The 72,089-nt window shown below is 35.9% G+C and overlaps 5 protein-coding genes across 7 annotated transcripts in view; 2 read left to right on the top strand and 3 right to left on the bottom strand.

The window, feature by feature from the left end:
• Nucleotides 1-8,772, bottom strand: part of LOC123526634 (uncharacterized) — a 14,068-nt gene extending 5,296 nt beyond the window's left edge. Inside the window, exons 1-8 of the mRNA XM_053522519.1 lie at nucleotides 7,631-8,772; nucleotides 6,468-6,597; nucleotides 5,951-6,148; nucleotides 4,499-4,600; nucleotides 3,894-4,063; nucleotides 3,404-3,560; nucleotides 2,831-2,917; nucleotides 1,773-1,951 (exon numbers count right to left, since the gene is read on the bottom strand). Coding sequence (XP_053378494.1) covers nucleotides 1,773-1,951; nucleotides 2,831-2,917; nucleotides 3,404-3,560; nucleotides 3,894-4,063; nucleotides 4,499-4,600; nucleotides 5,951-6,148; nucleotides 6,468-6,597; nucleotides 7,631-8,772 — 2,165 coding nt within the window. The remainder of the gene's footprint in view (nucleotides 1-1,772; nucleotides 1,952-2,830; nucleotides 2,918-3,403; nucleotides 3,561-3,893; nucleotides 4,064-4,498; nucleotides 4,601-5,950; nucleotides 6,149-6,467; nucleotides 6,598-7,630) is intronic.
• Nucleotides 8,773-13,823: 5,051 nt separating this feature from the next.
• On the bottom strand, nucleotides 13,824-34,315 carry LOC123526460 (succinate dehydrogenase [ubiquinone] iron-sulfur subunit, mitochondrial-like). Its single transcript, XM_045305616.2, has 9 exons — nucleotides 34,168-34,315; nucleotides 24,601-24,669; nucleotides 20,212-20,270; nucleotides 19,339-19,482; nucleotides 18,836-18,911; nucleotides 18,178-18,300; nucleotides 17,220-17,329; nucleotides 15,410-15,524; nucleotides 13,824-14,765 (listed from the first exon to the last, which is right to left on the bottom strand). The coding sequence occupies exons 1-9, from the start codon at nucleotides 34,228-34,230 to the stop codon at nucleotides 14,673-14,675; spliced, it is 852 nt and encodes a 283-aa protein (XP_045161551.1). The 5' UTR covers nucleotides 34,231-34,315; the 3' UTR covers nucleotides 13,824-14,672.
• Nucleotides 34,316-42,607: 8,292 nt separating this feature from the next.
• Nucleotides 42,608-50,665, top strand: LOC123526458 (uncharacterized). Its single transcript, XM_053522988.1, has 5 exons — nucleotides 42,608-42,764; nucleotides 46,290-47,314; nucleotides 48,196-48,375; nucleotides 49,052-49,195; nucleotides 49,959-50,665. The coding sequence occupies exons 2-5, from the start codon at nucleotides 46,316-46,318 to the stop codon at nucleotides 50,133-50,135; spliced, it is 1,500 nt and encodes a 499-aa protein (XP_053378963.1). The 5' UTR covers nucleotides 42,608-42,764; nucleotides 46,290-46,315; the 3' UTR covers nucleotides 50,136-50,665.
• A 3,797-nt stretch (nucleotides 50,666-54,462) lies between these two features.
• LOC123526457 (uncharacterized) lies at nucleotides 54,463-59,923 on the top strand. 2 transcript variants are annotated; one of them, XM_045305613.2, is made up of 9 exons: nucleotides 54,463-54,669; nucleotides 55,100-55,267; nucleotides 55,881-55,986; nucleotides 56,388-56,510; nucleotides 57,447-57,524; nucleotides 57,759-57,819; nucleotides 58,284-58,399; nucleotides 58,793-58,904; nucleotides 59,307-59,923. In XM_045305613.2, the coding sequence occupies exons 2-9, from the start codon at nucleotides 55,128-55,130 to the stop codon at nucleotides 59,519-59,521; spliced, it is 951 nt and encodes a 316-aa protein (XP_045161548.2). In that variant the 5' UTR covers nucleotides 54,463-54,669; nucleotides 55,100-55,127; the 3' UTR covers nucleotides 59,522-59,923. The 2 variants fall into 2 exon arrangements, with proteins under 2 accessions (XP_045161548.2, XP_045161549.2); XM_045305614.2 differs by having other exon boundaries at nucleotides 55,095-55,267.
• Nucleotides 59,924-60,068: 145 nt separating this feature from the next.
• LOC123526456 (ultra-long-chain fatty acid omega-hydroxylase-like) lies at nucleotides 60,069-69,994 on the bottom strand. Of its 2 annotated transcripts, none has more exons than XM_053522987.1 (11): nucleotides 69,540-69,993; nucleotides 69,078-69,225; nucleotides 67,987-68,168; nucleotides 67,189-67,313; nucleotides 66,231-66,293; nucleotides 65,687-65,810; nucleotides 65,128-65,260; nucleotides 63,243-63,372; nucleotides 62,373-62,651; nucleotides 61,029-61,094; nucleotides 60,069-60,558 (listed from the first exon to the last, which is right to left on the bottom strand). In XM_053522987.1, exons 1-11 carry the CDS (start codon nucleotides 69,747-69,749, stop codon nucleotides 60,456-60,458), a joined length of 1,563 nt encoding a protein of 520 aa, XP_053378962.1. In that variant the 5' UTR covers nucleotides 69,750-69,993; the 3' UTR covers nucleotides 60,069-60,455. The 2 variants fall into 2 exon arrangements, 1 of the variants encoding a protein (XP_053378962.1); XR_008366996.1 differs by having other exon boundaries at nucleotides 60,442-60,558; nucleotides 60,958-61,094; nucleotides 69,540-69,994.
• Between the last annotated feature and the right edge of the window lie 2,095 nt (nucleotides 69,995-72,089).

The raw sequence follows: 72,089 nt of genomic DNA, 5'->3' as shown, positions 1-72,089 counted from the left end.
ATGTCTTGACTACAGTCATAATAACCTGATTACAGTTGTAACATTCTGATTTCAAAGTCATAATGTAACTATAACATGTCTAATTTTCTCACTTTGAAAACTTCCTAACTTTAGACTTTTATTTTATCAGCTGGTACATTACAAGATGTGTGTGATTTTTTTGATTGAGAGACTCTCATATGCGTGCATTCAACTTAAATTTCTTTAGCTATATTTGTGTAGAATTAAGAATTTGTATGTCTGTCTATCTATAAAACCAGATCACCATTTGGCTAACATGTACATATGTCCCTTTGTCTTACAAGGTCAGATAGCATGGGAAACCGCTGAGATGAAACATTTTGTTAATCTCTTCTTGTTTGTTTGTCAACATTACAAGCTCCATTTCTTCATTTCATCGCCTTGGCGTCTGCCTGCAATATAGGGACAGCATATTTGATATCTATGTCGTGTATGTTTGCCTAACAAAGGGAAGGCTCTTAACAAAGGGAATGCTCTTATATACAAAGGGTAGAGATCCATAACAGGATTTCGTCAAATATCTGCCCACGTGCTTGTAAAGTGTACATTTTAGGGTGAAAATTAGCTTATTTAGACGGTATATATTTCTTAATTGTGAATGCACCTGTTTCGTTACATACTTTGCAATATTTGGAATAATAATAATTATTATTCTCATCGTTATCATTATTAATGTTATTGCTATTATTATTACTATTTTATCGCATTCTTTTCGTTAAATTACAATATCAAAGGTGCCAAATACAAATGCTATCATAGCTCGATTTGTCTTTCAATGCAACTACGATGGAAGTCAAGCGTTGTATATTCTGTGATAAATAACGTTCTACGCATAGACCAGTAAGAGATTCGAACATTATATGACTTTAATTATGACGTCCATTAGCCGAATGAAGTACCGTTCAGTATTGTTCTGTTCATTTCTACACGGATTAACATAGTTCAGCACACTTTTATCACTACGTTTTAATGAACATGTTACAGTGAAAATGAAAAAGGCATTCTCGTGGTTTACCGTCTGATTTACAATGGTCCATCCTTTAGATGCCTGGATATTTAACCACTCCGGGTTAAGTTCAGGACTGCACATCTGAACTCTTAACCGACGTATTACGAGAGGACATTGAGATTAACAATTACGATTAGATTTAAACATGAAACATCAAAAATACAGATACCTACCCAAACATGACAAACGATATAAAACTTTAAATACCGGTAACTTTTACACTCGTCTACACTATTTGCGAAGTGTTGTAATACAAATGAGCCTCACCATGAGGAAACCAACACAGTGTGTTTGCCACCAGCATGGATCCAGACCAGCCTGCGCATCCGCGCAGTCTGGTCAGGATCCATGCTGTTCGCTAACAGTTCCTCTAATTACAATAGGATTTGAAAGCTAACAGCATGGATCCTGACCAGACTGCGCGGATGCGCAGGCTGGTCTGGATCCATGCTGGTCGCAAACACACTGTGTTGGTTTTCTCATGGTGCGGCTCAAATGTGTTTTTATCAGACCTATAAAAGCAGCCAGCCTAGAACCTGGAAACAGTGCATAAAAGCTATTATGTGAACAAATGAAGGTATTTGCTGACGCAATTTGTAAACAGCGATCAAGTACATATTTTTCCAATCGATGAAAAATTCTAAAATATCTCCAATGTTCTAGCATTTTCTTCTGACTACACTTAAATAGTATTTTTTAAAACAGTTGCTTCAGTAATAACAACTTATATCAATATTTTCACTGAAGAGCACATGTTTTGCTGTCTCCCACAGTCTCCGGATCTTCACCAGTCTCTGCCACACTGTCGTCTGCTTTCTCTTGTTTACTATTGGCTGCGGTGCTTGAGGTCTTCACATTTTTCACAACCCCTTTACTTTTCAACCTCTTTATAAGCTGTTTGTGTTCGTCTGCTTTCTCCATCTACAAATATTAAGGGAATTTGCAGTTTCTGTACTTTTTTATATTTGAGCCGTGCCATGAGAAAACCAACATAGTGGGTATGCGACCAGCATGGATCCAGACCAGCCTGCGCATCCGTGCAGTCTGGTCAGGCTCCATGCTGTTCGCTTTCAAATCCTATTGGAATTGGAGAAACTATTAGCGAACAGCATGGATCCTGACCAGACTGCGCGGATGCGCAGGCTGGTCTGGATCCATGCTGGTCGCATACCCACTATGTTGGTTTTCCCATGGCATGGCTCATTTGTCCTTCTGTTGATATGATGTAGTTATCAAAACGGCGTTTATGATGTTTGTATTTCATAACATCTGGCCATTTTCACTATTTCAATACATGTCAAGTACTAATGCAAATTACATTATAGTATTTATGTCCATTTGTGTTACATGAACTGCTTAACATGTACGTGCCTCTCATGCTTATATTGTATAATGTTTGTCTAAAGATATGGTCCCATATACAAAGCATTTCTTAAAGGATTTACGTTAGCAAGAGATTGCTACACGCTTGTATGGTGGCTGATTTGTGCCGTTTCATCGCATACTTCACAAGGAAGAGCCCGGTGGTCTCTATTCACAGATGAAAATAAAAGTAAACAAGTACAAGCCTTGTAAATAGAAAAGGATCGAAACTAATGACCGTTAGAGCAGGATGGGTGGCCTCTGTCTAGTCATATGATTTATTCAACACAGACTGGGCCGCCATTTGCCTGCTTGAGACCACAGTGGGTTGGGGGTTGGGGGGGGGGGGGGGGTGAGTCTGATACCGGCCCATGTACTTCAGGCTGCTGAAAAAAGTAGATATTCATGAAGATTCCTGTTGAGTGAAAGTATTTATACCTGATATTGTATATATCCAATAACAGTCTGCATATTATTTCTTCTAGCCGCCTCCAGAAGGCTCGTCTCCTCTTCACCGTTCTTATACTAAAACACAGAAAATATAGTATATGTATGTGTGATGTTTACAGAGTTTTATTTTCGCTTGTGTAATGACAGGGAAATTTTATGTGTGTTCGGCCCGTCCATAATGGTTCACAACTCTTGTATGCAAGTTTCAAACTAAAATATTTCCTTGTGATTTAAGTCACACCGACTCTGTTCACGCCATTTTGCGACTTTCCAGTTTTAATAGCGAAAGAATAGTAAAGGAATATCCCAGGGTTCTAGGCATTATTTCAGGCACGGGCCACCTAACTAGGTCGGCTGCGTCACATGTTTCCACAGAGCAGTGGTGACGGGCAAGCGAACTTAAGCCGGTGACTTTAACCACTCGAACATGGAGCCCCAATACACCAACCCCCCCCCCCCCCCCCACACACACACACATATACACTCAACCTAAACAGGAACATAGGACAGATTTTAACGTTTTGAAGGAACGCGCTAATTAGAGAAGTTTATTTTGTATACCTTAACATCCCATTCCATCCCTGTAGTAAGAAGGTATTTTGCAATTTTGTCTCTTTTGGCATCCATGGCAAACTGAAGAATATCTCTTTGTGGTGGATTTGTCTGATACATCTTGGCTGAAATATCCTTCGTTAGAATGTCCTTGTAGATTTTCCCCCTTCAAAATGGCAAATAAACAACAAAATCTAGCCTTTTCTTAAGTTATATCCTACTCTCTTCTTTCTAAGCAAAAATCGAAAGTTTTCATTTTGATTCCGACAGAATTATTTTCCCATTAAAATATAAACTTAACTGATCTGAGATACACCCAGACAACTGAACTGATATATTTTATTTGGACATATTTCTGCCTTAACTTTACTTCTTTTTTTGGACAAATAATGGCAAAGAAGCATTTATAAAAATAAGTAGAAATACATATAGCGCAAAAAAAACAACAACATCTGGACCATCCCAAATCTGACTCTTTAACTTGAAAGGTACAACAAACCTGATTTCTTCAACTCTACTTAGATCTCCTGCTCTAATTGCTTCTTTGATATCTAGATATTTGAAGAGCAGGTATGTATCCATGCCATAGTCGGCTCGTCTCTCCTTTGTCAACAACGACTTCTTTTCCTTAGGAGACATTTGTTTCACATCATCCGGAGAGAGGCCAGACTTTAGTAAAAATAAAACTCCGCTTTATGTTGTAAAAAAACTAATATACGAAAGTTAAGAGGTGACATCTGAAAATATGCCGTGTGTACGAGAAGGCACAGTGATGATGTTTTCTCACATATCACCTCTAAAGAGAAAAATATCCTAATATAAACTATGCCTCAAGTGAAGTTTACAATGACAAAATGGTAGGAATATCTGTTTATAAATGTGGTTACAATTGTTTGCATATATTTTACTTATTTCAGGAATTACCGCCATGTACTCTATTTCTGCTTAGTCATGATTGTGAAATACCCAAGGTTCTCGGTAAAGGGTTAAGCATCCGAAAACTGGAATTAGAGACTGCCCCATGCCTATTAATTAACTGTCGCAATCTTTGATTAGATATTGAGGTTAAACTTTAAGCTATATTCCTTTTGAAAAGCTTTATACCTGATCTTTTAGGTCCATTTTACATCCTAGCGCCTTCAGAGCTGATACCATATCGTCACCTTCTTCCAGTGCGCATGCCATAAATAGCGGTGATCTTCCAGCCTGATACATGTATTTATATGATTTGTAACATTTTTGAACAGTTACAGTTTTGTAACAGATATGGAAGAACATTTTCTTAATTTCTAAACAGTACATGTAATTATGTTTCTGAAGCCACTTGATGATACATTGTAAATGTTTTTAAAAGTGTCAATTTTTATACCTTTGTCCAATCCATTTTTTTTTTCATTTTTACACAGCTCTTTTTTTTTTTTTTTGGAAACATCGCCGATGCAAAAACGATTGTTTTCTCCGTTGTTCATATTTTGCGCATTATATCAGAGAAAATGACCCTAGATTTTGTCCAAAAATAGATTTCTACTATTGACTTCAATGGTAAACATGGATGGTTAATAAATTAGACTTTTAGTATTGACTTCTGTGGTGAACATGGTGGTTATTTTAAAAGTTTAAAGGGTAAAGTGAAAGCATAAACTTACAATTTCTAAAGTTATATCATCATTCAGAGGAAAGATTAAAACAACTTTTGCCACTAAAGCAAAATCGAGGTCTTTAACCATTTAAAAGATATAACAAATGAATTGAATTCATCCCGCTTTATTCAATGTGTCAACAAAAAAAAAACTTAAAAAAACACCCCGGATAATATCGATGAAAAAATTAAAAGTTGGATATGACTCAATGGAATTTCAATCTTCGCGATCTTAAGAACTCCCTCCAAGTTTCTCAGTTATTGAAATAAATCCTATTTGAATATCATCCACTCTACAGTATTTTATACTAAGGTAGATGACAAAGGTTTGAGAATTTTAGTCAAAGGAATATGAGAACCATAAGTACTGCTGGAATCCATCCATATGTTCATTTTCCCCAAAAATGTTAACGGTTATCTTTAAATTCTTTATGAAAATTCAAATAAAAAATTTAATAGGCTATCAACAGTCGAATCCGGCATCTTTTCTATTAGAGAGCACGCAGTGGTCCATTGGTAACACTGACTACAAAATCAGGGATCGTGGGATCAGCCTATGCCCAAACTTAAGAATACTAACATTGGGATAAGAGTTTCGTGTATGTGTGCTTAACATCTGGTACGTTAAAGGACCAAGGAAGCATCTAGAATAAGAGCGTTTTCTACGTCTTGCCATCTTGCACTATTCTCCCGCTAACATTACTAAAAGTCTTCTTGGGGAGTCACCCATAGGAGCTACCGGTGACGACACAAACAAAATCTTTTCTATTTAGTATATACTAACAGTAATAATAAAGAAAAGTGCTAAGAACAATTGCGCTAGCTTTTTATTATATTCAAATAATGCCTAAAAGGCATCAAAATCACTTTTCCATTTAATAATTCTTATTGCTCATACAAATTAAACAAGTGTGTACCTCGTCCGTTGATGTGGCCAAACCAGGTTTTATCTTTATCAAATAACGCAAAACGTGCCGACGTTCGAACAATACGGCACGGTGGGCTAATGAACGACCATGTCTGTCCTTGACCTTGATGACCTTCCCGGTCAGTAAGCTTTGAACTTGAGCTAAATGCCCAATGTTTATCACGTGACATACTTGGCGGAAAGTTTTCTGGAACAAAAACAAAAGGAGAGTTTTGTCTGATAGTATGATTTTAACTCTCTAAAGTAAAATATCACCTTGTAAGGCAATGTTGCCATCTTTCAAGTTTTTTTTACATGTAAATTTGTAGAAAAAAACTTTTTTTGCTACAACAATTCAATTCCAAATACAACCCAGAGCACATAAAAAATACTTTTCACTACAGCCAAACATCGATATTTTGTAAAAATTAAATTAAGACTGCAGATATTGAACATATTTATTTTTTTATATTTTTAAGACGCTTGTCTTCTCTGTACAAATTGTTGTAAGAAATGTCCACACATACCTGTACATCATCTGCCTCCTTCAGAAACTGTTCAGTTTTTGTTTCTCCTATAGACTTTGTGAGACCGGCTCTCACTGCTTCTCCACCTTCAACTGTGACATCGATATACTCGTAACTCCGTTCTACCAGACTGAAATATTTGTTAATATTTCACATAAAATATGACTCGAGCTAAAGACTAGGGATAAATTTGACAATGCATGTCTTAATCGGCCAATTCTGAAAACCATTCATCTTTCTATGCTGGTTCATTCAGAACTTTCTTTTCTATTGCATGCGCGCGCGCGTGCGTGTATGCGTGCGTGCGTATGAGCCTGATCGAAACTACGAGAGCTCAGTTGTGCTACAAGTGAAACTATGGGTATTTTGTAGCAAAGTTATCGTAATTTATGGCCTACATCTAATGATTTCTTAGAATTCTTTCATGTGAAGAAGACAGCAAGTTGACTTAAGAAGGTAGGTGGTTCTATATGCCCGAGATAATGCATGGATGAGCACCTTTGGTCTTCCTTTACATAAATAGCTGGAAAGTCACCATACGATTCATAATTGTGTCGATGTGACGTGAAACCCAATAGACACAAAAACTAGATGCCCAAGGGCAACATGTCGAGCCCGCCAGCTGGCAAAAGGACAAGCTTTAAACTGATCTTAGACCCCTCAAGTGACTTTGACCTTTGAGATAGGAACCTGGGGTTTGCGCACGACACTCCGTCTGACTGAGGTTAACATTCATGCCAAATATAAACAAGATTGCTCCATGTCTGTCAAAGTTATGGTCCGGACAAACAAATCAGGACGGACGCATGCACATATACCGAACAGCCATTTGGACGACTATGTATTCGCTTCCGCAACGGGCTAGACAATAAGTCATCAGTATTTCAGTTACATAACGATGGCCAGTTAACCTAACCTAACATGTTCCTGGGCTCTGTACCAGTACTTAACTGTTCCAGGAAGTAACTTCGGCTTTTATGAGTTTCATGTCCTACAAACGAAAATGTTTTAAACACTGGTACCAAGTGAGTTAAATCCACCCAGTGATTTAATTTAAATAATCATGGAAGTGGGAATATGCTTAAACTTAAAATAAATAAATAATACCTAAAATTCAAATAACAGAATAAATAAATGACAGACTTATCTGATTATATACTTACTTTTGAAGTAAATCAACACAACCGTTTGAAGCCATGTCAACCACAATATTATCGACATAGGCAATTTCTTTCTCAATCTTTTTCGGAGATTCTGACGCATTTTTCATCAATATCCTGTCCCGCAGAAAATGGCCCTCGTCGTCTGCAGCGAAAAGGTCAAGGCCGTTTGTCGCCATTGTTCTAAGAACGCTGATTGGCAGTTTCTTATCATATGCTGCATCAAGGACTTCATTGGTGTCCCTTTTATTCTTTATAAAGTCTACCTTATCTAACAATACCTCCATCATGTTATAGAACTGGTCTTGTGGCTGCATGTTTTGCATTATATAAAGATACAATGGTGTCTTCTTTACGAAGAAAATATGGGACGCCTTTTTACGAAGAAGTTTCCTCACAACTGTTGTTAGCCCGAGTAAAGCGACTTCACCGATGAGAGGCAAAGTCACAAATTCTCCAGAATCTTCATCAATGTAGGATGTAGAGACTGTATTTATATTTACGTCCTCCGTGTTGAAATAAGATCTCATCTGCTTCCTGTCTCCTGCTAGAGCATAATGGACAAGTTCAATCGTTTTCACCTGTTTAGAGAGGATCTTTTTAATACCACTGTTCCCGATCGTTTCAGCAAGTTTTGAAACAGACACGCCATTCCGCTTTTCATTTACTTTGCACCAATTTGAAATTAATCTGTGTGTGTCTTCTTCAGAATTTTGTTCCACAGCGTTCCATAACCCAGGAGACAAAAATTTTAATATCTTTTCGTTTTCAGGAAAATGTTTCGCAAGTTTTTTAGGAGTTTTCTTTTCCAAGTTTTTCGCCAGTGGGTCTACACCAATCATAATAAGTGCTCTAATAAGCCTTCTGGCATTATCTTTCTTTGCGGCAATGTGAAGAGCGTTGTTACCATCAAAGTCAGTCGCATTTACGTCTGCTCCAGCGTTATTCAGCTGAAAAACAACCGGTACTAGCGCCGGTGCATCTTCATCGCCAAGATATTCTTGTGATATTATATGAATATATGACTCGTTTTTGTCACTCTTGATATTAACGTCTTCTTTACCAGAACCTATTACAGCAAGAATCTTGGCTGGTGTCTCTAGCGTTTTCTCCTTTATCGCCTTGTATATTTCCGTCTCAAACATTTTTTCTAGTAATGCATATGTACCGCATTCGTTCAGTCTAAACGTTGTCAACTCTGAATTAGATTTTTTTGATGATTTATTTGTAATTGTTTCGAGCGATATAGACAAATATCAAATTAAGGTCCACATAAAAATATTTAGTAATTAACGCAATATTCCGAATGCGCAGTGCCTTTAAGAGGGTGCAGAAAGGAGTGTAAAGAAAAATGGTACATGAATATTTATTTATATCATTAAATTTGTTCAGTTTCACCTTTATAAAATTGTTTGTCGAATCAATACACGTTTGCCTTAGCACAGTTAATTGACCTCAACATTTAGAATTTTGCTCTGTTAATTATATTTAATGCATAAATTATTCATCACTATATTTGCTTTATGTAATTTTTCATAAATAACATGTACTGGAATAATTACATCCACAAATAAAAGAAAAGAAAACTGGAAACTAATGTTTTCAATGTTTTCGCAACGGTTATGTTCGTCAAAATTTGTTATACATATGTTATGTAGTATGATTATGTACCAAGTTCGCAGATAACTGTTTGATCCCACCGTTTTAACCGGAATTTTATTTTATTTTGTTGGGTTTAACGTCGCACCGACACAATTGTAGGTCATATGGCGACTTTCCAGCAGTGATGGTGGAGGAAGACCCCAGGTGCCCCTCCGTGCATTATTTTATCACGAGCGGGTACCTGGGTAGAACCACCGACTTTCCGTAAGCAAACTGGATGGCTTCCTCACAAAGAATTCAAGTCTTTACTAAAAGGTTAATGCAGATATTTACTGTTATTTAAAGACATGCCTAAGAAAACGACTGTCTTAAAATGCAACCTTTATGCTACTGGTGAATTATACACATTTTATAGGGTAGTGGTCAGAAACAATAAATGAGAGGATATTTAGATTCAAATTTATTGCAGTCGAAGAAAAATACAGGTTGCGGGTCTAATGTGTATTTTTCGTAGATAGTTTATCGACTTATTCTGCAGATGACAGTCAGTATATTTTTGACACAGAAAGGTTATTTAGCCTCGTCATAAACACACTTCGATAAGAAATAAACGTTCAGTTCATAACACAGACTGGGTGTTTCTACGTAATTGACAAAAATACAACAGGTGCTTAAGGGGAGCAACTGCGTGTAATGATTCTGTTTTTCTGTGATGTAGATCCTTCGTATGGAATTTTGCTATCTATCTATCATCTCTGGTAAATCAGAGGTTAGACCCACAATTAAGAATACAAATACAAAACTTCATATTGGATTTTTTATAAGCCATAATAAGGGCCATAACTTTGAACATGGGTAGATTTTTTTTTTTTGCATGGGTGAAAGTTGGAAAAACTGAAAATACTGAAAGAAATATCTGGGGGCCAGGGGGCCGATAGGGCCCCTGGTGGGTCCAGGGCAAAGCCCTGGCTAGGGGTCCAGGGGGCCAGCGGCCCCCGGAAGCTCCTGAAATACAGCAATTTCCAAGTACTGTACAAAGCTTTTCCTGATAAGTAGAGTCCTCTGTATTTCAGTTTTGGAGACTTCTGCAAACAACAATTCAAGACCTTATTTTTAAAAAATTAATTTGTAATTTTATTATTTCCACACTATTTCACAATATACAATGCAATTACATTCAAATTCTTATCATTGTTATTGTTTGTTGCCTCATTGATATACAGTGATAAGATCTGTCCTTTAAGATTTTTCTTTAGGTCATCCTTCTAACTTTTGGCAATGCTGTGTGTGTTTACGTATGTGCCACTGGTTATGGCATGTTGTTTATCCACCCTGTCTTGCATAGATTCAGTGTTCTTAGTACCATTAGAAGAACCCGGCAGAACCTGAAAGTAAACAAATGGACCAAGTAAAAAAAAAACTATTAAATGACATAAAAAACTATACAGAAGAGCCATAAAAGACATAAAGAACAGTCCCAAATTTAGACATATATATATATATATATATATATATTAAAAAAAATTGGGCATGGGTTCCCCTGGGAAATTGGCTTCTTTGGTTTAAATTGACACTTTGCTGCTGGGCTCATAAGTTCAGGGCAAGCTTAACTAATATTTACTCAGAATTAACAGACCAGTCCCAGCAAGCAACAGTGTATATGGCCAGTAAAGCAAGGAGAAGACAGAAGAAAGGAAGAGGGTGGGGTCACATCCATGCCAAAATTGCCTGAATTAAGGATACAATAATGTATGAAGTTCAGGTAACACTGTTTAAGACTGTGTTTCAGTATTTTGGAGTATGTTTAATACCATTTGAATTTGAGGCATACTTGCATGGATGCTTGTGAGTTTTAGTACCTCTTCCATATAGATTAAGCATTTATAAACAGATAATGAAAAATCATCTCACCTCAGTTTTCACAACTCGAGTGTTTTTTTCTGGTGTTTGCCGTCCTCGCAGTGAAGTCTGATACCTTTCTTTCCATTGGATTTGTAATTAATCGTTTGTGCAACATGCAACACATCAAATATCTATCTAGCCTTCTAGGTCTCACTATCAGACCATTTCAACCTCTCAGAATCGAACTCGGACAACTGCCATCGCCGTTAAATTTTGTTCTTGGCTTGTTTCTCAATCTCCTTGGTGTTTTAATCCGTTGGTAGAAACTTCATGATGGTCAGATCGGTCATTTTCTTCAATATTGTGAACAATCGAAATTTCTGCCTCCGATTAGCAGTAATCAACAGGTTTTTGGTTGTCGTAAAAGGAGGTCATAAAGTATCACGCGCGCTGAAATGATTCGTTACAAACGGTTACACACGGAAATTTCAAATAGAATTGTCTTCACTCTTATCCGCGGAAATAACCGATCTACAGTCTATTTTTGGATGAATAATCGCCAGCGTTCGGTTATTTTCGGCTATAGAATAATGTTACATACGGTATTCCTAACGGAAAAGGACGATGCAAGTGTTGCAATCAGCGCTATTTTTAGCATCCTGGAAAATATGAACGCCATTATTTTGCCATTGATAGACAACCGCACTGGTACAATGACTACGGGACAAGTTGACTTAATTAACCCCCCCCCCCCCCCGAAAATCTCATCGGATTTACACGAATTGGAAAAATGACCTTTGGGAAGGTCCAAAATACGGAATTCCGTCATAATACGGAAAACTTTCACCCATGGAAAAATGGGCTTCTTACACACACACTCCTACTAACACCTTCAAATAGTAAATGGGGAATTACACCTTCAAGAGAGTTCATAAGACGTGATACCACATGTTTTAAAGCGGAAAATTCTGCCTGGAGGTTTGTTTTTATGCAGTTTGCTCATCGTAACAACTTCAAAATATTAACAGAGGAGTTACATCCGCGAAATTTCATATTTAATTTAAAACGAATGCATACTTCATGTTTAATGGCATCTTGGTATCAGCAGCAAGGTATTGTGATAATACACCAGACCAACTTTCGTCACACAGTGTATATAATGTAAGTGAAGGATACAAGAGTGTGTTGGATGGACGGGCAGTATGACGCCTACCTAAACCAGGAGACTTCAGATCGCACATCACTGTGGGTTGGTGGGGCGTGGAATTAAGAGTCCCATCTAGCAATTTCTTGGGGAGGGGTGAGGAAAAAACGTCCTGTAAAGCAATTTCGGGGGTGGGGGGGGGGGGGGGGGGGGTGAAACTAGATGCTTTTGTAAAAAAGCCCTCGTCTCCCCCAATGCATAGTCGTATAAGCAAGAAGTTGATAGGGGACAGGAGCAAAAGTCAGACACTGATGGTTGGCTGCAATAGGGGTCATCTAGTCTGCATGACCAATCAAGTTTCAACATTCTGGGCCTATTGGTTCTCAAGTTATGAACTGGAAACGGTTTTCCATGTTCAGGCCCCTGTGACCTTGACCTTTGATCGAGTGACCCCCCAAAACAAGTAGCGGCCATCTACTCTGCATGTCCAATCATCCTATTAAGTTTCAACATTCTGGGTGAAGTGGTTCTCAAGACTGAATAGTGTTTTCTATGTTCGACCCCCTGTTACCTTGACCTTTTATGGAGTGAACCCAAAAACAATAGGGGTCATCTACTCTGCAAGTCCTATCACCCTATAAAATTTGAAGATTCTAGGTAAAATGGTTCTCAAGTTATTGATCGAAAATGGTTTTCCATGTTCAGGCCCCTGTGACCTTGACCTTTGTTAGAGTGACCCCAAAATCAATAGGGGTCATCTACTCTGCATGACCAATCATCCTATGAAGTTTCAACATTCTAGGTCAAGTGGTTCTCAAGTTATTGATCGGAAATGGTTTTCCATGTTCAGGACCCTGTGTCCTTGACCTTTAATGGAGTGACCCCAATATCAATAGGAGTCTTCTACTCTGCATGACCAATCATCCTATGAAGTTTCAACATTCTGGGTCAAGTGGTTCTCAAGTTATTGATCGGAAATGGTTTTTCATGTTCTGGCCCCTGTGACCTTGACCTTTGATGGAGTGACCCCAAAAACATAAGCCCTGCAACCCTATGAAGTTTGAAGGTTCTAGGTAAAATGGTTCTCCAGTTATTGATCGGAAATGAAGTGTGATGGAGAGATGGATGAACAGGGCAAAAACAATATATCTACCCCCAGTGGGATTTTTTCGGAATTCTTAACTTTCACCCATGTAATTATGTCTCCCCCAGTTGGGGAAGACATAATTTATTAGAGTTCTGTACAGCAGCTTGGGATGAGGATTTCTGCCATGCTAGATTTAGAATATTTCGGTGCACCAGTAAGATAATTCACCTTGACAATGATAAAAAGTCTCCTTGACAATCAGGTCTTCAGTCATTCTATATCATTATTAATCAGAATATCAATAGAGAAATTCTTGCTAATGAATTAGCTCCAGGCTTGCCATGTTAGCAATATACAGTTCAAGTGCTAAATCTTCACAAGACTGAAGAACACTCCTGGTTTCAGGGAGGCTACAGTAATAAACACTAACTGTTGTCAACACATGGCAAATTTTGATAGCTCAAGCACTGCTTAGAACTTTTTTATGATGAAACAAATGAAAAGGGAAAGAACTGAACAAATCTATTTTAAAATTTATTAGATGTAACAAAATCATTAACACGTAGTAGTTATTTCACACGAAATTCAAATTTCTATCAGATACTTAAGATCTCAAAACTGCCGAAAACTTTTTTTAAGCTCATATCATTTTTTTGTGCTTTTATTTTTTTAAAATGTCTGTGTTCAATATAACTATTAACATATTTGATGTAGTGTGTTAACTTGTCGAAATTTGTTACCGAGTCAAAACAAAGATAGTTCACTCTTAATACTCATTTTTCTACAATGTATATTGAGATACTGAAAGCAGGTCTCTATAACAACGTGACATTACAATACAGAATTTCCCAAATAAAATTGACGTATACACCGAGGCTAAATATCTCCCTTGTAGAGAGGTTAAACATGGATACATACAAGAAGCAAATTAAAAACATACAGCATTATGTAACTAGATAATCCAAGTTTAAATATTTGGAAAAAAACATTTGTACTGCAGTGAAACTAATTTAAAAAGTACATAATTTCTTTTGACATATAAAACAATATTCTCTTTTGAGTTTACACGAACAACCAAAGGGCATAAAACAGTGAATATTTCAATGTTATCTTTTTCCACTGTTAAAGTTAAATAGAACTGTATCAAATACAACTGATATGAACTGGTTCTTAATCTTTACCTCTTCGAAAAGTGCTACCTGGGGAAGTGATCAGGAGTACTTGACTATGCTTCTAGATAAACACTACAAAGAAATTCTATACACATAATTTTCTTCACCATCTTTAATAAATAGGAAAATTTTGTTCAGTGTTTACATCACACCAATGTTTCAAAGTTCGAAAAGTTTGCAACATTTATTCGGACATATTTATGCAACAGCCGCCTTTTCCTTGGCCTTGTTAGCATCGTACTTGGCCAACATCTTCTTCATCTCTCCTATAGCAAGACCTGGGTTCAATCCCTGAAAATCAAATAGTTTTACATTTTAGAACATTCAGTTCATGACCTAGAAAATGCATATCAGACTCTCAACATATTAACACCAATTCGCAGATAGCTTGCATGGGGGTAACACGATCACAACTAAATCTTGCTACATAAATGCTCTATCATATACAGCTTAAACGGGATATCTTGAACTCGCTTGTCTCAAAATTACAGCTATCTCAGAGACAGTTTCAAGTCGAGTCCCACTATCGGTGCACAAAACATCAGTTTTAGTTGAATTTTGGCAATCTCAAATGAAAATGCTTGATCCCTTGAATTTCAGCTTCTCCAAGGAAATGCATTTTTCATGACCTGTTCCGATAACTCAAGCATAACTACAAGAGTTTCGGACCTTTGTTATAACTGATATAAATACTTTTTTCACTTAGACCTCATCAACCAAGATAATTATACATATATACATAGAAAAATGTGCACAGACTTTGGCTACCTTATTTTTGACAAATAATCTGAAAAGTCTTGGTAGAGAACACCCAAGGATTATTCATGTGAAATTATTTCAAAAGAGGCTAACAGTTCCTGGCTAAAAGATCTTTGAAGTTTTAACTTCATAGTTTGTCTTACTAAAGGGAGCGAACTCTGATTTTCTACACTCACCTTTGGACAAGTCTTTGTGCAGTTCATGATGGTGTGGCACCTGTACACGGAGTATTTGTCCTCCATCATGGCCAGTCTCTCATCCGTGTAGTCATCTCTCGAGTCTACCATCCACCTGCAAATGTATACATGTAGGTGTTTATTAAAAGATCACTCCAATATCCCGACTCTAGAAAATTTACAACTGATCTAGTGACCTAGTTTTAACTAAAGATTTAACTGAGGCTAACATTCTGGCTCTCTGACACATTTCACCAGTAGTTTTAGTTCATGCACATAATGTACATGGAACTTAAAATGTTTCAGTCTATCAACAGCATTTCGCAACATATCTTTTAAAACCAATCAAAATATACAGTGAAAAGCAGGACAACATCCATTTAAATACAATGCCAATCTATGAGGAATATTTCTAAAGATCAATGACTGCAGTCAGTTTGTATTGTTTTTATTCACTGCTAGCAAATATTTTTCCAACGTTGTTTGAACTTTCCTTTCTGTGGGTAGAATACAGGAAAACATTGACTGAAACCACATCTGGTGATGATTACAGTGTGCATACTCATCAAATAACTAGAAAACAAAAGCTGTCTTCATAGGCTGACACATGCCCCCGATGGCACTTTGAATGAATATTTATGGCCGATGTTAGAGTTTAGGACCTTTGACCTACGGAGCTGGGTCTTGCGCGTGACATGTCGTCTTACTGTGTCACACATTCATGCATAGTTATTTTAAAATCCATGCATGAATGACAAAGATATGGACCGGATATGCCCATCAATGCACTATCATGAAAAATGACCTTTAACGTCTAAGTGTGACCTTGACCTTTGAGCTACGGACCTGGGTCTTGCGTGCGACACGTCGTCTTACTGTGGTACACATTCATGCCAAGTTATTTGAAAATCCATCCATCGATGACAAAGATATGGACTGGACACGCCCATCAATGCACTATCCTTAAACGCCTAAGTATGACCTTGACCTTTGAGCTACGGACCTGGGTCTTGCACACGACACGTCATCTTACTGTGGTACACATTCAAGCCAAGTTATTTGAAAATCCATCCATCGATGACAAAGATATGGGCCCGACATGCCCATCAATGCACTATCCTTTAACGTCTAAGTGTGACCTTGACCTTTGAGCTACGGACCTGGGTCTTGCGCGCGACACGTCGTCTTACTGTGGTACACATTTATGCCAAGTTATTTGAAAATCCATCCATCGATGACAAAGATATGGACCGGACACTCCCATCAGTGCACTATCCTTTAATGTCTAAGTGTGACCTTGACCTTTGAGCTACAGACCTGGGTCTTGCGCGCGACATGTCATCTTACTGTGCTACACACTCATGCCAAATTATTTGAAAATCCATCCATCGATGACAAAGATATGGACCAGACACGCCCATTAATACACTATCCTTTAATGTCTAAGTGTGACCTTGACCTTTGAGCTACGGACCTGGGTCTTGCGCGCGACACATCGTCTTACTGTGGTACACATTCACGCCAAGTTATTTGAAAATCCATCCATCGATGACGAAGAAAATTGCGGACAGACTGACAGTTCAAAAACTATATGCCTCCCTTCGGGGGGCATAAAAATGTATAAGCAAGTCGTCTTGGGACTATATCAAAGTTAAAATACACAACAATGGGCAGCTTCTTGGCTCCAACTGAAATCCATATAATCATTTTATTTCATTGGCACAAACTTTTATGATTTTGACCTGAATTTGTCGATTTAAACTTCTGAATATAAGACAGCCTCAATTTTGATAAATAAATCCATACCAACCTGTATGCCTGCATAAGTACAGCTGGACCAAGATACTTGTCCGAGTTCCACCAGTAACTGGGGCATGATGTAGAGCAGCATGCGCACAGAATGCATTCATATAAACCATCCTGAAATACAGTACATCAGCATGCTGAGGTTCGTAAAATGTATATAACTGTTTTATATTTAAATACTGTGAAATCATTTAAATATTTCGTGGGCATGAAATTTCGTTGTTTTTTCAACAGCAGCTGTTACCTGGGGATGTGGATTTGTACAAACTGACCATTGAAAATAAAAAGAATGGGAATTTTACATGTTCCTTGGAATTTACTTATGTGGATTGATTCAAACACAAAAATCAGTACTAATGTGTTCACTGTTATATATCAGTTACTTCAATTTTACTTAATAAAGTACTTTTCCGCTTTCAGCTGATTTTGTATGGATTCTGTAAAATCATCTGCTAGGAACTAATTTCTACTGACCTCGTGGTTTGGTCAACACGTCAAATTATATCGCGACAAATAAGAAAAATTCCAATTCTCTTTATATTCCAAAGTTGAAATCCATCAAATCATATCCCCATGAAAATTAAGTTTTCACCATAAAAACCAACTTTGATGCATATGAAAACAAAGTGATTTCACAGCAGGTCTCCCTACTATGTGACTGGATCAACAGAAAGGCTTCAAGAAATCGAGATGCTGTAGTAATTACTAAAATGAGTGTATTCAAGTTTAATACAATGCAACAATGTTTTGCAAGGAGAGAACTACGTTAATCTCTAGGTAGAGAATGGGAATAATGTCTGACTAACATGGAGATCGTAGGTTCAAATCCTTGACAGGATCTATAAGTCCTCAAACACTATAGTCAGAAAAGCTACTTGTACAGAACACAGCCATGGCTAGGTAGAAAACATCTAAAATTTGTTTGATTCAGAAACTTTCACACAGTAAAAAGTGAACCTTACCAACTTAGCTCTGTCCTGAACACTCTGTAAGTATGCCTCTTTTCCTATATCTTCCTCCTTTATATCCTTCTTCTTCAGGTATGGCTCAATTGACTCGTACTGGGCATAGAAGTTTCCCATGTCCTGTAAAATATTGACATCTTTTTCATACTTGAACTATACAAAGCATGAAAATTTGTGGCTAGAAATGTATGGTAACAGCAATTAGGTAACCTGTTTTCATTACAATAATCTTGTATGATGAATACGTTATAACCAGTACAATGTCAAGTACTAGATCTACTGTAAAATCAGAAATTTTCGTGAGGATTTAATTTTCGCTATATTCGCAAGGCCCAACGTCTCACGGAAATTAATCCTAGTGTAAATATTCACCATTAGTATCATTCAAATTCAAGTGTGATACCATTTTTACAATTTCGCTAATATTAAACCTCGCAAACATACTCAAAATTCACGAAATTTTGACCCAACCAAAATATGTGCTTTAAGTTTTACAGTACTACAACACCTATGAAACCGTCAATGTTTCAGGTAGGGAGTATTGACAATATCTGGTGTCTTTTTTATCATCATGACATCCTAGCTCTCTTTAATTTTGCATTTTTTTAAAGCAGATAAAAAAAAGATATGAGTTACAAATTCAAAGAAGACTTACTGGAACAAGATCTTTTATAACATACATATGTGGAAGTGGGTAAATCTTCAGCGTCTGGTTGTTATCATTGATTTTACTGAAAAATACATGAACAAGCATAGTATTACAAACTTTATCATATTTTGTCAGTGTATCCCCAAAAACTTAATTACTAGCATTAACAATGTACTTAACCCTTATCATGCTGGATACGATTATGCCTTTGCAACCAGTGTAGATCATGATCAGCCTTCGTATCCGTGCAGTTTTTTAACAGTTAATGGTACAGTCCAAATTGTAATATGGATAAGTTCATTATAGAAAATTAGCAGGGTAAGAGTTAAACTAATGATTCAGTATTTGTTGACTATTTATTGGCACATCATAGAATTTTTACAGCACCAAATTTTAAAGAATATATACTTCAATATGTGTTAACTACATTGTATTGATAGAAATTTAGTATCAGACTAACAGTATATTAGATTTTTACTGTTGACTCAGCTGAGAGGAAAACACCTTACCATAAACAAGCCAAAGTGTTCAGACCACCAATGTTCATAGCACATGATCCACAGATACCTTCACGGCATGATCTTCTGAAGGTCAAGGTCGGATCATCAGCGTCCTTGATTTTGATCAGTGCATCAAGAACCATAGGGCCACAACTAAATATACAGAAAAATAATAATAACATTCTGTGTAAATATCTAGTTTTCTCCTGCATTCTTTTAAGTAATATTTAGAGACAAACTGACACAAAGATAACTCTTTATTTTTTATCAGATATACCTAATGCACTGATACGTTTTTTTCTAAAACAGTGATTTTTTTCTTTCTTTATAAAGTACCCCTAAAAGGACCTTTTCCCAAATGAAAAATGCAATCTTTTTTCCCAATTATCATCCAAAAATTCCCCAAATGACCAAATTAAGTTTGCATTTTGATGATTGCAGAAGGAAAACTTAGTTATATACATTGACATTCACCATGATTTAACCATTTAAACAGTTTGTTTGATGCTATTTACATGAAATTAAAGGAAGAAGCATTCTAAATGATGTTATTAATTAACTATAAAAATTCCCAATCTGAGTAAAATCCCTGCTATTTTTCCCAATTTATCCAGTACCGGACCTTTTCCCAAAAGGGCAAAAAAAATCACTGTAAAAACATGGCATTAAGGTCCAAAGGCTGAGGGTACAACAAGAGTCTGTGAATATAATTTTACTGGATATAAATATTTATAGCATGGTTGGACGTTCTTAACTGCAAAATTGCCAGAAGCCTGCTGATATTGGGCAAAATCACTAAAAAATACTTTTAAACGCAACAGAAAGAATACTGGCTTTTGAATACATACAGTGAGTTCTGTCAAAGTTTGAGGCAATACTTACGTGTTGAGGTCGACTTCATAAATCTGCTGCCTTGGTTTGTCCCCTGGCTTGTCTGGGTCCTGTAATATTATAAACCATATGTTGTGAACTTGTCTATTAATAATTATTTGGATAAAATTGTTCATTTTCCTATATGTAAGTCTTATAAAATTCATTTTTTTCATAGTGCTACAAAAAGTACACAAATTCAAACATCCGACACTTAAATTAAGTGTTACCACTTAAACTTGCCTGAAAAGATACCTGTAGTAAGCTGCCAACTGCCTTAACTTAAGCAGCCAATAAGCTGTCTTCTAGAACTAAAATTTTGTTCTTTTTTCCACCTGATTTAAGTAGCCACCCGCCATAAGCAGCTGTACTGTATTGCTTTCCTCAGCTGGCTGCTTAATACAGGTTTGATTGTACATGAGCAGTCACAATATTTAGCTGACTCTCGGACAAAGATGATACTGTACAGCTCATAATACAGATAAGAGACTTTACAACAGTAATTGCTCTTTGAATGCAGACAAAGCTGCATGCCAGTTGACAATAGCTATATATAACCATTGTGGTTTATTTAGGTACTTGTATTTTTTAATCTGTTAATTGTATATTTGATATTAAAAAGTAATTTTCTATGACACCAAGCATTAGTCTGAACATTAATGACATAACTAGATGCCCACGGGCAACATGTCGAGCCCGTCAGCTGTCAAAAGGACTGGGAGTTGCACACGACACTCTGTCTCATTGAGGCAAACATTTATGCCAAATAAAACAAGAGCACCTTGTGGGTGCTGACGCTCATCTGATTTTTTTTTGTATAATAGAAATATTGTCCTACCCATGATTTTCTAAGTCTAAAAAGGGCCATCATTCTTGCAAAAAGCAGGACAGAGTTATGTTTCTTGATGTACAATGTCCTCTTATGATGGTGAAAAAACGTTTCCAAGTTTTAAAGCAATAGCTTTGATAGTTTATGAGAAAAGTTGACTTAAACATAATACTCAACCAAGAAAATGATTTTCTAAGTCCAAAAGGGGCAATAATTATTGCAAAAAGCAGGATGGAGTTATGTTGCTTGCTGTACAGGGTCAGCTTATGATGGTGAACAAGTGTTGCAAGTTTCAAAGCAATAGCTTTGATAGTTTAAGAGAAAAAGTTGACCTAAACATAAAACTTAACCAAGATATCTGATATTTTCTAAGTACAAAAGGGGCCATAAATCTTGCAAAAAGCAAGATGGAGTTATGTTTCTTGCTGTACAGGGTCAGCTTATGATGGTGAACAAGTGTTGCAAGTTTTAAAGCAATAGCTTTGATAGTTTAGGATAAAAGCTGACCTAAACATAAAACTTAACCAAGAAAACTGATTTTCTAAGTCCAAAAGGGGCAATAATTCTTGCAAAAAGCAAGATGGAGTTATGTTTCTTGATGTACAGGGTCTGCTTATGATGGTGAACAAGTATTCCAAGTTTCAAAGCAATAGCTTTGATAGTTTAGGAGAAAAGCTGACCTAAACATAAAACTTAACCAAGAAATCTGATATTTTCTAAGTACAAAAGGGGCCTTAAATCTTGCAAAAAGCAAGATGGAGTTATGTTTCTTGCTATACAGGGTCAGCTTATGATGGTGAACAAGTATTCCAAGTTTCAAAGCAATAGCTTTGATTCTTTAGGAGAAAAGCTGACCTAAACATAAAAGTTAACCAGGCAACGCTGACGCAGATGCCGACGCCGACAACCGTTCAAGTGATGACAATAACTCATCATTTTTTTTTTCAAAAAATCAGATGAGCTAAAAAAGACTGCAAAAAGTTACAATATAAGTTATATGTAGTAACAACAAAGGGAAGTAAATCTAAAAAAAAAATAAAAATAAAAAATTTTTGAAGTCAATACACAAAAATCCTTACCAGTAGAGATAGGTTAAAATACACCTCAAAATTGGATGTAACATGCATGTTGTACTACAGAAAAGTGGTCTTGATTTTTCCCTACGACCAGTAATAAAACAAGAGGGCCATGATGGCCCTATATCGCTCACCTGTTATCACTGCACTTTAGGACAAGAAGGTCCTCAGAAAAAATATCTAAGTCCAAAGGACAGGAACAACAAAGGGAAGAAATTTAACCAAAAAGAAAAAACAATCTTACAAGGTATAGGTATGTTAAAATACACCTAAATATTGGAGGTACCATCCATGTTGTACCACAAAAAACTTGTCTCCTGTTTTCCCTACGGCTAATAATAAAAAAGTTATTAAAAATAAGCTATTTATAGTAGCGTAAAAGGGAAGTAATTAAAAAAAAATAAATATTGTAAGTGGACAAAAGAAGGATCTGCCAAATAAATCTGTTGACATAAATGAAATTTCAGATCAGTATCTTCATTAGTTATGGAGATATAACAATTTTAATTTGAAATCTGGCCAGTTCAAGAAAGGAACCGTGATCTTATGGTGATACAAGTTCTGTGCAAGTTTGGTTAAAATAAAATCATAAATGAAAACACTATCGTGCAGACAAGAAATTGTTGACGGACAGACTGACGACGGACGAAGGGTGATCACAAAAGCTCACCTTGTCACTATGTGACAGGTGAGCTAAAAAGTTACAATATAAGCTATTTATAGTAACAACAAAGGGAAGTAATTATAGGTTCTTGCGCATGACACTCCATCTCATGATGGTGAATAATTGTGCCAGGGCCTCCTCTGGGTTTTTCATACTTGTCGCCAACCTTTTCGCCAATTTGAAAAAGTTGGAGCCACTTTAGAGCCATTTTTGAGCCAAAGTTCTGAGCCACTTTTATTTCTTTTAGTTGGCTGTCATAGTGTGCATAGAGAAATAAAATATTGTAAATAATTTCATTAGGAATAATAACAACTTTTGAAGGTGCATTAGTTTATTGTAGAAGTAAATTCAATTTGTAGTTGGATAAAAAATGACACAAATCATTCTCTAATTTAAGAATCATATCTATCCATGTCAGAATTACCAATATTTCAGGACTCATTTATTTTCGGAAAGGAAAATTCGGATTTTTTTCTATTCTATAAGGTCGAGTTGAACACTCTTCTAATGATTTTTAAGAAGCCACGGTAGCAAGTGATATCTTCGAGTTTCTGAACATTTCAATTTCAAAGAAATTAACCAGGTCCAGGATGCAAATTGAGGCCGATGTGTTTTAATTTTCGGATCCATCGTTAAAATCTTTTATGAAAACTAAGGAATCAAAAATTATCTTGCAAAAAGTAACAAATTAAATGTATCTTTCGAACTTATTTAAAATTCGTCAGTCATACAACTGCATGCCACAAACATGACAATCTTTTTTTTGTAAAAAATCGCAACACATAAAGTACACCCTAATCGGCGTTAATTTTGGTGAATTCTCGGCAGAGGTCAAACATACAAGCTGGCAGATGTTTTGATTACTGATTAATCTTCAATTCACACATTATTACGCAATTATCTTCTCAAAGTGTCAACCAACTTCAATAGTCGAATTGTCAAATATACCGCCTAGTCTGGTTATCGATTTTATTCACTACCAGCGTCTAGGTAAACACGTGTATCGGGAACCAATTCTTGGGCCGCTTATATCACTACGGAAAAAACAAATGCCGAGGAAAAAAACTATGCGCCACTTATTTTCGCCAGTTCGCAAAATTTAGCGCCAAATTCTTAAAATTATCGCAAATGGCGACATTGGCGATCGGCAGCGGAGGCCCTGTGTGCCAAGTTACATCAAAATCCCTCTATGCATGAAGAAGAAATGCTCCAGACAAAGTCATTCTTGTATCTGACCTTTGACCTCTAAGTGTGACCTTGACCTTAGACCTAAGGACCTGGTTCTTGCGCATGACACTCCGTCTCATGGTGGTGAACATTTGTGCCAAGTTACATCAAAGTCCCTCCATGCATGAAGACGAAATGCTCCGGACAAAGTTGTCATCCTTGTATCCTTTGACCTCTAAGTGTGACCTTGACCTTAGACCTAGGGACCTGATTCTTGCGCAGGACACTCAGTCTCATGATGGTGAACAATTGTGCCAAGTTACATCAAAATCTCTCCATGCATGAAGAAGAAATGCTCCGGACAAAGTCATTATTGAATTTGACCTTTGAACCTGGGGTTTGTTCAGGATACTCCGTCTCACTGAGGTTAATATTCATGCCAAATATAAACAAGATTGCTCCATGCATGTCAAAGTTATGGTCCGGACAAACAAATCCGGACGGACGGACGCACACACATACACCGAACAGCCATTTGGACAACTATGTCTTCGCTTCCACAAGCGGGCTCAACAATAAAACTGTTTGAAAACTGTGTGAATATTCTGACCAAGTTTTAAATATGTACCTTATATGTAACCTGAAGCTCAAGAAAATAAACTTACATATCTGTAGATTGAGAACTTTTTAATTCTTTTCTGTTGTGGTGCAGCGGCTGTTTGGGCACATCTTGTCTGTAAAACATAAACATGTATCATTGACAGTCATAGATTCTCTTATCTACCTAAATAATTATATGGCATAAAATATCATTTAACAAGAGCTGTCACTATTCGTGACAAATGCCCCTAAAATATGTCCCCAAGAATGCTACAGTTGTCTGTGCAAAATATGCCAGAATAGCTTAGGTAAGAATCATTTTGTGACCTTAGAGCTATAGGTCTGGGTCTTGCGCATGACATATCAACTCATTATAGGGAACATTTGTGCCAAATAATTTTAAAATCCCTTGATGAATGGCAGAGTTATTGACCAGACAAGAAACAGACCCTGTTAACCTTTGACTTCTAAGTGTGACCTTGACCTTGGAGCTAGGGGTCTAGGTCTTGTGCATGACATGTCATGCGAATGTAGGGAACATTTATGCAAAGTAATTTTAAAATCTCTTCATCGATGACAGAGTTATGGACCAGACAAGAAACAGACCATGTTAACCTTTAACCTCCAAGTGTGACCTTGACCTTAGAGCTAGGGGTCTAGACCTTGCACATGACATATCGTCTCATTATGGGGAACATTTATGCCAAGTATTTCGAAATCCCTTGATGAATGGCAGAGTTATGAACCATACATGAAACAAACTTCTATGTGTAACCTTGACTTTGGAGCTAGGGGCCTGGGTCTTGAGCATGACATATCGTCTCAATATAGTTAACATTTATGCCAAGTTATTTCAAAATCCCTTCATGGATGGCAGAGTTATGGACTGGACCTAGTGTTACCTTGCCTTGGAGCTAGCCTCAAGTAACCAACTATCAACAGTTTTCACAACATAATCACAGTAAATTTCTGTGAAAAGATTCACAGGACAAAAACAATATTGTGTGGTTATAGACCGACCTTATACCTTACAATTCCACGTTTTTCACTTTTTCGACGTGTGATGTAAAGATGTGAAGTCATGGTTTTTCAGGTCCATCCGATTACAAAATTCAGAACATGTTCTTGACCAATTATTGACAATGGTAAATCATTTTTGGTTGCGGGTTTATCCCGCTACCAAAGTTAAGTGTATTTCTGACAATCATGTAGTATCTTTATTTGATTCCAAATCACATCCACAGGAAGGATGTTCATGTGCTACACAAAGTAGTCCCATTCATGAACAATGCGGATGAATTATCAATGATCAAGTAGTTCTTATTCATCCTCTATCCATTCACACTGGCCATTTAGATTATATAAGATCTGTCAATGATGTATTCCAGCCAATGGTTACATCACTGACTTGCAGCTGTTCATGTAAGGTCAGGCAGAGTTTATCTTAGATATGAGGCACATTAGTATTTGTTTCTTATACTGTATACTTATAGATTTGCATTTAAAATGAAAATAACCCTAGCAAAACCCGCAACCACCAGACATCTCAAGGCTTTGATTTATTATATGTTTTGTTTCAAGTTGTTAAGGAGTACCAAACAGTAACAAAAAGTTGACCAATAAGAAATAAATAGTTATTGCAGTCAATTTAAATGAGGAGAAACAACAGACCTAACAGTTTCTTTTTCCTATTTTTCGTCGCAAAACCCAAAATACCATGTTTCACTAGTACTTCCATCTTGTACCTGGTTTTACAGCATTTACACACCCAAAATGGAAACAGTGTGGTCACATGACACATCCAACCTATTAAAATTGATTAATGTGACAAACAATTTATTAACTCTGGTACAAAGTCAAACATGACCAACCAGAACCAAGCAGAATTGTTTATATTTGTTGACGGTTAGTTCTGATTTCCATTTGGGAGAATAAATTTTTTTATTGGAATCAATCCACTAGGATTAGATTCAGACATGTGGACTTAATTGTTGCCTCAAATTGACAACTGCAGGGGTGTAAAATTCCACTTGCCGCTCGCATTGGCAAGTTAAAGTCTGGTTGGACGAGTGGGCCTCGCTGTGTACTTGACTGACCAGGTGAGTGGTTTTTACCTTGTAACTCTACCAAAATTCAGCAAAAAATGTTTTTAATTACATCGCGAAAAACGTCAACAAACTTTGAGATGGTCAATGATTACCTGGATTGACTGGAATTTACCCGTGAATCATAAAGATACCAAAATGTCATGCCAGTAATTTTCCATTCCACGAGCACGTACAACCTATCGCAATATCTAATTTACACCGCTCGCGTTATTTTTGTTTACACGTACACAAAAAAGTGCGTAGTGCATTCATTTTTTAATAATAATAATGCTTCAATTTTTCAACACCGTTTGAGAAGTAATACAGTTTGAATTCTGTAACGATTTTAATAAAATAACGACAGGAATGTAGGCAAAATTCTATAAAAACAGTCGAATTTAAATTTAGTTATTTGTAAAATTTCAAACAGCGCGATCTTAATTACTTATTTCTTTCTAAGAGTCAATAAATGATACATACTATGGGCATAAAGTTCAGACTTTTGACCAGAAAGTACAAAAAACAGAATAAATAAAAAAAATCTTTAATAATGAAAAAGCGACAGCAATTTAAATACATGGAGTAAAACGATTTTTGGCAAACAGATTTCTGTTAGTGCGGCAGAATAGGTTACCAGTTACGTGACCTCGTGAACGTAAATAGAAATGTGGTTTTAAAATAAAGTGATAATTATAAAGTTGTCGCAGTTTTTGATAAGTTTAATTGAATCTTTGTACATGTTTTTTATGACATGACACTTTATAAGATTTTCTTTTCAAACAATGAGGGCAAATAGGTCACAGAGGTAGGATATCCACAATTATCGTTTGACACATTTACCTGTCAGTTTATCAGTTAGGGGTGTAACTGTTTTAAGTTATGTAACCTATTTCAGTTACTTTTTCAAGCATTTTATAACCTGTATTAGTTATAAAATATAGTTAACTCAGGTAAGTCATTCAAAAAAAGTCTTTTTGCCGTTCTCAAAAAGTGACCTTTAAACCGAAATTAGCAGCAATTTGTGGGTAATCAAATTCTCTTTTAGTCTGATTATGACCTGATAAGCATAATGGAATGTTAAGAGTTTTATAGTTTTAAACCTTTTGCTTAAAACTTTATCCGCCTTGCGTAAAAATTTTTACTGCATAGCTGGAAAGATAAAAGTTCAAGGATTCAGGAAATAATTGCATTAGTCACATTCAAAATGAGGATGGCACAGGAGGGGTTTGGAATATTTTATGATAACTGAAACAAGTTATGAAAGTATAAGCAATAACTCAAATGCGTTATAAACTCTGATTTTATACAGGATATTGCATTCACTTTAACAAATTAAAGAAGAAACTTTTTTATTGATTTCTACTTCTCAGCAATTTAAAGAACTGAGGCGGTACGATCACACAGTGATGTGTCACATGGCGCGAAAACACGACGTAATTCCATGACAATCTTGGGCAACTATACCGCTTTGATCTCCACTTCAGATGTCATGATACCGACACACTTCTTTTAGCTCTTGGAGGGGGTGTTAATTGATAATGAAAACAAGGCCAATTACTTAGTTAATCAATAGAATAATTACCGATAATCGTTAACGCTTTTAATTTCGCTCTCAACACTGGTGGATGATGATTATTGTGTCCATTTTTTTGGGACACTTTACAAAATAATCATTTTTCGGGAAACAATTCTTGAGAAAGTGAAAATAAACACTTTGGGAAAATACGGTAGGGGCTAGACTGTGATTACCAATACTATCGATGCAGTTATTATGGAGAGCAAAGTTACTGGGTGGTGGAGATGACAAAAATACAATGAAAGAAAAATGTCTGCTGTGAAAAGGAAATTTAAGATGAACAAATAGGATTAATGAAACGTAATGTACAAGAGAATATTATTTGTCTACTATGTGTTATATTTGAAATTTGCTTGTACATAATACTCCTTTCATAACAGTGACAGTATTAAAATGTCAATTATTAGGGAAAGTAACTGTTGAGTGTTCACTAAGGGTGAGTAGACTTTATTGGCTACTAGTCCTGCAGGGCGAGTGGTGTGAAATTTTTTTTTACACCCCTGCAACTGCTTATGAAATTCAGTCTTTTGTTGAATATGTCAAAATCTCCTGGTACTTTTTGGAGACGTTTCGTCTGCACTGCTGAATTTGAAAACGAGGCTAGATATTTGACATCGCGTGATTTCGGATGGGTGCCCTAGCTGTTTTTCTACAAACATGGTAATTACTTTCAGTTTATAAGTATATAGTGTTAATAATAAAGAATAAGAGGGCCAAAATGGCCCTATATCGCTCACCTGTTATCACTGCACTTAAGGACGTCCTTAATGGCAATGATAACAGGTGAGCGATATAGGGCCAAAATAGCCAGACAAGGTCAAAATAGCTAATTTTGGACCTTTCAGGGGCCATAACTCTGGAACCCATAATGGAATCTGGCCGGTTCAAGAAAGTAAATAAGACCTTATGGTGACATAAGTTTTGTGCATGTTTTATTAAATTCAAATCATAAATGAAGCTACTATTGTGCAGACAAGGTCAAAATAGCTAATTCTGGTCCTATCAGGGGCCATTACTCTGGAACCCATAATGGAATCTGGCCAGTTGAAGAAAGAAACCAAGATCTTGTGGTGATACAAGTTGTGTGCAAGTTTGGTTAAAATCAATTCATAAATGAAGCTGTTATTGTGCAGACAAGGTCAAAAAAGCTAATTTTGGCCCTTTCAGGGGCCATAACTCTGGAACACATTATGGGATCTGGTTGGTTCAACAAAGGAACCAAGATCTTATGGTGACACAAGTTTTGTGCAAGTTTGATTAAATTCAAATCTTAAATGAAGCTGCTACTGTGCAGACAAGGTCAAAATAGCTAATTCTGACCCTTTCAGGGACCATAACTCTGGAACCCATAATGGAATCTGGTCAGTTCAAGAAAGGAACCAAGATCTTATGGTGATACAAGTTGTGTGCAAGTTTGGTTAAAATCAGTGAAGCTGCTATTGTGCAGACAAGGTCAAAATAGCTTATTTTGTCCCTTTCAGGGGCCATAACCCTGGAACCCATAATGGAATCTGGCCGGTTGAAGAAAGGAACCAAGAACTTATGGTGACGCAAGTTTTGTGCAAGTTTGATTAAATTCAAATCATAAATGAAGCTGCTTTTGTGCAGACAAGGTCAAAATAGCTAATTCTGGCCCTTTCAGGGGCCATAACTCTGGAACCCGTAAAGGAATCTGGCCAGTTCAAGAAAGGAACTAAGATCTTATGGTGAGACAAGTTGTGTGCAAGTTTGGTTATAATCAAATCATAAATAAAGCTGCTATTGTGCAGGCAAGGTCAAAATAGCTCATTTTGGCTCTTCAGGGGCCATAACTCTGGAACCCATAATGGGATCTGGCCAGTTCAAGAAAGGAACCAAGATCTTATGGTGATACAAGTTGTGTGCAAGTTTGGTTAAAATAAAATCATAAATGAAACCATTATCGTGCAGACAAGAAATTGTTGACGCACAAAAATAGCAAATTCTGGTCCTTTAAGGGGCAATAACTCTAGAACCCATTATGGGATATGGCCAGTTTTCGAAAGGAACTGAGATATCTTGCCAATACAAGTTTTGTACAAGTTTGATCAAAATTGCTTGCAAAATGTGGTCTCTATCTTGTTCACAAGAAATTGTGGACAGACGATGGACGAAGGACGATCACAAAAGCTCACCCTGTCACTATGCGACAGGTGAGCTAAAAATATAATATCTTGTCGATAATAGGTACATGTCGTTAATTATTAACCTGAGGCTAGGGGTCTGGGTCTTGTGCATGACACGTCATCTTGTTTATCTTCTCCCCCCTACATAGGGGAACCGAACAGCATTCGTAGATGATTGGGTTAAATTCCACCACCAGAATCACAGTTGACACGAATATTAAGTCCACCACCCGAATCACCACAGTACGCGTATCGCGACACACACTTTATAGTATAAAGTTTATACAGCTAAGTTTATGAAAGGAACTATTTACTTAAATGAAACTTTTTTCATGAAAGAGTGTTTGGTACGTTGTGGCCCCCGCCTAGCGCCGGCAGACAGAAGGAATAGCCGTGCTCTGTCCAAACCAAATAGTTATCGCCCGCAATGCTTCTCAAGGTCATGATACTCCGCACAACTAGGGGACTTGAGATATCTCCTAACAATAGGCCAACTGTTGACTATAATGGCAAGCTTACAGGCCTCGATCTTAACCTACTTTTGCTGGTAGCCAGCAGGGCTACCAACTTGTGAAATCAAGTAGCCCGACCAGGTTTCTGGTAGTCCCGTTTTGGAAAAGAGAAAAATATATAACAGCCTTCGCCTTAATTTTTTTCAGCACTTGTCCTTTCGGGCAATTAAGTTAAGAAAACCACTTGCCCAAAAAACATTTTAATTGCCCGAAATCATTTTGTTTATAAATATGATGTATTTTAGTTTATGCTTGATTCAACATTCAGTTATTTAAATGGTAGGCAACTAACCTACCCACACTACCCATGGGCAGGCTAAGCCAACGTAAGTGGATAACCATGTTGCAATATTCAAGTAACTAGCAGACAGAAATCATGGGAGCAAACTGTAGAAAAAAAGTAAGACCTATACCAGTATCTAGTTATATGCCGGGCGTGGGGTTCAAATTTGCACTACCCTTCTAAAACTTACTTTTTTAGCCAGGGCCTTTAAAATATAGTGTAGCTGTTCAAATTTAAATGCAATAATGGATCAGCCTGGTTAGCCCCCACCCCTCAACTGCCCCCAACCCCCCCAAAAATTGTTGTTTCTGGTGGCATGGTCATCAAAAGTAGGGTCGGTAGGTTGGTATATTTTTTGAAGCATTATTATCAAGTAAATGTAGCCTATTATCACAGTCCGGGGCGACGTGGGCACAATAATCATCATCAACCTACCCGTGTTTAAAGCGAAAAGAAAAATATTTACAATTATCGGTATTTATTCTGTTTATAAACAAGTATTTGGCCTTGTTTTCATCATCAATTAAAACCCACTCAAAGAGCTAAAAGAAGTGTATCGGTATCATGGCATCTGAAGTGGAGATCAAAGCGGTTTATTTGCCCGAGATTGTCATGGCATTACGTCATGTTTTCGCGCCATGTGGCATATCACTGTCTGATCGTACGGCCTCGGCTCTTTAGATTGCTGAGAAGAAATCAGTAAAAAAGTATCTTCTTTATTTTTTTTTAAAAGCGAATGTGCAATATCCCGTATAAACTGACAGGTAAATGTGTCAAACGATAATAGTAGATAATACCCTACCTCTGTGACCTATTTGCCCTCAAGGAATTTACATTATTGTTTGAAAAGAATATCTGACATAGTGTCGAGTCAAAAAAGTACAAAGCTTCATTTACTTATTAAACTTATTAAAAACCACAGTGACATCATACTGCTTTATTTTAAAACAATCATTGTTTTTATTTACGTTCACGAGGTCCCGTAACCTATTCATCCACACTTGCAGAAATCTGTTTGCCAAAAATCGTTTTACTCGATGTATTTAAATTGCTGCCGCTTTTTCATTATTTATGATTTTTTAATTCTGTTTTCTTGTACTTTCTTGTCAAAAGTCTGAATTTTATGACCATAGTATGTATTATTTATTTACTTTTAGAAAGAAATAAATAATTAAGATCGCGCTGTTTGAAATTTTACAAATAATTGTATGAAACTTCGATCGTTTTTATAGAATTTTGCCTACATTTCTGTCGACATCTTATTAAAATCGTTATAAAAGTCAAACTGTATTACTTCTAAAGCGGTGCTGAAAATTTGAAGCGATTATATTAAAAAATGAATGCACTACAAGCGTTTTTTGTGTACGTGTCGATAAACATTTAAGTAACGGTGATACGATAGGTCGCACGTGCTCGTGGAATGGAAAATTACTGGCATGATGTTTTGATATCTTTACGATTCGTGGGTTAATTCCAGTCAATCTGGGTAATTTTTAGGGATATAATTTCTGAATTTTGTAAAGTTACTTTATATATTGCAAATCTAAAGTCATCAATTCATGCATAAATATATGAAAGCTAGTATTTAGGATGTTCATTTCAGATTCATGAAGTCCTTTTTATAATTATTGTGAAAATTAAGGGATTTAAATTTCGGAAAAATGGCCGACCGGTGTTATGCGGACCGAAAATATCGTTGTCATTTAAAATGAAACATCAGATAAATCGGTGAAATTTCAAACTTTTATTATTAACATGTTTGAAAACTTAGTAGCCTGACAGACTACCCAGCATGGGAAATTCGGTAGTCCGTCTGAAAAACTGGTAGCCTCGGGCTACCGGGCTACCGTCAAGATTGAGGCCTGGCTTAGTATTGTCGTCTAGCCCTGTGTAAAGTCGGTTCCTGTAATCTCTCTCCATTGATGTTCAATGTCACCCAGAATAGTACCCCTAATACTGTCCAATGCAATACATTACAAAACAAAATGCTCAACTGTTTCTACAGCCTCCCCGCACACTTAGCAAGTAGGATCAATGTCGTATTGATTGAAATTCACTCTGGTTGACTGAAGATAATATGTTCCGGTTAACAGCCGCAACTTAACCTTCATCCGGTATGATTCTCTTGTCGAAAACTCTGGTGCCAGAAGAGGAATTACTTTGCCCGGTGTAAATGTATCATATACTAGGAATTGTAGTGTAGAGTACAGGGGTATGAGAGTGTCTATGAGCTTAATCCAGTATCGGTTGACAGCCATGTGTATGATAGTTTTCCAACGGCCTCTAGTGGGTGTATCTTGGAGAATATCCTCAATCGAACCAAGATCATATAACCACATGAACTTTTGCACTTCTACAAACCAAGATGCACTGTTAACTGACTTTATTTGGATCTGCCTCGTTAAGATTTCTTTTTCAGCACTAGTGTCATCTTGCATCAAAAAAGTATAGAGAAAAGTTCCCTCATCTCATTATGGTGAACATTTATGCCATTAATTTCACAATTAATTTATGGCAGAGTTAGGACAAGAATTTACATGGATGCACAGTGCGATTTTAATATGTCCGCCTTCTTAAATAACCAAGGGCATCTGGCATTAGAAATTCTGTTGTGTAAGGCTACAACAGTATGATATAACAATGCTAAATTTTTGGCAGTAGCTCAACACTTGCCATGTAAGCAGTTATGCAACATGTTCTCTTATACAACAGTAAGTTTCTTTAATAATGCCAAATGAAATTACACATACATACATTAAAAATAATACGTTACCTGAACATATTATATACGTGATCATATAATGGTCAGGTTTCACAGCATCACGTACAGATGTAGATAAAGCATAAGGTCTACAAATGTGAAAACTGCTGAAGAAACTTCTAAAACGGTCTGCCGACCTTCACCTTTAAAGTTGAAAACACTGCAAGGTTACCCAACAAAATAACTTCTGTATCCAAAAACCTCCGCATTGACAATAGTGCAAACTCATTCGCGAGTAAAAAAAAGCATTTAAAAAATAAACTATATACCTGAATCAATTTAATTAAAGCCGACTGCGGTCTCAAAAACTTGACAAGTTCTCTGGACGTCATTCTGTCCCTTCTCTCTCGGATTTACGTAAATGAATATTGTGTCAAAGATATTCCGAATGGTTCATTTCACTTGGTTGGTTCTCAAAATGCTGGACAATAAAAACGCCAACGGTTATGAAAAGAAAAGGAAAGGAAAGAAAGATAAGAAAGAGTCATTTTCATTAATAAGAGAAGTTAACCATGTTATATAACTATCACACCCTATTACCTGATGTCCACCACGCCGAGGGATGCGGCTGCCACAGAGGTCAGAAATCAATAACGATGAGTAGTGGTGTTAGTTTTTTGAGCTGTATTTTTTCATTTCGAATTTCCATGAAGGTATTTTGGTGCAAGCATACGTGTAAATGCCTAAACATATTATATAATTAATCCTGGTCGCCAACTTTGCGAAATAAAGAAGTATTCAGCTGTTTAAATTGGACGTTTATTAAAATTGATGCGAAAATCATATTCATCGGCCCAATTCGAAGTGTTTACAAAATAATTTGATCGGATTTACCTCACACGTCAAACGTTCAATCATCTTGGGATAATTATGGCAAGTTTCAAGTTTGTCCGTACGTCTACACCAACGTTCTGACCCTCCAAAGGGACCCGGGTAAAGTCACGTATGATAAACTTTACCGCAGAGGGCATTTTTTAATGATGCCTATCCCACCGAGGAGTTAAAATCTAGGATATCGTTTACGGCAGAGGGAAATTTGCTGTAAAAACGTCTATACTGGCTGTTTGTTTTGCTTTTAAGACCTTGGAGGTCATGGAATTATTTGCAGTCTGCATTGCTCATACTCATGTTTAATAATTGGCTATTTTCAATGGCGAACACCGCTGTAACACAGTGGTAATCAGTCTACATTGTATTTCTATCTATCTCCGACATTGCATACAATCTGCTACATGTATACATTTGTTTTGCTACTGTAAATGTTCATTTTGTAAATTCATTTTTGTTTCAATTTCACTTATCATGAAATATACAGAAATAATGATATCTTAAGTCCTGATGGTATCGACGTACTTGCCTTTTTGCTGGATTCAGTACTGAATTTACGGTTAATATTAGCTTATACACAGCTTTCATTTAAATGCACATCAGATCATATAGTTTAACAGTTTGTCGACTAGTATATTTAAGCATATATATTCGAAATATATGAGAATTGTTTAATTAAAAGAAAGCTAAGGCACTGTTTTGCAGCTTACGCTAGAGTGATTGACCATTTAGTTACAGGGAACTGGAAACAGATGAAAACATTTGAAACGCTGGATATAGGACAAAAACATATACTGACGTGATTCCAAACGAACGTGAAATGATTATTTTTAGCGACAGCGTGTGGGCATTTATCGAAGCTACAGGGCAAAATATCAAAATTGAATACACCTTTAAAGTTGTCAAGAGATATCGATCAGAATGAAATCTTCATTTCAGATAGTAACTTGGTAATATCATTTTTATTAGCAGGTGGTTTAGTTATTTCCATTTCATTCTGATATATCTATCTTGACATGACAATTAAATAAATGGTCAATCACTCCAGTGTTAACTTCAAAATCATTGTTACAGTAATAACACATGTATGCCTTCATCTTTGGTTCAGAAAATGAATACAAGATAAATTGTTTAGAACATTTCTGAATAACAGCAGCTTTATTTAGAACCGATCACTTGACTTATGCCACTGACAACAAATATTTTTTTAATTTTCTAGCCTAGCTGATCTTTTATGTAGAACTATATTACTATCAGTGGCCTCTTAGTATGAAAGCTTAATAATGCAAAACCATTTGATATTTAATATTAACCGTATATTCAACACTGAATCCAGCAAGAACGCAAGCATCAGGACTTAAGATATCATTGCTGGCAGCAAATTTCTGTATATAATGATATAAAAGAAACAAAAATGATTCTACAAAACGGAGACTTTCAGTGGCAAAACAACTCCATACATATAGCAAATTGTATGCAATGTAGGAGATAAATATAAATATAATCTAGACTGCTTGCAAAACGATTTAACATCTAATATTAACCGTAAATTCAACACTGAATCCAGCAAGAAGGCAAGTACCGATACCAACAGGACTTACGATATCATTATTTCTGTATATTTCATGAAAAAAGATGATAAAGAAAACTGAAACAAAATTGAATTTACAAAACGAAGACTTATAGTAACAAAAAAATGTCGGAGATGGATAGAAATTCAATGTAGACTGATTAACACTGTGTTACAGCGGTGTTCGCCATTGAAAATCGCCCATTATTAAACACAAATATAAACAATGCATATTGCTAATAATTCCATGACCTCCCAGGTCTTAAAAGCAAAACAAACAGCCAGTATAGACGTTTTTACAGCAAATTTCCCTCTGCCGTAAACGATATCCTAGATTTTGACTCCTCGGTGGGATAGGCATCATTAAAAAATGCCCTCTGCGGTAAAGTTTATCATACGTGACTTTACCCGGGTCCCTTTGGAGGGTCAGAACGTTGGTGTAGACGTACGGACAAACTTGAAACTTGCCATAATTATCCCAAGATGATTGAACGTTTGACGTGTGAGGTAAATCCGATCAAATTATTTTGTAAACACTTCGAATTGGGCCGATGAATATGATTTTTGCATCAATTTTAATAAACGTCTTCGCCTTAATATATCTTCATGGAATGTCGAAATGAAAAAATACTGCTCAAAAAACTAACACCACTACTCACCGTTATTGATTTTCTACCTCTGTGGCAGTCGCATCCCTCGGCGTGGTGGACATCAGGTAATAGGGTGTGACTATGAAAGAAGGTAATTAAACATAAATATATAAAGAGATTAAAATTGGCATATGTAAGAACTGAGATCAGTCTACTTGAAAGCGTACTGACATACAGTTTAAACATATTTACAGTAAGTACCGAGTCAGATGTACATAAAGCAATTGGAATGACCCGAAAGTTATCCCAACAGTAGTAATTGGTCTTCCCCATTGCAATTATTTACCTATTTGATTTACATCAGTGATAGGCCAGTATCTGTATCTGGATATGTGGTTTGTTGCACAAGATGTTTCTTTTTGCTTGTGTTGCATGTTGATTATATGTACAACGTTAAATCAAACTTACATTTATCTTTGCGTTTGACAGTACATAGAACGCATACATGATGATTTATTATATTAGATACTATATAGTTCATGTATGGAAAAACAGTCGTTACTAATATAGACGTTGATCCATATGTCAGTAAAATGTGATTAGCTTAAAGGGCAAGGAAAGCCTGAAAATAAGTTAACTTGATATGAAAACCATCCTCGAGCCTTTCATACCGCTGAAAGAATTTTTAAAATCGGACCACTATTGAAAAAGATATGACAGTTTGAAATTTAAGAAAATGGCTGATCATGGAGGCAGCCATTTTAGTGTTTATGACGTCATTTACACACTGCTGATTTTTTTATTTAGCAAATAACCTTTTACATAGACTAATTTCATATGTTTCTTGGGTGTAAGATGTATAACATTTTAATCCCTTTCATTATTGCTTGAAAAAGTAGAGAAATTATTTTACAGAAAAAAGTAAATACAGTTCAAATATGTGTCAAAAAATTTAAGAAATCCGCCATTTTGTTTTTTGTTGCCATGGAAACAAAATGGCCGCCATTTTGATCAAATATCTAAATGCTGATAACTTTCTCATTTTTAACCCGATTTTGAAAATTCCTTCACTTCTTAAAATGAAATAAGAAGCCCTAGAAGACGGAATTAACATAAGAACGACATTGTCTTTCCCTTTAAACAAACATGTGCAACGTAAATTAGACAAAAAAGACATGAATAAAATACAATAGTGCAATATTCAAGGATATTCAACTTCAAGAAAGTAATGCTGGTGGGTTATTACGGGATACAAAGAAACAGAATCAATAAACACTAGAAACTAAAAGTAAAAGCAAATATTTACTTTTGGGTGGCGAGGAGAATAAAACAAACAAGACAGATGGATGGGCGGCATATGTGTCATAGGGTAGATTTGTATATAATGGCCCTTGTAAGCATTTTTATGTTCTATAGACCTTTGTGTCAAATAGAAATTTCAACTTATCAATCGTTTGCTTTCCGTATTAAAAAATAACCAGTTTAATAGCGGATAAAAAATATTTTCAGTAGATTACTAGTTTAAGTATGAATCCGTATTTATAGAACTTTGAGTAGTCACTTGATTATTTATTCCATTTTGTACGAATAACTACTGCACTCTTAAATAACAAATAACACAACCCTGTATTTGTAATTATGTTGCCAAAGAGGTAAAATATGTGTTATCAGTAATTTTATGTTTTTATTAAAAAAATAATTATATTGGCCGATTGATGTAATCGTCTGTATTTTGTCCTTCATTGATTACATTTGTGTGTAAAATGCGTACGTGTAACTACAGAATCTAATATACAGGAACATATCTGTCATTTTTACACAATGGTTTCAAATTCAACCCAACCCTCTACCGAATTAAAACTAGCACAGCATCAGATGAATAGTATTTCTATATTCACATTTGACACTAATTTGTAGTGCAATAAGGGAATTAATTTTATCTAAATGACAGCAAGAGTTAGAAAACACCTCGTTCATACTATTGAAATTACGATGGCAATGGCAAATGTAAAGAATATGAACTCGCTGACAATCGCAAACACAACTTTGTGATAAAAAGGCTTACTACAAAAAGAGGCATAGTTTCATAAAAAATGACGGCAATAGTTATGAAGAATATGTTATTCAGTTGGTATTACTATGGTGATGGTATGTGTGAAGTTTCATTCAGTTATGATGGGCAATAATTGAGATATGAGCTTGCTAAGAATTATTAGTTGATACTGTGTCTACACAAACACCAACGACGGAAGAATAGCAATAGTTCTTCTGACTTTCGTCGCGCGAAGTAAAATAGTAAAGATCATGGAATACATCAGTGGAGAACGCGTACTCTTTTTGACAGTAAATACATTCGATTGTGAACTGACCGCTTGAACGGTCTGTTTCTCACATGACAGATATTATTTGAAAATGTTTCGTTTTTTTTCCTTTATAGCAATGGCGTAATTCTGATTTGCAAAGAATATAACAAGGTCAACAAGATGAAATGCCTTTCTTGAGTCAAGATAGGTGTTTTTAAATTATTTTCCATTATCAATGTATTTGATACCGTCATTAATCAGTCAAATTAATGTTATATTCTAATACGGGTAACATGTTTGCTAAGCACAAGTCATTTCTGTCAAAGAGCTACACAATGCCTTTGGGGCTATTTGATAATAACCCCAAATTCTTGAAAGAGGAAATATGTGTAAGTTTTCCTTCCGAATACATATGAACAGTTTTTTGGTCGCTCATTTCCGTGATCACAAATGTTAATTATTTTGATTAAGAAATAATGTATCCCAAACAGTGATTTGTCATTCTATAAAATCATTATTTGGAGTTCAGATGCGAAGGAATTATATCACGAGGACGCAGCCCGAGTAATGTAATAGTGCGCATCTAAACGACAAACAATGATTTTATTCATGAGCAAATCACTGTTTGAGATATATTATTTCGATTCTAACGCGTTATCAAGGATTATAATGTACGTCCTTGACGACATCCATTAAATATTGCCTGTTTTCTGTTAATTTCTTTTCCAGCGTGCCGCCTAACGCCGTGACGTAATAATTGTAACGACAGAAAATTGAATTGTTGAATAATATCACACAGTTTTCAGCCTTCTTTGTTTAATAGGAAAACACATCGGGTCGCGTTAGAGTGATGTATAACCAGAAAACCCTTCATTCAAGGCCTTGGATTTCTCTCTTGGCCTATACTTCCTTCCGTCACTCTTTCGGCTGTTTTCATTCTCTTGTTTAGCTTTTCGGTCACAAATATTAGTTTCCATCTTCCTATCAATCCATCACTTGGCGTGCTTGTATCCTCCTTTCATCATTTTTGTTTACCCAGTTGATCTTTTTGAATGTTACTTACCTGTACAAAATGCAAAATATCTAGGATTTCTAAAAATGTATCTTGTAATACCCTCATCGGTAAGGTCAGCATCAAAGGTACGAAATTATTATGGTTCACATGCAGAAGCACTTAACTAAAATAATGTAAATAATGAAATAATGTACGATCATCCCTTGGTCCATTCCCACTCGCACCAGCTAACATAAATATCACCAAGATAGTACAGAGCCGTGAAATACGAGGGTAAAATGACAACAGGGCACGTATTCCAGTTTACAAATCGCGAAGTGTAGGCTGTCAAAAATCCCTTTAAAAACACTGACAAATGATGTCAGACTTGAAATGTTTCATAAGGTTAACAATGACCTATAGTCACTATACAACTACCGAATATCTCCAAATTCCTGTTAGAATTACTTGCCATGTGCACCCTTCTTTTCTCGTTCAATCAAGTTCTTGTTGGCATAGATTATTTCAAATTGTCTTTTTTTCTAGCACATACTACAGTAATCTGGAATGGTCTACCTCATCAAATTGCCGCCATGCCTAGCTTGCTTATCTAGGAATTAAATTATTAGGTGAGCAAAGCATATTGTAACACTTTTATTTATTTTATAACAATAGACCTGTCTGGTTGATGTTGATACCTATTTGGGTGTCGAAGGCTAGACTGTATGTTAACAGGGGCGTAGGGACGATCTGAGCATTGGGGCGGCGGAGGTGGTAGGTTTGAGAGGGGGTGTCCCCCTTCCATGAACGGGAGCGGGGTGGCCCTGGGGAGCATATAGCTGGAGTAAAAGATGCAATCAGATGACTTCTTGGACTTCTCAGTAGCTGTTGAACATACTCGTTTTTTAATATGAATGGATTCAATAATTTACAACATTTTGAACATCTGGTGAAATATTTTGAAACATATTGACTTACGCATCTGAGGCTTTAACTTGACATATCCCAAATGCACAGGAGACCTAACATAATAATATATTTTACAATAAATATTTTCCTCATAATAGTGAATCCATGGACATATGCTGAACCACTAGGGGTTGAATGAACGGAGGTAAGGGTTCTTTTTGCAGAAACACAAACATGTGATGCTGCTGTAATACTTGTTAATGTAACTAGACCTGTAAAATCTATGAGAATTTTTCTATATTTGATGCGTTGAATTTAATTGTAAGGTTGGTTTCTTGGATATTTCAAACAATATGTTTAAGTGTAAAATATATTTAATCTAATATATATTATGAAAAGACATCTAAAGATGCCGATTTGCTTTTGTGTTTTACTCAAGATACTAGCCTTTGTCGGTAGAATTTGAGACACAATATTAATTGCAAGTATTTATAATCTGTTCAGCATTAATTAATATATCGCCTATAATCAGAGTCTGCGGGGCGTGAAAATACAACGACCTTTGTCGTTGCTGATTATCGATTTTGTACAATACCCTGTCACAAAGGTGATCTAGCAAGGTGTCAGCGATATGGCAAGATTCTGTGTACATATTAGTCGCTGATGCACTTCATGATGAATAGACAATTGGCAAGGGAAGACCGCTGTATTTCTTCTCAATTATATTTTCTAGCCTTTTCAAAAATTTACGAGTTCAGCATTTCGCCGCTGCTCGAAATATTGGGGCAGCGAGCTCCGCCCCTGTCGCCCCATCTTCTTCTTTAAATAACTACAATCCTTCATAACTTTGAAGATTATGTGTATGCACTGAATAAAAAATTATGGTGTTTTTACAACAGATTTGTACATGTGAAAAAACAATAAAACTTTCAAAATTTTACATTAATAAAACTTTGTACACTGGTCGGTGTTTAAAGATTGAGGGCAGAGGTTAGGACAGGCACAGTAACATAAGCTTTGAAGGAGTCAGCTGTGGCTGCTGTGTGTGCGACAGCCGGCAACATGTCCCACTGACCTACTGTTCTAGGGAAAAATGAATACTTATAAGAATCTTTGGATGTGCCAATGTGTCTAAAGCTGTATATGTTACCATGCCCATGCCGCGTTCTTGCATCAGCTGGTATTAATAAATTCTTTTCCCCAGCCCCAGCTCCTACGACCTTGGTTAATTGACCTGTGGTGCGAGAATCCTGTAAGTACCTTCCTTGGGTATAGTTTGTTGGTAATGGAAAGTGATAGTCGGAAATCGACGGTTGGGTGAAAGATGTAGATGAAAGATCCAGTAAGTACCTTGTAGATCCTGAAATAAATTGCTGAGCTTAATTTTCAGTATCTTGCACTGATTTCCAGATGAAAAGAAGGAGAAGTCGCCCATATGGGCAACCAGTTCCGACTACATCTACATCTAGACTATTGAACAAGTTTACATAAGATGATCCAACCAAGTCGAATCTTTCTGCGCCACTTCCAATTTAAAATGGCAACCAGTCACTTTAATGTTTACAAATGGCGGAAACAGAGGCGATTCGATTTTTGGAAAATGTATCAAAATCGAATTAAAGCAGTGTGTTTTACATTTAACACACACATTTAGATTTAAAAGCTATTTTAGGTACACGGTTATGTATTTTGATATATCATTGTATTGTTTTTACTCATTGTAACGTTTTCATTCGAGTGCTTTGATTGCAAGTTCTGACATGACCAAAATTCGTATTTCGGATTGAAGGAGTAGTCGGATAATCGGTCGAGGTTGAAATATACAATACATTTAAGAAATTAATTAATATTGTTTATAAAATGTTAAATGTTCATAGTTTGTTCACACATTGTCGTCCCATCCTGACCTTATTTTGAAGAATTATTTTAAGAAAGAAGTGGCCAACCGGCTACCTAGAGCAAAGGTCTAGGTAGCTGAAGATTCCAGCTACCTAAACTAAAGGTCTAGGTAGACAGCTCTCCATATACATACATTTTGTTATGTTATCAACAAATGAGAGTGTTGTTTCCGTCAGCGTGCTTAAATGGCGTGTTTATAAATTCTTAAAATAAAGTTTTTAATGAATTTTTGTTGTTATATATTATTGAAAAACATTTTTGATAGATGATGTCAATTAATTGGGTGACGGGTCAAAACGGTCCAAATCCATGACGGTCCGTCACCAAAACGGCCCAAAACCAAGACGGCCCATACCATGACGGACCAGTTTTCATTAATAACCAAGAATAACCAAGAATTTCAAATAATTCTTTTTATTTATGTTTTATTTATTTACATAGCAAAAATGACAACATATTTTATTATACATATAATTGGACAACAGGGCAGGACACGAAAAAACATCTATAAAATGAACACTAATTAATTTTTAAAGCAATTAAAGCAATTAAAGCAATTAAATGCCCATAAAAGATAAATAAATATGGATAGGAAGTACGAAAATAAGCCATATCTTTTTTTTTAACTTTTATGTCTTATTTAAATTTATTTTTTATCGTTATATAGATACGATCATTAGACACTTAAAAAGAAAAAATAAATTATTTTATTCTAGCAATTAAGAAGTGAATAGCGATTATTAAATCAGAAAAAATAATTGTCCCTTAATATAATTTTATTCTAAATCAACTATGATCTTATAAAATAGCATCTTTAATTTGTCATAACGGTATATTACGGTATATTTAATATATATTGGGCCGTCCTGGACTGGGCTGTCTTGGTATGGGCCGTTTTGGATTTGGGCTGTCCTGACCCGCATTCATTAATTGTCGTTCTGTGGCAAAAATCTAGTCAAGGCAGCTTATATAGCTTGTCTGAGCACGAAGTACACACTCAGAAGTAAGAGTACATGCCAAAACAAGATTGCTAACGTGTTTTTCTAAGCACACATTTTTACAAGTCTTTCAACACAATTTGATATTTATGACAAGTATGGTTTATAAGGCCTATGTGTACATTTCTTGTTATGGGTCAATTGGATCAGCCTGGTTCAAATGAACCAGCCTGGTGCAAACAGGCCATCTCTCTGATCTGACGATACGAGTGCGTAAATACTGCGAAATAAACAGATAATCACAAGTAGTAAATAATAAATCACAAGAAATGTAATTTATTTAACTAATAATAATGATCCTTTATAATACAGTTTATTAAAGAGCTGGCTACATTGACTTGCATGTTCATATGCGATATATATATTACAATAAAAAAAAATTCCTTTAAGCAACTGGTTGATAAACCTTCACCAAACCTGTCTGTTGGATTCTTTTAAGGTCTGCTCCCGAACTTGTTCAAATAGGGGAATTGAGCCCCACCCCCTATAAGCTATATTTCTTCTCATGATCCTTGGATGCATCATCATCCAACTTGGTCCAAGATACTCTCAGCCTGCTCAAGTTGTCTGAGTTTTTCATCCAGTTTTAAAGACCTAATAAGCATGTACAAAAATATAGTGTTTGATCTGTTTGTCATTTGTCACACTAGTTTATGTAAATGTAATCTACTTCAACTGGAATTTTTATACGCCCGAAGGAACGTATTATGTTATGATGCTGGTGTCCGTCCGTCTGTCCTTAGCAAATTCGTGTCCGCTCTGTAACTCTTGAACCCCTTGAAGGATTTGAAGGAAAGTTGACACAAATGTTCACCACACCGAGACAATGTGCAGAGCGCATGTTTTGGATGTCTGATTGTCTCGCTTCAAGGTCAAAGTCACACTTAGGAGTCAAAGGTCATATCAGTTTGTTTCGTGTCCGCTCTGTAACTCTTGAACCCCTTGAAGGATTTCAAAGAAACTTGACACAAATGTTCACCACACCAAGACAAGGTGCAGAGTGCATGTCCCGGACGTCTCGCTTCAAGGTCAAGGTCACACTTAGGGGTCAAAAGTCATATCAGTTTGTTTCGTGTCGCTCTGTAACTCTTGAACTGCTGGAAGGATTTCAAAGAAACTTGGCAGAAATGTTCACCACACTGAGATGATGTGCAGAGTGTATGTTCCGGATGACTTGCTTCAAGGTCAAGGTCACACTTAAGGGTCAAAGGTCATATATGACTTTGCTTTGTGTATATTGCTCTGCATTGCAGTGCTCTTGTTTTTATTTGGCAGATCTCTTTTTTGTTCACTTACAATAAGTTTTTTTTATGCCCCCAAAGGGAGGCGTATTAGTTTTCAACTGTCCGTCCGTTAGTTCATTCGTTCGTCACAACATTAACTTTTTGCATGAAGGCACTTTACTCGCGGACCACTGCACTCAGGACCTTCAAACTTTACTTGCTGATAGTACTTATTGAGTACTCGACCCCTACTGACATTGGGGTCACCAGGTCAAAGGTCAAGGTCATAGGGGCCAATGTTAACTTTTTGCATGAAGGCACTTTACTCGCGCACCACTGCACCCAGGACCTTCAAACTTCACATGCTGTGATAGTACTTATTGAGTACACGACCCCTACTGACTTTGGGGTCACCAGGTCAAAGGTCAAGGCCACAGGGGCCAATGTTAACTTTTTGCATGAAGGCACTTTACTCGCGAACCACTGCACCCAGGACCTTCAAACTTCACATGCTAATAGTACTTATTGAGTACACGACCCCTATTGACTTTGGGGTCACCAGGTAAAAGGTCAAGGCGCTGCGGGGGCATTTGTCACCATTAGTGACAGCGCTTGTTTTTAATTACTTCCCTTTTATGTTATTATAAATAGCTTATTTTGAAACTTTTTTATTATTGGCTGTAGGGAAAAACCGAGACCACTTTTCTGTGGTACAACATGGATGGTACCTCAAATTTTTAGGTGTATTTTTACATACCTGTACCTGATAAGGATTTTTTTTTGTGGACTTTAAATAATTTTTTTGTGGACTTAGATTTGTTTTTTGAAGTTTTCCTTTTGTTGTTCCACTCCTTTGGGCTACAACAGTTAAGTTCTTTAAATTTTGCTCCCTTCCTATGATGAAATCCTTCGGGCGTATATTGCCCCGCTTGGCGCAGCTCTTGTTGACACTTGGAACATATTATGGTCCTCTTATGGTTGCACATTCTCTAGCCTGTTTAAGCTGTGAAACTCAGGTAAGTGACCTAGGGTCATCATGGGCCTCTTGTTTCTGATTTTATTATTTATTTCTTTCAGATTTTCACAAATGTCACAAGCATAGGATGGCAACCCATTTCATTTGTCAAAGTACAGAGCCATTGCCTCACAAGTATCCTAGTGGCCTAGCTGGGAGGACACATGGAGCAGTGTCACAGTATGAAGTCTACAATAACAGTACAAAACCTCACACCCGGTTTCCACCACCTGGTTGGGATTTTTCTCAGTCTTCCGAAGAAGATTCTCTCCCATTGCTTCATTCGGCACCTCAACCGGAATTAAAAAATTCTTCATTCATGTATGATCCAGATTTGTGTATTACACCTCAGAAGGCAAACAATTCTAGTAACACTGCATTTAAGTCATATGAGGATGACGTTTTCAAAATACCTGATGCTAACCCAGACCCAGATTTAACTTTAACTCCTATGAAAGCGTTTGATGAAAGTTCAAAAGTAAACATTAGATCTGAAAATTTAATTGATAAAGGCAAGAAACAAAAAGTCAGATTTGATCTGGATGACACAGTAACAGATCAAAATTTGAGTGGAAATATATCACAAAAATTGTCTCCTGAAAAGCCATATAAACCAGAGCTTTATGATGATGAAGATGATGGTGATGATGAATTTGATATTAATCCAGAAGGGACCAAAGTCTCAAGTAAAATGTCAGAAAATGCTAGAACTGTCAGATACACAGTTGACAAAGTTAAAGGCCAGTCAGTGTATGTTCCTTTGAAGGAAACTGGTGTAAATCAAGGTCAAGTTTCAAAGCCCAGTAGTGTGACAAAAACTCAATCTCAAGGGGATAAATGTGATAGAAAATCCATCCAGAGTATTCCAAAGACACAAACTGTAGGTCAGAAAGTTGTGACAGTTGTAAGAGAGAGACCTGATGCCCCTAGACAAGCACCAATAAATCAGATTCCATCTGTTGAGCCAGAGGATCCTATAGCAGCATGCAGAGTTCCAGAGAAAACAGGACCAAAAAGAAAGGTGAAGGTTCTAAGAGAAAACCAGTACACACATACTGAAACAGAGTACACCTATCCATTCCAAGAGGTATGTTCATGTTTAGAAAATATCTATATATCTGTATACTGCCAGTCAGCTTGCTAGTGTTACAGGCAGATAGTCTTTGGTCTTTGTCCAGTTCCCATGACATTTGTTAATTCATGGCTTATTTATTGAAATACAATCATACGTATTTGCATAGTGAGAATATCAGGCAAGAACTCCAGAATTGGCATTTTCACTTGTGTCTGTGCTTTTTGTGAAAATATTACTGCATGTAGGTGTATATTTGGTGAGAAATATATCAACAAATGTCCCCAATGATTATGTGATAGATTGTAGTACTGTGAAATCATTTACTTTCGTGGGGATGAAATTTAGTGGTTTTGGTCAAAACGGCAATTTTGTGGGAATATGAAATCGTGGATTTCAACTTTTGAACATAAAATGAATGGGAATTTTACTTGTTCGTTGGGATTAAATTTCGTGGATTGACTCAACCATGAAATCCAGGAAAATTAGTCCCCAACGAATATGAATGATTTCACAGTATCTTTGGATATTTGTCGCCTGTTAACGTGCAGCTACATATACCTTTAAAATAAAATAGAATACAAGTGTTGATTTTTTCGCCGTTTTACCACTTAAGGAAGTGATACCTGGAATTGAGCACAGGTAAGTCACTAGAATTCTATTGGGACTACTTTTCATGGATTTCGGTGTTGTGTCAATCTACGAAATTAAATCTGAATGAAAAAATACGTACAACTATATTCAACCTTCATCTGAAATTTGAAATCCACAAATTGCCATACCCGTGGATGTATGTTTACTTTAAGACAACCACAAAGATTCATGTCCATAAATTTAAATGATTTTTCAGTACTTATGAAAATGATGAAAACTAGATGTAAAAGAGTTATTTTCAGAATGGTATAGATGAATACGCCGGTGGAGAGGAACACATGTTTGCTCGGCCGGAGTACAACAGCACATTGAGAATGAAGTTGGAAGCTGAGAAGCTGAAAGAGTGCTCTGTGGACCTGGACACTGCCTTACAGAGGAAACTAAAAATGTCTGAGTCAACAAAAACTGAAATCAATGAAAAGGTTTGGGATTAAACTGAATTTTAACAATGACACTTAAAATAACTTTGTATATAGTACACTACATGTATATGCAAGGAAATTAGTATGTTTCTAAATAAGTTAAATGATAAATGTATAAAAATAAATCAAATGAAAATTTGATAGTCAGCACTGGTTAAGCAGTGTTCCCACTGGCATTTAAAGTTGGATGTGAAAACTGAGTTTTTCTTGCACTTTTGCGCCCCCTCACTAAGCTGTCTCCAAAACTGGGTGTTCTAAGTACTATTCTGGGGGTGAAATGGGGGGGTTTCTGGATAGATACACTTTAGATTTTTGTACAGGTCCAGTTTTCATGAATACTATAAGGGTTATAGCTTTGAAGCATGTTTGTTGTCATTAGATAAATAAGGAGGTCAATTACCATAAATCTCTTTTATTTTGTTGAAATTATGGTCCCTTTTAACTGGGAAAATTGGTACTTTTTTCTATTTCTTGGATTTTTTTTGTTTATGTTCACTTTTCTTGAATACTGAAGCTTTGAAACTTAATACATTTTGTGTCATCTTTAGGTGAGTAAGAAGGGCAAGAAACACATATTGCCTTACATCAAGCTCCCAGAGACAGATGTTAGCACCCATAAGCGCTGCTCTTGTTTGGACTTAATAGACACCAGTTTGACTGTATTGTAATTTTTCAGGCTGCAAGTTTGGTTAACTCTGAAGGATCGGCATTTAGTGGTCTTGTTAGTCTCAAAGTCCCTGTTGATGAAGTGTGTAAACAGGCGGCTGAAATGAAGACAGCCAGGGCTAAACAAGTTAAACTGCCAAAATCTAAATTCAAGGTATGTAATCAAAGATTGTTTTTAAATGTTTCAAACATTTAGGCACCATTAAAATGAAAATTGGTGTCTTTATGTATTTTCAAATTATCTTTGTAAGCATAGAAGCAGCATGTTTCTGTAAAAAAAGCAAAACTTTTAAAAACAAAATTTAAAATTTGTCATGGTTCAAAAATTATAACAGGGATAATGAAAGCATGATTTTTAGTTGAAAATGAAAAAATAAATGATAAAGGAGATCTTAACATTCAAGTACATGAAAAATGTTTTGAAGACCGCTATTGCAGAAGCATTGAATCTGGCAATAGATTATATTTCTCTTATGACTGTAATTAATTCAGAAAGATAAGCCAAAGAAATAGAGCTGCCATCCAGATGCAGAATTTTCATTATCATTTTGTGAGAGAAGTATTTTTTGCATTGTTTAAAGTAAGATATTTCATTAAAGGGAGATAATCAGTATTATTAGATTAATATTAAATTTTATAAAACTGCCTACTGTGCTGAATTTCTTAACCCATTTCCATAGAGGAAGTTTATGTTCTAAAGCCTCATCTGCAGACAGTAAAACAATGTTTGCTGAAGCATTGCTGGCTCAGTCGCACAGGGTTATGCTATGTGGTCCCCCACGGCTTTCCTTATATTTTGTTCATTTAGATTTCTCGAAACCCCTTGGTTCTTTAAAAATTTTGCTCATGCCCTTTTGACCTTGAGTGATCAATATTTTGTGTAGCACTTTTTAACAAATGTTTTGTTCTATTTTTAGGACCACAAAGAACCAGACCTAATGGAGTTTTTCTCGAGTGAAAGACAGAAAGAGAGTGTAACCTTTTCACTGCCAGGAATTTCCGCTCCATCAGAACAGTTGTCTACAGCATCACACTGGAGAGCTTTCGATTTATATAAACATAATAGGGTTTGGGAGCAGAGTGGAAAATTATAACATGATAATGACAGTTTAGCTGAATAGTGTGTTGATACAATAAAAAGAAATCTTTTTTTCTTTAATTTTGAATACAATTTGTTTTTGACTAGTGAATCATATACTAAGTTAACTTACTATATCTTAGAGAGCAGCAGATTTAGTGGTTGTGTCTGCTAGTCAGTCATGACTTTTGTTAATACATTAAGTCATTTCTGTATTTTGTAGTCTTTTTTTTTTTAAATGAAGTAATATTGCAAAATGGTGACTCCCATTTAGTTGCCTAAATGATGCAGCATGCTTATGCATTTGTCATACTGGAACTGTTCATTTTCTATGTACACCGCGTAATATACAATGTAAGTACCAGAGATTGCTATGCAGCAATATAAAGTTTCTGAATTCACGATTAGATTTCTGATTTATAAGCAGAGACAGTTCAGTACTGATTCCCTTGAAGTGATAATCTTATTTACTTTGTACTTATTTTGTAGAAAGATGTATTTATATTTATTTTGGTGTAAAATAAAACATGAGCTCTGAAAGCAGAAGTTTTCCTTGTTTAGCTTGATCATTTTCTTTGAAGAAGATTGGGTATATTGTTTTGCTCAAGTCAGCCGTTTGGTCTATAGTCTGCGTAGGCACTTCAGTTTTTGACCAAAAATTACAGAATCTTTTGCCCTACAGTTGTCACACTTCATTGGATGTTTGCCAGCAGTTAGTGGGTGACCTTATTGTTTTGGAAGTCAGTATGTGTAAGGTCAAGGTCACAGTGACATCGAGACCAAAATGGTTCAATAATTGGAGGAAAATTGGTTTTTCTACCACCAAACTTGGGGTTATTGTCTATGGTCTATGAATGTCCTCTAGTATGTCAAGATGTAATGTCAGTAAGTACCCACAAAGTTAACTCTAGTTGAGGAAGTGCTGTTAAAATGTAATCTTGTTCCGAGTCACCGCTAGCTTTACTGAGAATACAGCTTGAAAATCATCTTTTTAAATTTACTTTTAAAGCAAAAAAGAGTTTAAAGATTTTGAACAGATGATATTGGTTGAGGAAGACACCTGATGTATGAACACTTCGGTAAAAACAACATTATTCTGTAAGCAGGCTTCGTGGCTTTCTCATTTAAGAATTTGAGCTCCGGTTACACTTGAACCCGCAGAATTATGGTGATTCAAAATCCGGTAACTTGACCACTTTGTAACAGAGGTCCCTCATTTTGTGAAAGGCATTGATTTCACCTTCAAAACAGCAAAAACCTAGGGTTGACATTGTACTCGCAATCGTTCTAAAGGTCAGCAGGTCAAGATGACGGTGACATTGGGACTGAAAATGGTTTCCGGTCAAGAACTGTAGAAGGCCTGGAATCCAGGACTGTTAATCAGTAGATGAGCGCTATCATTTGTGGGGTCAGTAGGTAAAGCTCAAAGTCATAATAAGTCTAGTAATTGAGTTTGAAAAGTAAAAGAGCCGAGTACATCCTAGATCAAGCTACCGTTGTAAGTACCCACGTATCATATACGTCTGCCTTTGCTTCTTTTTCATATCAGCTTAAAATAACTACGAATTAAATTGAAACAAAAAACTGTTTATGTATCGGGACATAAATATTAATCCAAATCGGTACGGACAAAGGCAAAATACGGAGTTGCATTTCCACCTAGAAACAATCGGACTGTTAGTATTTACTGGAGAGAAACATGCTGTATGTTTTAAAGACTATTTGTAAGTATATTAAACTTTGTTGTTTTATTACTAATTGCATGAAAACTTGCACACACCTGCGGGTATCTGACAATGTGAAAGTGAAACCCCGCGTAGAATATGCTTTATACTTTCATACCAGAAAAGGTTCTTGAAATAACACAGCCAGACAGTTTAGGAAACTGCCCGTTGAAAACAAAGAAAACGCTTTTAATTCAAAACAAAGAACATACAGCACAACCTTTAAACATAAATCCACGGAAATGAATCCAATGAATATTTCTTTTGGCACATGTGCCATGGTTGCCAAAAACACCCTCATGAGAAAAAAACTCCCGCGAGAGGACCGAGGTTCTGTCAACCGCCTATTTTAAAATTAAGTTAGTGTTTTTAAAAGAAAATCATTTCTTTGTTTAATGCAAAATATTTTAGCTTTTTATTAAAGCGATTCGTTAACTTTTTATGCGATTACTTTATCTCAAAAGTCGGTAAACTGTGGGTGCTGTGAAAGTAACCAACGGTACAATTTTATTTAGATATGAATTTTGCGAGAACTTAAATATTGTGCACAAGACTGTAAACCGTTGAAACGTTTTTGAAATAACATTCTTCTTGCTTATTTACCAATATCTAACACGTGTATTCTCTCACTGATATCTCTTCTTTCAGTGTCATGTCATGTACATTCTATGTCAACCTAGGTGAAACATTTTACCGCGACTGCGAGCGTTTAACTAAAAAATCTGAGTTTAAAAAGTAAATGAGCTTAAACATATTAATCTGGACTTTGGTATAATTAAAGTAGAAATAAATAAAACAATGTACTTTACGGAACTGTATCGCCTTTGATCATCAAGTGACTATGTTATCCGGGGGAAGTTGATACTGCAGTAGTAGTTAAAGGGGCATGCCCCTAGATTAACATAAAAAGTTCTCTTTTTATTTTGAATTGTTAAAACATAGCGAAAATGACTGGTATTGTTAAAAAGCATATTTAGCATTTGTATGATTCGAAGTACAGCTGAAATCCTTAGATATTACAACCAAATTGCCACATAGTGAATATCGCTGTTGAGAGTTTTCTACATTTTTTGAGTAAAAGTGTTTTGTTGTACTGTAGATAAGACGCAAGTAATCACTTATTGCAACTTTCTAAATGACTGAACTATGAATAAGACTCAAGTGGTCCCTAATTAGATTTACCAATTCTCTATAGATAAGATTTAAGTAATCACTTATTTCAGTTACTAGTTTCTATAAATTTAAAATACTGAAACTTTATAGATAAAGTGGTGATCACTACTAACAGTTACCAGTTTTTACAGTTACCAGTTTCTAAATTACTGAAACTTTATAGATAAGACCGGTGGTCTAGTGGTAACACGCTTGGTTGTCAATCCAGAGGTCCGGGGTTCTAATCCCGGTCCAGGCACTGGAAATTTCTGAGTGCTCTTAAAGTGTTTCCCACCACTAAGAGGCCTGTACTGGTTCTTCCCAGGAAAGACGGCTTCGCGCGTATCGGTTCTATACACCGGGCACGTTAAAAAACCAGATTGTCTATTCGCAAAGAGTTAGGCTAAGTTAGCCGGACAGGCCTGTATCTAAATCTGTTCTCTCTATCTGTTCTGGGGGCTTTATCTCACTCTGTCCCTCTGGTCAGATCGCTCTGAGTCTGTTCTAGTAGAGGATGAATTTCGCGCCCTGTGTGGCTGCGTTTCTATATGTAAAGCGCCTTTGAACGTGTTTATCATGAAAAGGGCGCTATATAAATCTGGTATAATAATAATAATAATAATAATAATAGTAATAAGACTGAAGTAATCACTTGTAACAGTAACAAGTTTCTTAATTTAAATAAGACGCATACACCTACCAGTTTCTGAATTCAGACAAACTGTATGGAAAAGACGCAAGTAATTACTTTTTACAGTTACTTGTTTCTAAATTACTGAAACTTGTTGATAAGGCGCAAGTAATTACTTAGTAATCACTTTGTACAGTTACTTGTTTCTAAATACTGAAACTTGTTGATAGGACGCAAGTAATTACTTTGTACAGTTACTTGTTTCTAAATTACTGAAACTTATTGATAAGACGCAAGTAATCACTTTGTACAGTTACTTGTTTCTAAATTACCGAAACTTGTTGATAAGACGCAAGTTATCACTTTGTACAGTTACTTGTTTCTAAATTACCGAAACTTGTTGGTAAGACGCAAGTAATTACTTTGTACAGTTACTTGTTTCTAAATTACTGAAACTGCATGGAAAAGACGCAAGTAATCACTTTGTACAGTTACTTGTTTCTAAATTACTGAAACTGTATGGAAAAGACGCAAGTAATCCCTTTGTACAGTTACTTGTTTCTAAATAACTGAAACTTGTTGATAATACGCAAGTAATTACTTTTTAGTTACCATTTTTAAATTTAAAACACCGATACTTTATAAATAAGACGCAAGTAATCGCGTATTACAGTTACTCGTTTCTAAATTACTGAAACTTTTATCTACAACACGTAAGTAATCAGTTATTACAGCTTTACTAACTGAAGACAGCCTTTTATAAACTTCGAACAAATTACCATAAATCTTGAGGTGTGTAGCTTTAATGTACGATACGCTCATATGATCAGACTGATATGATGTATAATAATAATAATAGAAGATAAATTCACCAACTACAATATATGTATGTTTCATAAAACATGTTCTGACCGATTTTGTTGACATTTGTGAAGAGTATCTTACCATTATCATACCGTTTGTTATTGTTTTTATTTTGGACTTGGTGCTACAGTATTTGGAAAGGTGTTAAGGTTATTAAAGCGTGCAGGGGTACACATTACGTAAGTTATTCGACATTTTTTAAAATTTTGATTACATGTTTGGTAACAATGTTTAGATGACTTTGTGTATATATTTCATCACAAAAGAATGGATATGAATTAACTTTTCATTACATTTTACAGCAGGAAGTTTTTTATGATTATTTTACACATTGTAATAGTATACATTGTAGTTTAAATCGACTTTCTACTTCCTACTCCTATTAAGACCGCCTATTTTCGGAAGATATTCTATCACTGAAAATCTGAAAAATACAGTACACTGTGTATGCTGTATAAATATATACCCAGTGATGAATTTTCGAACTGATTTTTTAGACTTATTTTGTGGGAAATATAAAACATCATGGAAATGAATTTCGTAGCTGTTGTTCAAATTTAAGCTTCTAAAATATTATTGATTACCAGACAAATTTTTTTTAAAGAACAGTTCAGATTATATCAAAGCGATAGAACCCATGGTAGACATCAGGATGCCATCCGAGGAAAACCATATTTTCGAAGAAAACACGTGTCCCGGAAGTGTTAATGCAGCAGACGATGATGTTTGTTTGCTAGGCAGTTCAGTACACATGCCGAAACCAGACGTGGAGAAAAAGTAAGCATACAGTGCAACGTACAAATGCTACTTTAGTTCGTGCAAAATATATTATAGTAAAACTTGAGTTACATACGTTCCAATAAGTAATCTCAATAGTTAATAGGTAATACTTAATCGAGCGTAATCACTTCCTTGGATCTTCTGTACAGGCACTGAGTTTGAAAAACCAGTCTCATAATGCAATTTCATTGGTCAATTTCAAAACAGGAACAACCAATCAGGTGCTAGAGTTATGAAGACCTATTTCCTTCTGAGCCTCGTAATATGAATTCAGTATACACTCAGCCCTTACCCTGCTAAATTTATACAATGAACTTGTCTTATAATCTTTCATTTTGGCAGTATCAAATGTTAAAAGGGGTCCTTACCAAGTAAAAAAAAATACTACTGAATGGCGAACAGTGCAGATCTTGATCAGACTGCACGAATGTGCAGGCTGATCATGATCTACACTGGTCACAAAGGCGAAAGCACGATAAGGGTTTGGTTTTGACAAATTATTTTATCAGAGCTTCCTATCAATGTATATAATTATACAATTAGTATAACAAACTTTTCATAGAGACTTCATCATAACGTGGCATTGTTCTTGTAAAATGTTATCTTTTAGAGAAACGAGAGTTGAAATGTCTTTGATAGAAGCTGCGAGATTGATTACGTACCTCAACGATGCCTCAGATCTGTTGTCCAGACATGTAGATGAACTTCAGTATATCGTAAGTTAAAACTTACTTCTTTGTGATTAATGTGTTCTATAGAGCTTTTTGAAACATCATCAGAAGTGACGATATAATTGTCGGTCATACACTTATTATCAAGAAAGTAATGAACGGTAACTTCTGACAGGACATGTTCGTCATCTTTTCGTGTGCAACGTTTCTTTGTGATGTTTTGCCTATATTTACATTTATTTCTATGTACTCGTTTCTCTCTGTTCACTCTATAGATATTTTTTTATTTTTTGGCTATTCTTAATTAATTCTAATGGAAACTAGCCAAGCAAGCTTCATCGAGAATACGCAGTTATTGTAGGGAAAGCCAGAAAAAAAAACAGGAAGATGTTTTCAGCTTTGGGAGGCTTTGGTATGCAAGTTCAACAATATTATTTTATTTCCAGGAAATGCAGAAAGAAACACCAATGTTTCAGCGTTGTCATTGTACAAACATGAAGACGGCTATGTCCAAAATGATAAGTAAGTTTACCGGAGCAAAAGGAATATCTGCAACAGTAATATTACAGGTACTATCACCAAATTTCAATTTAGTTTCATTTGCTTTGGTATCTGAATTATTTAATTAGGGGAAATAAGCAAGATTGGAAAGCATGTATATGTGATTTGGTCGACAGAAGACATTGGTCCGTTCATGATAGTTGTAGTAATGAATACTTTCCGTTTAAGGTAATTCTGAACAGTCATTTATCGAGAGGACCAGCATATTCAAATCACGTCAAGCACATGACCCTATCTTTTTACTGGCTGAATTTCCTTCGGATACAATGACACTTTTTTATCAAAGCCTTGAGACGTCTGGTGGTTGCGGGTTTTGGTAGATTTATTTTCTGTTTAAATGCCAATCTATAAATATACATGTATGAGAAACAAAATACAAATGTGCCTCATATCTAAGATGAACTCTACCTGGCCTTACATATTAATCTTAAATTCAGTTGAATCAATGATTAATCATGGCTGATACCTTATCACTGATATGAGTCTTTATAACTAAAAGTACAATGATTAACATGGCTGAATAGTTATCACTGTAGATCATATAATCTAAATGGTCATGTGAAGATACAGGCTGAATTAAAACTGCTTGTCATATGATAATTCATCCGCATTGTTCATGAATGGGACTATTTTGTGTAGCACATGAACATCCTTTGAATGTTATTAGGAATAAAATAAAGATGCTATATGATTGTCAGAAATACACTTGTAACTTTGGTAGCGGGGTAAACCCGCAACCAAAAATATTGTTTAATGATTTTATCGAAATTTAGCGCTAATAAGTTTTAGAAATTAAAAAAAAAAGTCCGGCTTTGGAAAACATTTTTGGGTGTACTCATGGCCAAAATATACATAAAACTAGACTTACAACCCGCTACAAAGGGTGTGGGTAAATTCTAAAATATTTTGTATAATAAATATGTTTGTTCATGTTGTAATTGCAGCTGGTTTGTATTATAATGTTGGCGTTAGTGGACTGCCTGCCGAAAAATGACGACGATAAACAATTAGCATTAAAATACGTGAGATATATCTAGTTTTCTTTGTGTCATATTATTAGAGTAAATATAGTTTGTTCTTTAACTAGGTAAAAGAAAGAACTATTCATTGAAATTAGTATTAAAACTTGATTAATCGACACCTCCCAGTCCAGTTTCAACTGAGTAAATGTACTTCGAGAAGGCAATAGTTCAAATTGATAAAGATTGTAATTATCTGTCTTCAATTGTAGGACTGACATTTTCTGTTACTTTCAGGGTTCCATAGCCATGTTGTTTTTACAGACACTAAATCTCATAGTCGTTATTCTCATCTCAGGTAGGCAAAATTGTTAAATATCAACTGGATAAACTGGCGAGGCTGATTTTTATGAGGATGTTCAAGTACTACGAGTATGACATTGAGCAGAAAATAATTTTAAAAAAGGATTGCTCACGATATTTATGGCTTATCAATGAGGCAGATAACATTTTTTTTGACGCGCAGTTACACACTGTTATTTTTTTATTTAGCAAAAAAAAAACCCTATACATTAGATTAATATTTTGGTCAAATATTGAAATGTTCATCGCTTTTACATTTTTAAAGACGATATTGAAAGTTGTTTTACTGGTTTCAATGATTTAAGAAGAACTGGGAGACAGAAAGAACAAAAGAACAAGGTCTTGACTCTGAATCGACGTTTAACATTTAGTTCATAAAATACTCAGCTTAATTACCACAATATCTTAGTGTCAAAAGAGTGTCACGCTCTTTAATAAATGACATGTTTCTTGTTACAGTTCAGTTGTTGAGTCAGATTCAGAAAAGGGAGGTAACTAGGATCCTGCTGGCACAGTCATATATAGCTACCGTTCTTCTCTTCTCCGGCATCTATACGGCGTCATACAGAATGGATGTGAGTTGTTGCATGTCTTGAATACAATTTGATCTATTTTTGTTGACAGAAAAAAGTATGTAATGTTGACTGTTAAAGGATTTAAGACAAAAACAGCTATTTATTTGCAGAAAGAGTGAAAAAAATATTATGCCACGGAAGCGTCTTGGTGCCAAATCAATGTTCAGTATAAAAAACCGAGTAACTCGTCTTTTTATAATAAACACTAGTCCGCTCCGTAGTGTATATACTTTATATACATTTGTAGTAACATAAAGAAACAGCTTTTTAACTTTGATTATTAATCTGAACAGACTTATAGCTATTTTAAATCTTAATATGATTCTCAGAAGCTATAAAATGTATGTTTACATTACTGCATACAGGTATATAAATATGTTAATTATATTTTAGCCTCGATCTTGGAAATTTGTATCTGACGCCGAAGAGAACTTAAGTCCCGTGATGATAGTCACGTTGTACACGAGATTTCTATTCTTCTCCGTCTCCACGGCAACGCTGTGTGGTAAAAAAATCTTTTAAATGACATTACATAACACTCGTCATAACCAGTTTTCTATGAAAATTGTGCGTTTGTTGTTTCCAAACTGAGGGCATTTATCATACGAACAAAAACGAGCTTCGTAGAAACTTATACTGCCTTTATCACTTTCTTCTTACCGAAATATGCAAAGTTAGATTGATGGGTACATTAACTTAATGATTAAGTAGACTTATACAATATTTTGCAGAAAATAAAAGGTTACTTATTCAAGTCATATAATCTATATAGGCATATATCCCATAACCACTTGTGTGTGTAAAATTTTGATATTTATATAAGTGTAGACTCTAAAACAAGGAAACTTTATCTTACGGAATCATCTTTTTTCTTGAAAGGTCAAATTGTTTCCGTATTATCTTCCAGGCGCAGCCGACGCTTTACCAAAGGAATGGTACACGAGTTTGTTCGTTTCCGCCCAGATGTTGCTCAGTTTTATGTACTTTACTTCGGTGCTGGGAACCACTCTAAGCAAGCGCAGACGACCAGCACCAAAAGCAAAAATACTTTCAAAAGAATTGGTGAGGTTTCAAGAAAATCAAGGACGTAAAGTGTCGAAAACTTTCACGGAAATCTCGTGATCAAGTTGGCAAAGCGCTTGTTGAGAGGCCATTTGCTTCCAAAGGAAGTACCTACAGAACTTGTAACTTTTTTTATTGAAGTAAACTAAACTAAAATACCAAAAGAGCATAATAGGCATCGGCGCACGTGCATTGTTTTGTTGATTGCCATCCAGTATACACTTGCACGCAGTAAAAGGATTGTGTTGTATTTTACATACACCAGGCACAATAACTAGAAAGACGATAACAGTGTGTGGTATTTTATGCAATATCATGCACCGGGTGTCCAATGTTTAAAAAAACAAGCTTTTTTATGATTTTCATCTAATCTTTATTGAAAGAGAAAGAACTATACACACAGAGTCAATCATAGACTTGAATGAAAAGATCGAAAAGCAATTAAAATACAACACAGCAGTACGAGTTTATTCTTTTGTTTCATCTTTTCCGTAACACGGGTTTTCCTTGACTTCCCTTTAAGCATTAGACAATACTGTTGATATTATGCATCATTCAACAAGCAGTATCCAGTTGTTGTTTTGGGATCTGTTAGAAACGCCGTAAGCTGTTTTTATTAAGTCGTCATAAAGTTTCTTACATTTGCGATAAGATATCCAAAAAAATAAAAGATTCATTTATTTCATTTTCCATATGAAAGCTTTAAACAGTCTTAGTTTGTATAGGAATAATATGCTTATGTGAATATTTTTTATATATAATGCTGGAGAAAATTATTCATGGGCCAAAATGTAGGGGCCTACAAAGGGTCCCATGAAAATAGCATTTCTGCTGTAAGATCTTCAAAAATCAAAATGTTCATACAATCCCCTAAGAGACGCTTATTACAAAAACTCCTGTACATGACTTATTGAATCAAACTGCAGTTCAAAACAGATAGCTCGACTGTAAAGCAGGGACCGGTCCATATTGTATTTTACATCCGATCATCAGGCTAAAATCGTTTTGTACAGTACATCATGATTCCAGTTTCTGTTCGTAAAGTTGCCGCGATCTTCATCTGTACCACGTGGTATGGATCAAGATGGAACGAAAACCTGAAAGATAACAATTGCTGCATACCAGTAGTGCGTTCCTCCACCAAAAGCTCTAAGGTCGCTATATGACCTATAGTTGTGCCGACGTGATGTTAAGCTGACCCCTACCCTAACCACGCTACTTAAATAAAAAGCCCAAACAATTCAATAAATCGTACTCGTGCACCACTTGACACTGGTTTTGAAACCTTTGGTCAAACTTTTCTATCTGTTTCGTCACTTGAAACTCATGCACCGGTTAAACATTTTTCACATCAGATGTACTCTTAATCTCGTAACTAAATAATTATAGCCTATAGTTCTTTGAAGAAATCGCACATTATGATAATTATAAAATATTTGGTTAATAATCATTGAGGATATTGTCAAACAATGCTTAGTCTCAAATATTTCTGTTACCTCGAATAAACAAATTGTCATTACTACTTCTGCTTTAACTCACTATCAGTATGGGGGAAAAACGATTTTACCGTCGAAGTAGTCGTGCCAGGATCACCTTTTCTTCATTCAGGGCAAAATGTTGACCGATACAATTTCTGAAAAAGAAAAAAAAACAAAAAAAAAAACATTGATAAAATCAAAGTTACGTCGCAATAAGTTCGATTTATTACAAACTCATTTATAAACTCCGTTAATTGATTACAACGGAACCTGAAACGTTACTATTTTTCCATACTGACGTCCAAACTTCATATCGGGTACGTGACGTCATTTTCACGTGTGTCGTCGCGTGTAAAATGTCTTTAAGGTAGTTCTGCACGTTTGATAAACCGGAAGTGACGGCGTAACGTCATTTATCCGGAAAACGTAGAATAAAGCCTGGATTCGGCGTACGGAAATGAAAATCATTTTATGAATTAGTGACAACCTGTGGGTGAATTTATTAAAATGGCATTGTTACTATATTTCTAAAGTCAACATATGATATTAAAACATAATTCATGTTAAATCATTCAAAATAATGTCTTAGAATTAGTGCGAAATAGTCGATTCACTTTAAACATGGTCAAATATCTAAAAAAAAAAAGCACACGGACCTATACATTTTATTTCCCCACATTATAGGCCATATGTTTATTTACAACCGTGAGAAGTTTCATCAAAATCTACATTTTTGGAAAATTTCTATTCGCGAAAATGTTTTGAAAGTTATGATTTTCCCATACACTTCCATTATGAAAAATTGCGTGAGGTCCAAATTTTTCAAATCAGTCTAGCAAAAAATCAAGCACACGACCCTATCTTTTTTATTTTCTGAAGTTTCTAGGTATATTCTGAAGTTTTGAAAAATCAAGAGTTTAATCAAATTCTACATTGTAGAAAAAAGTTCGATCCAAACGTGCAGAACTACCTTAACGACGATATTTTCAATTTTACTCATGTTAAAGAACAATTTACATCATTTATATAATTGCGTATATAATAACAAAGATTTTTAGATTTGCATCGGGAAATATGCACGACTTCTGTAACGGAAATATTGCGCGACTTTAGGAAGGTTCGATAGATCTATATAGACGGATTATTATTTCAGCGCGCACTGTCTGAATTCCTCTGGGTATACTTAAGTTTTATGCAGATGTAAAATAATCTAATGCATTATTTCGAGGTAGTGGTGGTAAAGGTGCCATCCGCTAAACTCGGCAGTATCAGGTTCGCAACATCCACTCCTCGTATGTTAACAATGCAGTACTAAGCGGACCCGCGAGTGACCGTCCAGCTTAATTAGATAGAATGTAAGTGTTTACCAAATAAGTTATAGCTTTCTATACTTCTAAACCAGCTTAATCAAAACGCTTATCTAAGCAACATACCTTGGTCCGGCTGAAAAAGGCACAAACTGGTAGGAGTCCATTTTTGCAACGTTTTCTTTCGAGAATCTCTCGGGTTTGTAACTCATCGGATCCTCCCACACATCTCGATTATGATGTACACCGTATATGTGCACAGTCACCGGAGTTCCCGCCGGAAATTTGCGGCCCTCTACTTCGAAATCGTGCGTAAACTCCCGTTGTATAAATGGAACTGGGCTGTAGTTTCGCAGGCTTTCTTTCAAGCACATCGTCAGGTATTCTAGCTTGTTAAGATCCTTCCTGAAATAAATGTATTAATGTAGCCTTTATCTGTGTCCTAAACACATACAATGTATCTACTGTAAAGAGAGAAAATACATTTCTTACATACCAGACTGGGATTTCTGGAGACTTCATCGGTGCTGGAATGGTGTCAGATGACGCTCATGCTGTAAATGACGCACATCTGTTTAACTGTTTGAGCGGTAACTCGGCTGAGCCTCGTTAACGCCAAAAAAACCGTTACCCTCGAGCCGGATATTCCCATCTGCACCCGTACCACCAGTGAAAGAATCTTATAGTATGTTACAACTTTTATTTCGAGCACTGAGCAGATTCTCCGTCATTCATGCCATTAGACTAGGATCAGTTTGTAAACAGAAACCCGCGTCCTGATGCAAACAATATTTTCAGACTGTAACATTTTTATTGATAATTTTTCACGGGTTGGGGTGGAGATGCAGACGGCGTTTATGTCGTTTTTCAATTACATGTATTTCATTTAAAAACGGTGATAAGCTAACCTACTATTTAGCACCAGTACTGCAAACATCGTTCTCTGCAAGTAACTGACAACTTCCCCACGTGAACCAAGGGTGAAGGGCCACTTACCATTCTATTTCTTCAGTATCTTTAGAGCTAAAAATCTCATCAATTTCCTTTTGTGCTTTCTTCTGGTATTCCGGATGTTTCGCAAGAGCATACAGAGTCCAGGAGATAGAACTCGCAGTAGTGTCATGACCTGCATGTACAAATACCGAATCAAACATTGTATACATACTTCCTGCTATCAACTATTGCAGGACCTTCCCCAGCTCATGACAGATGTCGAACAAAGGGGAAAGCAAAACAGCTTTTTAGGGGCACATCTGTGTGATTTAGTTAAAATTGATATATAAAGGAAAGAAATGTGAGTCAGTTTTAAACAGTAATGTAGACTATATACTCCCTGTGGAAATATCAAAAATTTGTAAAATAGAGCAAGGCTGTAGCAGCGCTTTATATCATCAGCTTATAGAAACAAATAGTTATCCATTAAATTGTGGCTTTTTTAGTACTTTAGAAACTCTGTCTGCGCTTATCTTATATATTGATAACGGATGGTCAAAAATTACACATAGAGGCATGACCCTTTAAGCTTTATTTACTATGAACAGTGCTGTATTAAGTTCAGGAGGAATGGAAGCATCATATAAATATAAGGGTCTTTGTACTGTGTTAAGTTAAGAGGTCCAGTTTATCAATCTTAACAGTTATTGTCTTTCTCTCTTTCTCCTCAGGCACGTGTCCAGGTGGGGGGCCAGGGGGCCCCCCCCCCCCCCCCCCCCCCCAGCTGGCTGGCTAGTTACGATTTTTATTACTATGGGCCCCTCAATTAACAAATCTATACACCAGCGTAATTGGCTTGCACAGGCTAAAGAGCCATAAAACCGTGTCCGGTAGTGAAAATTAGCCCCAGGCATGTTACAGGTAAAAGTTTATCTGTACATGCTTCATTGACCGCTCGCTTTTTAAACGCGGTACTTGATTGGGTAGTGGGTAGTTTTTCATTATATTTGCTTAGAACACAAGAAATGCAGAAAAAGTTCAAAAAATATTTTTGTGTTTTTATTCATTTTGTTATTAATACTTATTTGTGAACTTAGTAAATCATTTTTCTACAAATCATGTCATTTTTGTATATCAATTTTGAGCAGTTTTCGACAACTTTCTTTTTAATGAAATTACACATAATTTTTTTTTTTAAATAATTAGAAAAAAGTTTTTTTTTTTATATTATGATTAAAAGAAAAGGATAGAATGAATGAAATTTTATTCAATTGATTAAAATGTAGTATAATTATTGCTGACAATCATATAGACTGGCATCAGTCGTTAGAGTCATTAAATGTAAAGCACCTGGCCATAAAATCAATCCTTTCTGATACCACTTTCTGAAAAAAAGTTTACAATATCTCTTGCCTCTGTCTCTAACTGCTGAGATGAGCCTAGAGAGAAAATGTTTTTCTGAGAAAATATCAGTGTCAGTATGAAGAAATTAATATTATTACAGATTATTTGATCTCAACAGACTTTGTAAGTCTAACAATCATATAGATCTAGTTTGTTTTATTATGATAAATAAAGTTGATTTTCAAACCACTAGCTTCTTTATTACTGGTAGCTGGTTATACATTGGATTGGTAGATATCAGAGCCAATACACTGAGACCTGGGTATCATACAGAAAAATGAAGTCCATACACAATAGACTTTTCCTTAAATATATAATACATTCATGCATCCTTAAAGGTGTTTCAGGTAGCAGGAAAATGCATCTTTTCATGTACCATATTAAAAAAATTTCGACATCAGGAGGGGATACCCCTCCCGAACCCACCCCACGTTCCCCCCCCCCCAGCAAAGAAATCCTGGACACGGGCCTGACTCCTATATTTAATTGCCAGATTTACACGCGCATGATTTTTAGAAAAATAATTAAAACAGTCAAGTTTTACCTTCAAACATAAAAGTGTCCACTTCATTTCTGATGTCCAGCAAAGACATTCCATTTCCCTCCTCGTCCGTCGCTGTGAGAAGTATGTCAAGAAAATCTAAATATTTGCCTTCTGCAGGTTTTATAGATCTTTCCTGTAATGAATTGTGGAGTAAATTACGAACATACTTATGTATCAAGACATAAAACGGGCATTTTTTCAGAAGTTGACACGTATGACTGTTTACTTTAATCGCTTTGAGATCTACGGTCATACATAAGCTTTAGTAGTATCTTTAGATAGTTGACCTGTAATGACACTCGGAAATTTCCGTGCCATTACGAAATCTCTGATGTTTTTTCGGCATGCTTCGGCCTTAACAGAAAACTGATTTTCATAACAAACGGAAATGCCGAAATGCCGGTCTGGATCCATGCTGGTCGCAAATGCACTATGTTGGTTTTCTCATGGTACGGCTCATTTTATTTATATGCATATGTTGTTGTTGTAAGATGCAATACATGCATCATCATGCTATCTTACTTCTCAATTTCTGAAAAAAATGTATCACGTGACTAACCAATGCTTTTTTCCGTTCTTTGATCACCTCTTCTGCTACACCATGCACATAATCGCAGTACTTCTTGAAGCGGCGACCAATAGGTGTTAAATAAAAAATGAAATCCGGGTACAACATGAGGCGCCTGAAATAAATGGTTTTAAAGAGATAAAACATATATTGATAGGCTCTGTTTATACGCAAAGAAGCGTTCCAAAATATAACAAAACTTTCAACTGGAAGAACATTCGAATAAAATATTTATTGCGGTGCATGTGATTTTTACAAAGTTGTTTTTTCTCATCGTATAAGACGGGCAAGACTGAATTTTACCAACGAATACATTGCTCTTCCGTGATATATGTTATTAAATCGCCGTAAAATGCATCTCATTCGCTCATTCTTTTCGCGTCTCTTTTTCCTAACGTTCTAAAACAAATTTCTTCTCAAATGACCTGTTTGAAATGTTATTTTTTACATTCATCAATCTAATGTTATGTTCCTTTTTACTAAGCCAGAGTCGATAAAATGAGCAAGCCAGTCTTGTAAATAAGATTGTACTAACTTTTCCCTCTTCCACCATATCTCTGACAGTTCATTTACAGCAGTAAGATATGGATGTGCAGACCTGTAATAAAAGAAAAACGTTATCAGCATCGACATAATACTGATATTACCTACCCTTGTTTCTGATGTACTTTTTATCTCCATTTACTTGGGTACTCACATTTGATATATAAACATATTCTCTGACTTCTGATGTAAAATCTTACGGTTCTGCATACCCCGAATTTTCTAGCATAATTTGGGTTCTGATATTTGATATTACCTCTCCTGGCTTCTGACATAAAAATTACCTTAATCTACAAAGGTAATTAAATTTGTTATTACATGTATACCCTGGCTTCTGACATAAAAATCACTGCATTTACAAGGGCAATAACATTTGTCTTCGTGCATAATAGTCGCTATTTACAAGGGTACTGGCATTCGACATTATCTGCCCTGGCTTCTGACATAGATATCATTGTACGTGCAAGGGTACTGACATTTGAATATACCTGCTCTGGCTTCTGACATAAAATTAAGTTTAATTAAATTTAATTACAAGGATACAGACATTTGAATTTATGTACTCTGGCTACTGACATAAAGTTAAGTTTGTTTACAAGGACGCAGACATTTGAATTTACTTTGTTTCCAAAGATACAGACATTTGAATTTATGTACTCTGGCTACTGACATAAAGTTAAGTTTATTTACAAGGGCGCAGACATTTAAATTTACTTAATCTGGCTTCTGACATAAAATTAAATTTAATTAAGTTTATTTACAAGGATACCGACATTTTAATTCACCTACTCCGGCTTATGACATAAAGTTAAGTTTATTTACAAAGATACAGACATTTGAATTTACATACTCTGTCTTCTGGTATAAAATTAAGTTTAATTAAAAGGATACTGACATTTTAATTCACCTACTCAGAGTGGCTTATGGCTTATTTACAAGGGTACTCTTACCCTGGCTTCTGGCAATCGGTTTCGTAGGAAAATGCGCAGCGTAGTATCACATCGAGCGTGCAGCGACTGATGTTTGTAAACACCTCAAAGTCTTCATTTCCTTCCGCGTACTTATCCAAATTGTCCTTGAAAATGATAATACAACAATGTAGATAAAGTATTTTTACATTCCGCATGTCATTTTGCAATTCTACCATATAGTTTTAACACAGAACATGAATATATGGGTTAATTTTTTAAGGTAATTATGCATGTTTGTATCATCTTCATCAAACAAGGAAATCAAATTCTGTTCAAATTCCATTGTCTATCATCAGGGAAATTTAGCGGTAACACAGATGGTATACATACATGTGTGTCTGATTTTTCGATTATGGAACTTTAAACGGGCTTTATAATTGTCTTGAAAAATTTCTAATTTAAACATAATATTGGGTATAGAAAAATTTTGCAAAGTTGGTTCAGAAATTTACAGATACACAACTACAATCCCAAAATTCAACTTCGCCTGATTCTATTACATTTAATATTTGGAAGTGCTGTACGAACCAACTTTTATACTTACAAAATCTATCTGTATATTATAAGTATATATAAATGTAACAGTATATAAACATACGGGTGGAACGAAGTTCCTGTTTTTAGAATAGCGACGGCAATTAATTTGTATTAAACTTTAATGAAAAATGACACCTTTCCACCAAAATTAGTACGTAAGATACTGAACAGTAAACAAAAGTCGTGGAACAGAAAATTAATCTGGTAATTCTAGAAGTTTATTTTGAACAATTACTTTACCATAAGCTTCTCGGCGGCTTCGTTGTAAATATCTACATATGGTTTCAGAATATCAAAATGGAATGCCGGCGTCAACAGCCGCCGGGATCGAGCCCATCTTGCTCCGTCGGCAATCAGCAGTCCTCTCCCGAGCCAAGGCAATCCAAATCGGTACATACCGCCGAAACTTGTCGGTTTGGGTTCTAGATCAAAATATAAGTTTTATTTTACACTGCCGCTCTTTTAACAGTCAAATATAAAGTTCGCACGATATGACTTTTCTTTGTTTTGTTTAAGCTGATCTGTTCAACCCGACTTTTACAGAAAGGTCTTACAACACACGTTAACTACGCTCGATGTTCCCGGACTTGTTGTCAGTACCTGCATCTAAGAAAGAGGTCGAGGAGCTCCCAGTCTAATTGCGCCCCCATCGGGATTCGAATCCGCGATCTCCGGACAAGAAGTCAGACGCTATACCCTTACTTGCCTTGCATAAAAATTATGGCAAAATTCAATTGTAATAAATGAAAGTAAGTACTTTGTCAAAACCTTGGCATCTATAAATTCGAAAATGAATTTTTAAAAGAAACGTTCCTCTTAAAGAGTTTTGTGATCACTCTCAAATATCCAGTATCAACTAAGTTGCTTCTGAGTTTTAAAAACTGACCAATGGTAAGGTTGGATTCCGAAACTGGTCTCCAAAGTTTTGCCTTTTTCATATGATAAGTGACTGCATCGGTAGCCTTGTGGTAGAGCGCTCGCTTCGAGTGCGGGAGGTCGTGGGTTCAATCCCTGCCCGCGTCATACCAACGACGTAGCTTCCTCGCTTGGCGCTCAGCATTAAGAGGATAGTACTAGGATTGGTCAGCCCGGTGTCAGTACAATGTGACTGGGTGGAGTATCACGTCACGTGTCTACGGCGTGATATTCCAGTGAGGCAGCACTATATAGTTGGGCATTGTGCTCACTGCTACAAGTAGACACCGTCGTTTATATGACTAAACAATTGTTGAAAAAGACGTTAAACCCGAACACACATATAATAAGAAATAGCCTAGCTTTAGAATCCTTTTATACAACAGCGGAAACATGAATGAAGAATAAAATAATACCAGATGTTTTCATAACCGCCTTTACTGTGGTTGGATGATTAACGATGACAGTCACTCTGGCTGGGCCGACCCACAAGCAAAAATATCGGCGGAACTTTGATCCCAGTCCAAGTATAAACTTTATTCTCTCTGACGGTAATTTGGGGAACTACAAAAAAATAAAATCTGTTTTTCACTAGAGATTTTCATCCAAGCTAACCATGCAATCGACGTGTTTTTTTCTTTTGTTTATCTAGAAATTTTGTCTTTTTTTGTATATCTCTGTAACAACAAATACGTATTCTTTTAGTCTTCGACAATTTATAACTGGCATTAATAAAGCGGTTCATAGAATGCTGCCAATTTATAATTATATCCGTATTTCTTTATACATGTACAACAAATTAATATTCTCAAATCCATGAATGCACTGTCACAATGGAAATGATATAATAAAGTATTGACTGGCTTCAAAGTACTTACCAGATGAAGGTGTCCATAGAACCAATGTCGTCCTGTTGGTCCCGGAACATTTTTAAAGTACACATTCAGTTTTCTAACCTGACTGATCAATCCTAGAACCTTATAAAGAAGGAATGTCCCAGTTAACACTGACAAACTTGTTAATATCACTGACTCTGTAAGATTCCAAGAGCTGGGTACAATATTTGATACTGTAGTACTCCCAAACATTGTTTTCTTCTAAAAATTACTCAAATGCTAGTAATCCAGGAGTCGATGAATATAGCAACTACTTATGTAATAAGATCTATCTCTGAAGATATATTTCGCTGTAAATACCAATTTTACTACATTTTAGATACTAAATTTGGTATTTCATCAAGGATGTATCAAAATCAAATGTTGAATTATTTTATCTCGTGTATATTTACATTATCTGAACTTAAACTGATACTAGTCCAGTAATCGAAATTTTGTAACCGTTTCTGGACTGGACACGTGAGTTCACGCTGATATTAGTGTTAATGTGACCATCTTGTTATAAATATTTCTACATTTAAACCTGTACTAAAGACTGCCGCCTCATAATAAAAACCGCTTCATAATAAAATCCGCCACAGCTTCTAGTATATAACATGCTTTGAAAGGTCTTAATTAATTTTCTCTTCCTGTAAATCAGTTTACATTTACCTGTTCTAAAAGTCCATCGGTTAACAAAGACCCTTTATCATTTCTCAAGACTGTTCTTTAGGGTTGATTGTAAAGGAAAATTCCATCCTTAAGAATAATGATGAAATAAACCGATTGTAAGTGCCTCAGTGGCTAAACCTTACACTGATTTACCATTTCTCTGAAATTCATTTTGTTTGTTTTTGGTTAAAACGCCATTTTTGACAGTATTTCAGTTATGAAACGGTTGGCAGTTAACATGACCAGTGTTCCTGGATTCGGTAACAGTACAAACCTGTTCTCCGCAAGAAACTGCCAACTTCCCCACATGAATCAGAGGTGGAGGACGAATGTTTCAGACACAACGTCTTTTATTAAATCGCCGTCAAGAACATACGCCTCGGCCGAGGATCAAACTCAAGACCCCGCAATCCATACATCTGCGCTCTCCCTACTGAGCTAAGCGGGCGGGCTTCTCTGTGATATATTGATTAGGATGTCGGTCGGCGTGTTAAATTTGTCGTTTTTTCGTGTTGTCGTGTTTTTGTGTTGGCGGGGCGAAATGGCAGAAATCAGTCACCATAGCCACCACTTATTCACATAAATAAGTGGATATTGTGACAGCCAGCTAGCTAAAAATAGTTTATATTGAAGACGATAGGGGCGAACTCGCATCTATGAGTTGGAGGAGAACAAAATTGATAATGTCTATTTTGAATAAATGTTAAAATTCTTGTTATCATAACATATCTGACTAACTGAAAAAAAAATCAAGATATCTAGATAACGTAAATGAATATATGGATAGCAGTAGTGGACACTAAAGGGCAGTTTTGTCCTGTTAAGATACTTAAGTTGGTAGCTCGAAACTTTTCTACTTGCTAAATGATAACTGAATAAGTGACATTTTTAGGAAAACTTCGAAATAGATAAGTGGGTATGTGGTTGGCAGAAATATGCCATCATAACCCTCGGAGTAAAACAATATAATTCGAGTTTATTCGGGGCCGGACTTCTGTTGAAATTGAACAGGGAATTACGATCCATGCTGGTTGCAAACGCACTATGTTGGTTTTCTCATGGCGCGGCTCAATTATGTATATTTGCCTTGTAAAGTTGTCTCCTATTGGTGTAATGTGTTTGCTGTGTTTGAAAACTGCCCTCTTTCATAAGATAAATTCTAGTCTATGATTACTGGCTAAAAAGAAATTATGCATTTTGGTTGATGAATATGCATTTTTGCCAGCAGAGCATTTTCATGCAAAATTAAAAAAAAAATCACTGCAGGACAATGAATATATATATATTCACTTATATTTGCCAATGTAAACACGTATATGGGCGACTCCTCGTATACTTTTAACGGGAGGATAGTGCAAGATACAGAAGACGCTAAAATTCCAGAATCGTCCCTGGTTTTTTAGCGCGACAGGTGTAAAGTGGACTTACTGGGAATAAGGTAGTGTATACTTGGGAATAAGGTAATGTTTGTCTGTTCTGATTGGTCAGTCAAGAGGAGATTTCTTTTTTTCATTTTTTTTACTGTATTTACAGTATTTTATTATACATTTTGGACAAAATTTGCTACATTTTATGTGTATTGAAAAAAAAAAGTGTTATCAAACGAATTTCTCCCGCAATGGCGTGAAACGATGTAAACAGGGGGTCATCTCATTCACGCGAAAATTACTTAAATGAAGTATCATTATTCATATGTTTTTCGTCCGATATTTTGGTGGAACTAAAATAGTTCTTGAAAAACATGTGATTAGATATACATGTTTCGATTTATGGAACACGTCATATGTATATAGGCATTAAATCTCCTGCATTGAGTGTACGCACGCATTGAATGTACACGATTAAACCTGTGTTAAACCTAACCCTAACCTTTAGTCAGTA

This window comes from Mercenaria mercenaria, chromosome 14 (genome assembly GCF_021730395.1).
Source record: "Mercenaria mercenaria strain notata chromosome 14, MADL_Memer_1, whole genome shotgun sequence".
NCBI lineage: Eukaryota > Metazoa > Mollusca > Bivalvia > Venerida > Veneridae > Mercenaria > Mercenaria mercenaria.
This window is presented reverse-complemented; position numbering and strand designations above follow the sequence as displayed.

Excerpts from the sequence above, each read along its gene's own strand:
- LOC123526460 (XM_045305616.2), bottom strand. The coding sequence starts at position 34,230 with ATGACGTCCAGAGAACTTGTCAAGTTTTTGAGACCGCAGTCGGCTTTA. Across the intron at positions 24,670-34,167 it reads CTTTAATTAAATTGATTCAG|ACAAGATGTGCCCAAACAGC; the intron begins GTATATAGTTTA and ends TATGTTTTACAG. Across the intron at positions 20,271-24,600 it reads AGTTCTCAATCTACAGATAT|GACCCAGACAAGCCAGGGGA; the intron begins GTAAGTTTATTT and ends ATAATATTACAG.
- LOC123526458 (XM_053522988.1), top strand. The coding sequence starts at position 46,316 with ATGGCAACCCATTTCATTTGTCAAAGTACAGAGCCATTGCCTCACAAG. Across the intron at positions 47,315-48,195 it reads ACACCTATCCATTCCAAGAG|AATGGTATAGATGAATACGC; the intron begins GTATGTTCATGT and ends AGTTATTTTCAG. Across the intron at positions 48,376-49,051 it reads AAACTGAAATCAATGAAAAG|GCTGCAAGTTTGGTTAACTC; the intron begins GTTTGGGATTAA and ends GTAATTTTTCAG.
- LOC123526457 (XM_045305613.2), top strand. The coding sequence starts at position 55,128 with ATGGTAGACATCAGGATGCCATCCGAGGAAAACCATATTTTCGAAGAA. Across the intron at positions 58,400-58,792 it reads CGGCGTCATACAGAATGGAT|CCTCGATCTTGGAAATTTGT; the intron begins GTGAGTTGTTGC and ends ATTATATTTTAG. Across the intron at positions 58,905-59,306 it reads CTCCACGGCAACGCTGTGTG|GCGCAGCCGACGCTTTACCA; the intron begins GTAAAAAAATCT and ends ATTATCTTCCAG.
- LOC123526456 (XM_053522987.1), bottom strand. The coding sequence starts at position 69,749 with ATGTTTGGGAGTACTACAGTATCAAATATTGTACCCAGCTCTTGGAAT. Across the intron at positions 66,294-67,188 it reads ACCGATTGCCAGAAGCCAGG|GTCTGCACATCCATATCTTA; the intron begins GTAAGAGTACCC and ends CTTTTATTACAG. Across the intron at positions 62,652-63,242 it reads GATACTGAAGAAATAGAATG|GAAGGATCTTAACAAGCTAG; the intron begins GTAAGTGGCCCT and ends CATTTATTTCAG.